The 72,089-nt window shown below is 36.9% G+C and overlaps 1 protein-coding gene across 1 annotated transcript; it reads right to left on the bottom strand.

The window, feature by feature from the left end:
* Positions 1 to 25,303: 25,303 nt before the first annotated feature.
* gpn1 (GPN-loop GTPase 1) lies at positions 25,304 to 68,295 on the bottom strand. The gene is made up of 14 exons (XM_028797221.2): positions 68,012 to 68,295; positions 67,215 to 67,308; positions 62,489 to 62,528; positions 61,911 to 61,977; positions 61,648 to 61,685; positions 60,101 to 60,179; positions 56,408 to 56,502; positions 53,461 to 53,506; positions 50,258 to 50,404; positions 47,228 to 47,310; positions 46,123 to 46,162; positions 44,732 to 44,822; positions 33,176 to 33,265; positions 25,304 to 25,428 (listed from the first exon to the last, which is right to left on the bottom strand). The coding sequence occupies exons 1-14, from the start codon at positions 68,189 to 68,191 to the stop codon at positions 25,337 to 25,339; spliced, it is 1,182 nt and encodes a 393-aa protein (XP_028653054.1). The 5' UTR covers positions 68,192 to 68,295; the 3' UTR covers positions 25,304 to 25,336.
* Positions 68,296 to 72,089: the final 3,794 nt, after the last annotated feature.

The following is a 72,089-nucleotide window of genomic DNA, read 5'->3' as shown; positions in this document are numbered from 1 at the left end:
TGTAATGACAGCCTCACAGTTGTAGTTCAGAAGTCAGCTGCTTGGCTGAGCTGGAAGGTCCCTTTATCTAAACTGCTTTCTGATTCAGATGCTACCAGCCTGTCCATATGAGAATGTGAAATACAGAGGAGTGAGGCTCTGAGTGATTTTGGACTGTAGACATTTGGTTGCTCATTCAAGAGAGAGATAAGTGTATTGATGGGGTGGTGAGGCTGAAAAGGGAGGAAGAAGATGCCTGCCACTGCACAATGCAATACAATAACAATTGTAATTGGTGTGAACTGGAATCACAAAAATGGCAAAAGACTACCCAACTTACTTAAAGCCCCAAAAATAACCTTCACAGATGTGCCCAGATATGGCCTTACCTTAGACAGCTACCCCCAATTACTAGCTGCAGACTTTAGCCCGGAATTGAGGAGCTGGTTTTAAAAGTTCAAAATGCAATAAAAGTATGAAGATATACCAAACATATACTATGAGGGAGAGGGCAATCTTGAACCACTGGCTTGTTGAGACAACCCAAAGATGGAAAAATGTATTAATAAAAAAATAACCAGAAGGCAAAAATAGGACATGCCTACAAGTCCCAATTCATAATCTAGATGTCCAAAAACAGAAGCACAATGCACACAAATCAGAATATCAAAATAGAAGCAAATACTTACAGACTCAAAAACAGCACTCAATGACAACCTGAGAGAAGCCGTCTCATCCATCAGAATATAAAGGTGGAGGGCGGTCCGTCAGGTGTGATATCATGGTGGCCCCACCTCTTGGGGGGGGTTGCACCCATAGAATACAAGAAACTGAAAGACACAGTATGTAAATACTAAAGAATAAACATTACAGAAATTACATAAAAAACATGAAAACATTAACTGAAAAATAACAAAAACAACAATAAAACAAAAATACTTAAAAGCCAGGCTGAAACATAACAGAAGTAGAGGCTGGAAAATGGTAATTAGGTGGTACAAGCTTATCTCAGCAGTATGTGGGCAAGGCAGGAAGCAACATTAGGTAAGGTACTAGTTCATGCAGGGCCCACCACAAGTGGTCTTAGACTTTAATATTTATAGCAAATAAAACGACACTCATGATGCAGCAATCTATATCCGTGATGTTCCTTATGTTTATAGCATCAATATGGTGGAGTGACCTTACATCTACTGGGTTTTCTTGTGAAGAAAACAAAGTAATGCGGATGATGATGTGTTTTAGTGTGTCACATTTTTTTAAAAAAATGCATTCCTCTGCGGCTGCGGTGGGCTGGCGCCCTGCCTGGGGTTTGTTTCCTGCCTTGTGCCCTGTGTTGGCTGGGATTGGCTCCAGCAGACCCCCGTGACCCTGTAGTTAGGATATAGTGGGTTGGATAATGGATGGATGGATTCCTCTGTAGTGATGTGAACAAGAGGCATAAATAGAATTTATTTTACTGGTGTGGTATGCATTTCATGCTTTAGGCAGCTGCAGAAAAGAAAACAAGTATACATGGAAGAGTGAACAAAGCTTTAGGGAATAAAAAAATAACTTTAAAACGTCCTAAAAATTTTTAGTGAAATTCGAATTTTATAATTGTGAAACTGTCTGCAAAACAAATCGAAACTTGACTGTTTCGTTCATCACCACTCACAACCCAGTACAGGTTTATAGGGTCATTACTGTCATGATTTCAGTGAAATTCTTACTTATATGTGCTAATCAACATGCAACACATCTCCACTTTCACATGCTGGGATTAGTGAGTGTCACACATGTGCGAGTAGGAGGAGGCTGTATGGACCCGGTGAAGGTAATTCCACGTGAGGCCAGGGGGTGGCAGGGTGCACTAAATCCTCTTCAGTTGTCTCTACAGACCAAACACAGGAAAACCTGCCTGATTCACCCTTGAAGACGTCACTTCTGGGTCCCGGCGCCCAGAAGCATGTCACTTCCAGTCATGGCCTTTAAAGCTGCCATGTTTGGATCATTAAATCAGTTCAGTCTGCAACTCGACCGGTGCACATAGTGCTCTTTTCATTTACCCATTTTGCAGCCAGGGACAATATATGGGTGGCTGCCCCAAACCTTTTTGCTGTGTTGAGGCTGGTTATTTTCACATGAGTATAACTACTTTACCTCAAAACCTTTGTCTCCTTACCTGAAATATAACAAATAGAATAAGAAAATGTATATAATATTTTTTAGGGATGGACTTCTCTTGCAATATTTTGCACAGTATTTGTACATTTTGGAGTCACATAGCTTGTGTTACAATAAGAAAATGAAGCTTGGTATCACTTTTTAACAAACTTTCTAAAGTTTGCTATTTTTAACTACATAGACACATTTTTAAACAGTTTGATTGTTTCTTTAATTCCACTAAGGAGTTTGTCAGTTTTTATTAGCTAATCCAGATGCATCTTCTTAAGAATAACAGCTGCGGAGGGGTCCCAAAATAAAACTGTGGGTGTCACTTTCTTTAAATGAATGGCGGAGGAAAATGTTTAGATGAGTAAGTGTAAAGATATTCAGTGTAAAGCAGAGACATAAATGTTTTCTTCATGATTAGTCAGCAATAGCCTGGCATCCCATTCACCATGAGCTCCTACCTTGCGGTTGATGCTTCTGGCACAAGCTGAACCCCTGGCAACCCTGTGATGGAAAAAGCAGGTTCAGAAAATTGATAGATGGATCTCGTGTACAAATTCAACACTAAAACAACTGAAAGGTTTGCTGTAGATTTAAATTACAACAGCAGGTTATTGTTAAACCAATAAATCGCTCAATCAACCAAGTAAATATTTAGTCTTTTTTCTTACTTATATTAAGAAACAAAATATAATACCAAAGCAAAGCCCAATCAAGTGAAAACAGCATAGCAAGTTATGGGCATTCCATGAAAACCAGCACCCCCAACAAAAAGAGACCTTGTCAAAAATGTTTCTATATGGACTATATGGCCAAAACATTGTGGAGACTTGACCATCACACCTATTTGAACTTTCTGAATTTCTTATTCCAAACCCATGGGCATTAATATGGAGTGGGCCCCCAATGATGGCTTCAACAAGCCTTTTACTCCTCTGGGAAAGCTTTTCACATGATCTTGGAGTGCATCTCTGGAAATGTGTGTGCATTCAGCTAAAAGAGCATTTTTGAGTGTTCCAAGTTACAGTATCCCAAACATGGTCAGGATTCTGTACTGACCACACAGGTTTCTCCATGTCTTTATGGACCTGGCATTGGTGCTCAGGGGCACAGTCATACTGGAACAGAAAAGGACCTTCCCCAAACTGTTGCCACAACGTTGGAAGGGCACAATTGCCTAAAATGTCTTTACATGCAGTAGCATTAATGGTAGCCTTTATTGGAACCATGGGGCCTAGCCCAGTCCCTCAAAAACAGCCCTAGACCATTATTTCTCCTCCACCAAACTTTACAGTAGACATTATGCAGTCCAGAAGGTAGTGTTCTCCTGTCATCCACCAAGCTTAACTTTGTCTATCAGACAGCCAGATAGTGCAGCGTGATTCATCACTCCAGAGAACATCATTTCCATTGCTCCAGAGAGTTCAGCGGCGGTATGCTTTACAATAATCCAGCCGACAACTTCACATTGCACATAGTGATCTTAGGCGCTGTGTATAGCTGCTTGGCCATGGAAACCCATTTCAAGAGGCTCATGACGCACAGTTCTTATGTTGATGTTACTTCTAGAGTCTGGAACTCTGTTGTGAGTGATGCAACAGAGGATGGGTGATTTTTACACACTACTTGGGATCAACAGTACGGAGTATTGGGGATTGTGGAAGAGAGGTTAAAAAGAGAGTACAGGCAGGGTGGAATGGGTGGAGAAGAGTGTCAGTAGTGATTTGTGCCAGACGGGTATCAGCAAGAGTGAAAGGGAAGGTCTACAGGACAGTAGTGAGACCAGCTATGTTTATATACGTTGGAGACAATGGCACTGACCAGAAAGCAGGCAACAAAGCTGGAGGTAGCAGAGTTAAAGATGCTAAGATTTGCATTGGGTGTGACGAGGATGGATAGGATTAGAAATTAGTACATTAGAGGATCAGCTCAAGTTGGACGGTTGGAAGACAAAGTCAAAGAGGCGAGATTGCGATGTTTGGACATGTGCAGAGGTGAGATGCCAAGTATATTGGGAGAAGGATGTTAAAGATAGAGCTGCCAGGCAAGAGAAAAAGAGGAAGGTCTAAGAGAAGGTTTATGGATGTGGTGAGAGAGGACATGCAGGTGATGGGTGTGACAGAATAAGATGCAGAGGACAGAAAGATATGGAAAAAGATGATCCGCTGTGGCAACCCCTAATGGGAGCAGCCGAAAGAAGAAGAAGTGCTTCAGCACTCAGCTGACCTGCTGTGTGCATTTGTGTTGTTTGCCACTGTTGTTGTTCCAAGATGGTTCTGGTCCACAATAATAGCACTTGCAGCTGACCGGGACAGAGTAGCAGAGTAGAAATTTCACATACTGACTTGTGGCAACGGTGGCATCCTATGACAGTGCCTTGCTTGAAGTTCCTGAACTCTTTTGTACAACCTGTCAATGCAGACTGCATGGTTTTGTGCTTGATTCTATTCATCTGTTAACAATGGGTGTGGCTGAAACACCTGAACTCAAAAATTTGGAAGGGTGTCCACATACATTTGACCATAGAGTATTTATAGGATACTGCAAGATGAAAAGGTTGAGAACAGACTTGATATGTTCACTTTAGAAACATTAGAGTTACACTAATGAGTTCTGGCCAAGTCTGAACAGATCCATGTACAAAGAAATTGTATTTTCCAATCTGAGATGATATGCTTTTTAATTGGAATATAGAGGGTGGCCTGGGATTATTCCAGATAAGCAAAACAAGTCTTTGTGCAAGCAGTGAGGTTTTGGATATTACAGCCGATTTCTCAAAGCACACTTTTATCCCATCTGGCAATCTAAATTCTGCTGTTCAAAGTGATTTTAAATCCAAGACTATTTGAGAGATAAGGCCATGTTTTTTTGCCCAAAGTAATGTAAGTATAGGATAGTCTCTGATCATGAGAGGTGCTTGATGGCACTGCTTGCAGGATCAATCTTGCCCTGCATACATATAAAGTACCATAAACAGTGTGAGCCATCTTAGGTGTTTTATACACTTAATAACACTGTGATACACATAGGTGGCAATTCATGCTTGTTCTTGAATTTCTACAATTAAAACAGGAGACATGGAATGTGCATTTGTATCAGCAAAGAGCTTTTTCTTTTCATTTTCCTGCTATCTCATTATGAGCAAACATTACCAACAATTTGCATACAGTATGTGGTCCTTCATTCATTTTTAATCAGAAGTCATTTGATTTATTTCCCTGCATCAAATATACATTTTTGCTTAAGTTAATTTTAATGAGGGAATGATCTAATCAAACACATACATGTGTAGGATTCTAATCATCATATAAAATATTTAATTCGATGCAGCCATGGAAAAAGAAAATTCTACACCCCACTAGTCAGTATTAGGCAAACCCAAGCAGTAAGTGATTTGTATTCTGTTCACGCTTCACAACTGATGTCATCCAGCTGCCTGCGGCTGGTACAAGACCAGCTAGTCGTGAGGAGAATTTCAGCCAGTCATTATCACAAAAAGAAAGGGATGCAGTGTGGAGGAGGCCATGTTGTTGCAGCCTTTAATGTCAGCCTTTTTTCCTTTGTGTGCTGCAGCACTTGAAAGGCATAAAGAGTAAAATATGATCGTTTGGTAACGGGAATTACCTCAACGGCCCCAGGACGCTCCTGAAGCAGGCACATTCACAGTTACTGCTCTCATTGGTTCCTCTCTAGCAGTATGATGTCATCTGTAACCAATCACAAAGCTGTGTGTGTAATGCAGGTGCTCAGTTACAATTTGCTAGGAGATCTGTATTTTTGTAAATATTCAGGAGGTATATATTCTGGCTTATCAGTACTGAGCACAGACAAATAAAAATGTGCAAGTGATAATAATTAATGCTATGTTTTTGGAATTTGCTGTTCAATGCATGAACATCACATATTACCTCTTCTGAAATCATTCTTATTTGTAATAATTGTGCACTCCTTGATATACTGTACAACTTTACCCTTGAGCCCTGGGGTTAGATTAAGGTCACCATTCCTCTTGTGTGGCCTAAAAGGTGACTAAAGGAGGTTGACATCAGGAAGACTATCCGGCTGAAAAAACATATGCTGCAGTCCTGCCAAAACCAGGGGGCAAGGGGCTCATTTGGGTGAATCTAGTAGTTATAGGCCACGAAGCTGAATGTGCACCATGGATAAATTTATGGATGGAATTATTAAGGAAAAGAACATCACATAGCAAGAACAGAAGAGTCCGTGAACAGTCAGCATGGGTTCAGACAAGGGAGGTTGTATTGTAGTGTTATGCTAGTATCCTGAGGAAAGAATCATATGATCAGAGTGGTGCATAGGACATTACTTACTGTATATTAATATTCACAAGACATTTGATAAGGTCCCACATGAGAAGTTGGGAATCAAATTAAAAGAAGTGGGAATTCTGGGTGTAATGTGTAGATGGGGACAAAAACACAGGAAGCATCAGGTTATGATGGTTGTTGGATCCTAATCCAAGCTAGGTGGTATTAAAAGTACTCAGGGATCCATGGTGTAGCTACTGCTATTTTTATTATATATAAATGGTCTGGATAGGAATGTAAATAACAAGACAGTTAAGTTTGCAGATCAACACAATGGCAGCTAATCTAGAATCAGTTGATTTATGACAGAGGGACATTGAAAAGAATACAGATTTGGGCAGATTGTGTGGCAGATGAAAGTTAATGTAAATTAATGTGTAAAGGTCATGTCACATTAGATGACTTTTCCAGTGATTTTCAGCCACAGCCTTTATTTGCATAATCTTAGAGAATCTGAGGCAGATCAGTCGCATACGCTGACATGACCAGCGAGCCACTCCAACTAGTCATCAAGTTGCCCCGTATAGAACAGGTTTGATTTTTGTCTTTAGTCATGAGAGCTGTCAACCAACAGATCCTCATCCAGAAGTATAATTCATATAATGCAGCGACAATGAATAAGGAATATGGTTGTTCTGGACCTCATAAACAGAAAAAGAAGCTCAACTGTCTGATGTCTTGTGTTTTCTTTACCATGGCAGAAAGGAAAAAAGGAAAACAAAAGGGCAGAGATTTCAGCTCGGCTCACCATGCCTATTAACCCTTCATACAATGCGGGCTCTGAGAGGAAGCATGCTACTGGCTGTAAGAAAAAGGAGCGTGCAAGACTGTGTTGTCGCACGGTCATAAAATTTGACATGATCAGTGATTCGTCAGTGGTCAATTCTGACATACTCCTCAACTAGAAATTGCGTAATGTGACATCAGTGTAAGTTATTACACTAAGGAAGTTAGAATGTTAGATTTGAATACACAATGAGAGGTCTATAACTTGAAAATACTCCTTATAAGAAAGACCCTAGGAATAATAGCAGACTCAACACTATCATCATCCATTGTACAGAAGCGATCAAGAAGGCTAGGAGAATGTTAGGTTATATAACACTATAACACAATGTGTAGTGTATAAGATGTATAACACACTGGTGAAGTCTTTCCAGCAGTACTGTGATCAGTTTTGGTGTCCATAATACAAAAAATACATTTCAGCACTACAGAAAGCCCTTAGAAGATCAACTATGCTAATTCCAGCACTGAGAGGTATGAGCTATGAGGAGAGATGGAAGAAGTTGAACTTTTTTGGTTTAAGCAAACAAATATTAAGAGGTAACATGTGTATAAGGTACAGGTACAAGTGATCCTGTCTGTTACTTTAAAATGAATTCAACAAACACACGGGACAGTGTGTTCTACTTTAGGGTGTATTTTATTAAAACATTACAAAGTATTTTTCCATCCACAGAATCAAAGACATGTGGAATAAATTAGTGAGGTAGAAAGCAGATCTTAAGGGATCTTCAAATCTTGACTTTTATTATTTTGTAGAAATTGGGTGGATTGAATTGGCAAACTTTGTTGGGGTGAATGGCCTGTTCTTGTTAAAATGTTTTTGATGCTCCAATCCAGAAAATTGCTGTTCAGCCAGAAAGGCAAAGACACACAGACTTGATCCACAGCTCCAAGCTCAGCCACCACTTGTGTGTGATTTGTACATACCCTTTCTTATCTGTGTGGTGGGTTTGCTTCTGCATCAGAAACATGTTTGTTACACGTACATTGGCAAAACTAAACCGGTCCTGTGGGAAGAAGAGTGTCTCTTGTGATACCTCAAGATTGGTTCACTACTAACCCAGGCTGGCTCCAGCTCTCTGCAACTCTTCTAGTGCTGTTGCCTCAAATCTTCAAAGCTCTGGCTTCGATCCATCAGACTTCCGGTTGAGCAAACGCTGATGTACTAGTAACTGCTCTCCGGTAACTTTTTAACTTTTTTTTTTTTTCCTCTTTTAACTTTTTTACGATTAACTTACAATCTAATGGACTAAGCAGGTGTTATCATTTTGGGCAGATTTATTCGCTGGGTTTTATTTTTCAATCATTTAAAGCTAGACTGATTTCTAGCTTGACTGCTGATTTGGCTGTGTATGGACTATTTTTCGGCCTATCCCTGCCTTGAGACTTACCTGGCTTTGTTCTCCGAGTTCCAGTTGTCTGCGTCTTTGCTTAACCTGTGGACCGGTAGGGTATTTATTTATTTGGTTTGTGTTTGTTTGGTCCCTCCTGTCGCTCGCTATCCAACCTACGATGGGCCTGCTTCATTACTCAGCTGCCAAGCTCCTCCAACTGTGCTTTCACCTGTCAGCCTCTGCTAGCTGGCCTATATCTCCACCCAGACATCGTATTCCTCCCCCGTTGGAGATACATCCACCGTGGGTCCCGCCGGAGTATCCAAACTGACAGTTCGAAAATAATAAACTCCATCTGGTCCAGTTATCGATGTCCTCCACGTAATTTAGGCAGAATCGCTGACTACAGTGTGTTAGCCAGCCTAGCCCGGTTGGCTAACACCGTTGCTAACTGCGATAATGCCATTGTTAACTTCTGTCTGCTAAACATCCGCTCACTCACGAGCAAGGGGCCTCTCATCCACGATCTCCTCACTGATCGTAAGTTTGACTTTTTCTGTCTGAGACATGGCAACAACCCCAGGACTTTTCCCAACTTAACGAATCCACTCCCGTGTGGCTCTGGCTGAGGTGGAGGTCTCGCGTTAATGTATCGTGAGAAATGGAAAGTCCTGCCGTTGTCTGTTACTGCCTTCAGTTCTTTTGAATCTTTTGTATGTCAATTAAATGGACCTATTCATACTATTATTACAACTGTTTACCGGCCCCCTAAACCAAACAATAACTTTCTGAATGACTTTGCTGTTTTCCTTACACACTTATCTACTGTTTCATCAAACATAATACTTCTGGGGGATTTCAATATACATATGGATAATATCAATGTCCCTATTACTAGAGAATTTACATCCTGCCTTGAGAGTTTTCGATTCCAGCAGCATACTCATGTTCCCACTCATTCCAAAGGACATATCTTGGACTTGATTTGCTATTCTGGAGTTACCCCGCTTGATTGTACTGCGGATGAACTCCCCATAATTGATCATTTTCTTATTTCATTCAATGTTAAACTTGCACTTTCCAACACTAAGCTTTCCCGTCTCATGTCTTTCTGTAATTTTAAGAATATTAACTTCGACTCTCTTTCCTCTAGTATTGATTCCCTTATGGACATTCCTAATTTATCCACTCCTGAAGAACTGGTCTCACTCTATAACACTGGACTTAATGGTATTCTTAACTCTGTCACTCCATTAAAAACTAGATCTGTTTCTTTCTCCTTTTCTGCTCCCTGGTTCATGCCTGAACTTCGGCTTTTGAAAGCCAAAGGCCGGCAACTTGAATGGTTATATAAAAAAACTGGACTCTTTGTTCACAAAGAGATGTACAAAAACCATATACTTTATTACAAGGACAGTATTGCCCAAACTAAATCTAACTATTATACTCTCATTATTTCTTCCAGTGATGGAAACACCAAGTCATTGTTTTCACTACTTAATAATATCACACAACCCCCGGATTCTTTACCTTCTCACCTTTACTCAGCTGAATTTTGCAATTCCCTTATGTCCTTTCTCAGAAATCTCAGATCTTGTCTGTAAGCCTAAGCCATCCACCTGTCAATTGGACCCCCTCCCTACAGTTCTAGTCAAAGCCTGCCTCCCCTCTCTGGTCCCCCTTATCTCTGCTATAATCCACTCTTCTCTCACTACTGGTACTGATCCTTCATCTTTTAAAACTGCTGCAATAACCCCAATACTGGAAATATCTGGTGCTGATCAGACTAATTTCAGTAATTTCCGTCCTATTTCTAATCTACCCTTCATTTCCAAAATTCTTGAAAAAACAGTGGCTATTCAACTGCATTCTCATTTATCTGAAAATAATCTTTATGAACAGTTCCAGTCTGGTTTTCGTCCCCTCCACAGTACAGAAACGGCACTTATAAAAAATTACTAATGACCTCCTTATGACAGCTGATTCTGGTTTAATTACTATTCTCATCTTCCTTGATCTGAGTGCAGCCTTTGACACTATTTGTCACACTATTCTTCTCAATAGATTATCTTCGATTGGCATTACCCACAGTCCACTAGATTGGTTCAGATCCTACCTCTCAGGCCACACTCCGTTTGTTCAGCTTAAAACGTTCACATCCCAACCCACTGCTGTTACTTCAGTTGTGCCCCAGGGTTCTGTCCTGGGGTCCCTCCTTTTCATTATTTATCTCCTTCCCCTTGGAAATATCTTTCGTAAATATAACATTAGCTTCCACTGTTATGCTGATGACACCCAGCTCTATCTCACTAGCAAACCTCCTGCTTCCTTTCCACCCTCCTCACTTGCTGACTGCATAGCAGAAATCAAATCTTTTTTTTTTTTTTTTTTTAAATTTTCTTAAATAGTGACAAAACTGAGGTTCTCCTCATTGGTACAAAATCAACATTATTCAAAACTGATCACTTTCATTTGTTATTGATAATGTCTCCCCTTCCCCACAGGTTAAGAGTCTAGGTGTCATCCTTGATAGTACTTTATCCTTTAAGTCCCACATCAATAACAACACCCGGTCTGCATATTTCCACTTGCGTAACATTAATCGTATTCACCCCTCCCTCACTCCCCACACCACTGCTATCCTTGTTCATAGCCTTGTCACTTCTCGCCTGGATTATTGCAATTCCCTTTTCTTTGGTCTTTCTTGCAAATCTCTTTATAAGCTTCAACTGGTCCAAAATTCAGCTGCCCGCATCATTACTAGAACCCCCTCTATTCACCATATCACTCCCGTTTTGCAGCAGCTTCATTGGCTTCCAGTTCAGTTCCGAATTCAATTCAAAATTCGCCTACTAACTTTTAAGGCTATCCATAACCTTGCCCCTCCATATCTGTCCTACTTCCTCCATGTTGCCATTCCCTCCCGTACCCTTAGATCCTCTTCCTCCATCCACTTGAATGTCCCCTTCGTCTGTCTTACCACTATGGGGAGCAGAACATTCAGTTGCTTTGCTCCCCAGCTCTGGAACTAACTACCACTTGAGCTTAGAAATATTGAATCATTTTCACTTACAGATCTAAACTTAAAACTCATTTGTTTAAGACTGCTTTTTCTCTTTGATTACAATTTCTGTCTGATTTTAACTTTTGTATTTTACTTTTGTTTATAGTCTGTGTTTTGTCTATTGTCGGTGTCCTTGAGTGTTTAGAAAGTAGCCTACAAATAAATAAAATGTATTATTATTATTATTTGCTCTGTCTGCACAACTTCCCCTTGTATGAATTTTTTTCTGCATAAACCTTTCTTTTATCCACATCTCAAAGACATGCGTGTTGGTTAAGCTGTTATACGAGACCCAATTTGAGATAGTCTTGAGCTCACACTTGGAGTATTAGCCTTGGTAGGTCTGGGCCTGTGTGGTGTAGTATGTAAGGCACTGTTCTTCATACCCCAAGGTTACCAGGTCAGGTATCTTACTCAACTCTTCTACTGTACCGGTACTCCAATTGTAAAATGGAATCAAACAAAGATGCTCACCTTATTGGAGTCCAATTAAGTAAAGTTTGGTAGACTTGATTATCCCAGAGGGAAATTTGTTTGGTTTACACTAATAGGTTCAATTTGAAACACAGGCAGGTTGAGGGACTTGTTTGGCATTACACAACTGCAGACATTACACTGGCAATCTTGTGGTTTAAAAATCTATGGTCTAGCCCCTTGGCCACAATCTCGTACACCGAGGTCACTCTTTGTAAGGGTGTGCGGCAAGCATGTTGTGTTGTTTTCCGCACAAGCCAGATGAGTTTGTTAGACAACCTTCGGGATGCGCAGCTTCAAGCTTTTTTTTTTTTTTATAATGATATTCAACTGCAGCCCCTTTCCACAAGAAGCAACTTTTAAATGATAATATAGTTTCATGAATGTGTAAGATATACAAAAATATAAAGTGCCCATATCAAGACAAATCCAACATGCACTTTTTCTTATTTCAGTCTGATTAGTTAATGAAAGGCAAATAAACAGTAGTAACTTTGTAGTAACTTTTTGAATTCATTCTTAACTGAAGCAATCTTTCACAGAAAATCCCTGTACATTGTAGGTTAAATTTCAATATAACATAGTTTGACACTAACAATAAACAAGAAGCAACTAAAACAAATATTACAGAGGATTCAGAAAGCCTCTAACGCTGCGTCACGGTGTGTGGTTTCGACTTGCTGACCAACAACAAGCGTTACCTGGTAGATAAACACCCATACAATCAGATTGTGATTCAGACTACGAATGCCATGAATGTAATTACTCTGATCTACAGGCTGTCAAATGAACAAACCACACGCCGTGGCGCAATGTTAGAGGCTTCGCCTCTAGCGCGGACGTCCAAGGTTCAATTTCCCGAGAGGGGGTGCAGTGAGTGTGTACGCCTGATGAGCCCAGAATTAGGGCGAAACACGTGTTGTGTACTCTTTGCATTATTTGACAGTAAAACTATTTCAACCATAATGTATAATCTAAGGTAATATAACAAAGGTAAATGAATGCATATATTTTTGCATGCAAACTGACAGTAAAAGTGAAATATGATCCTGTGAACAGTACCTCAGATTTAGTCATGAATTTCTAACTTTGGCCTGCTTTCACATTTAAGAATGTATAAGTGCACTTTGATTGAATTCTGGCAATATAATTACATAAATCAAATATAAAAGATGATAATGAAAGATAGTGTTTCCAGTAAGGCATTACAAACGTGGCTGCTGCTTTGTTAACTATGAGCACATAGAAGCTAAACTTGATTATTACCTCTTTGTAAATAACATTAAAAATGTTATCAGAGCCTGCTAAATTCTAAATGAACATAATTGTTGCAATGGTGTAGGACAAAAACAATCCAAATTAATTAATAGATAGAATCAAAACTAGAATGTTAAACCACTATAACGTGGTGATCATAAACCAAATGGCCATTATATGCCTCGCTTATGTTTTAATGATGACTGTTATTTATTTCTTTAATTGCGGATGGAGCTGTGGTTGAAGTCAGTGCTGGTATGATAGATAAGGAAAGTAAGGGAGATCATCAATTCTTTCCTCCAAGACTATGCATGCTGTACTCCCTCCTCCTTCAGCCTAGTTGATGATGTGAAGCCAGTTAGGGTCTTTAATTTATCCTGGGGATAGTGTTTTGGTGACTGCATTAGGCTACACACTGCAGTTGTATGGTGTTCTATCCAATGCTAGTTTACTGCCATGTTTCAATTGTTGGGAACAATGTTCCCTCTAAGCTGAGTGTGTAAATAATCACCTGTAAATTCTATGTGCGTTGATAACAGATTTTACTTTGTGACTCACAAAAAGACAACCTTCAAGCAAGATTAAACAATCAAAAATAAAACAAAAAATTAAACAAAAAAGTCACATTACCAACCCGATTTAAATGAGTTTTTTAAAAAATTGCACTACTGTATATGAAACACTCTATGCTGTTGTTTCTTTGACACTTTAACTATGTCTATGTGAAAGGCTAAAGAGAGTTCAAGTAGTACATCAAAAAAATGGTGTTTGAGGTTAAAAAATGGTTGACACCAGAATATTTCATTAAAATGGACTAATAAATTTCTCCCAGAAACATGTGTTGCCTGAAAGCATGTGGTTAGCTACTTGGAGGTGGATGATGTTATTTGCAAAATATGTTTGAAAGCAGAATCCTTTAACAAATGGACCACAGGGAAAAGCATGCAGTGACCAGAAAGTGGATCATTTGAATTTGAACATCAATTCAGTCATAATATTTATGTGTAAATAAGATTAACAGAATCTAGGCAAGAATGTGAAAGCAGAAAAGAACTTCGGCAACAGAGACAAGTGACACCTGACGAGGTAAAAGTTCAATACATAATGTTTTGCTGGCTGTGAAAATAAATTTCATTATGCTGGCAGTCTACGACCATGTTGTCAAATACATAAAAATACCAGATAGCTGGTGAAGTAAGAATTACGCCTTTGAGTTCACTGAGTGCATAAATTCAATAATCAAAACTGATGTGTTGAGTAAACTTAGAATATCAGCCTACAACAATTTGATGGTTGATGAATGAATTGACAACAGTTTCAAAAAAGTTAATTTTATGTATTAATTGTGGGAATGAAAGCTACTCCATTGATAAAGCTCTGTTTGCTGGGGTAATAAAATTAACAGTAAGCGAGAGTTTATCTACTCTTGGGGCTATTCAACAGCTTTTTACATGGAAAACAAGTTAATTTTAAAACTAATTTCATTGTTTACCTCAGACAGTGCATCAGTCATGCTGGGCAAACAAAAAGGTGTAGCTGCTCTTTTGTGGCAGTCCATTCCAAACTTACCAGAGAGACTTTGTGTGTCACATAGCGAGGATCTGGGTATAGATGATGTTTGGAAAGATAGTCCCCTGATGAGTGACATTGACACATTGCTAAGGAATATTTATATAAAACTTTCTGCAGGTCACCTGTTAAGAAGCCAAAATTTGAAGGACATGTTAAGGCTGCAGGGGCAGATGTGACTGTGTTTAATCCACTAAATGAGGTTCAAGATATTGATTAAGGAAAAATTAGAACCAGAAATGTAAAGATATTTTCAGATATGGTTACATTTACTAAACAACAGGATTGCTTCAAGGAGCTATTTTTACTTTTGGACATCTGTGGCACATTACAGGTCTCAAGTGCTGACTGCGAAAGAGGATTTAGTCTAATGAATAATACAAAAACAAAATACAAAAACTACTTAAATGCAGCACATTTGGAAAACTTAATGAGAATTAAACTCTTTTTACATTCTAGACAGACTGTTAATGTTCACAGCGTTTATAATTTATGGTAGACAGTAAAGGCCATAAGAGAAATGTTTTGAATATTCAGAAAAATTGAATAGAAAAACTTTTTTGTTAAATCAGCTGTTAATTTTTCAATATTTAACTCAAATATACAATACAGTACATCATCATATGTCAATATTTTTTGAGTCAATGCAAATATGGTTTGCTAATACTAAAACATTGTTGGTTTTGATTACTTGTTACTCACATGAAAAATAATTTGAACACACCAGGCCACTCCTAAAAGGGAACACTGATTGGGAATGAGGTATATAGTACTTAGCAATCCTAAAAGCTTCACTGTCCAAGTTTCAACTTCAGTTGCAGTATGTGTTTTCATCACTTACCTATTCACATAGCTCTTAAGTTTTGTTTTACGTTTTCAGATACTGAATAACTTGATAAATTAAAGCAGCAATGACCTCAAACATTTATAACCAATAGCTGTCATGTCTTAATACTTTTATCTAGTTACTCAGTATAGTTTGTCTTTAGCCACATGTGCCAAGTGAAGTTATGTACATTTCCCATAATTACAGTAGTACTGTTTTTATTTTTTGTTGCACATTGATTGTTAACCTCTTACTACAATAATAACAGTAACTGTGGAGTATCAAACATTTTAAGTTATCCTGGAAGTGTCTGCATTATAAAGAATGCTACTACATCCACACTACTAACACTAATACTAAGAATTTTTATGCACCATACACACTTCCCCCATACTTTTTCATGAACCTTTAAAAATTATTAAGGCATATCTATTTGAATTGCTTTATATTTCCAACTCTCTGATTAGCTGTATTCTCAGGCATTATTAATGTATTTTTAATGATTAAATTCTTTACACAAATGTTGTTTCTTCATGATACTCACTATGCTTCTTGATCATCTTGTCCCTTCATCTCCTTTTCGTCTTCAGGTCTACCATTTTTAGCTGGGACCCCCTGTGTTCACAATGAACTTTGTTTCCAAACTAGAAACTGTGAAGATCCAACTTGGATGGGCCTACAACGCAGTGATCCAACATGAGTTTAGGATGAATTAATGGAAAAGAAGCAGAAAGCAAAAGCAGTTTTCTCTGAAAGACAGACTAAAGTTCTGTATTTGTATAAAACCTTCACAGACAATATTAGAAAGCAAGTGATTCTGGAAAAGTGTATACTTGGATATTAGTTCATAGATTGAATCACTAAGAAATACACTTATGTGCCAGTAGTGGTGGCAAAATGAGGCTAGTGCGGTCAAGTCCTAGTTTATGTTCAATAATATAAATGAGACTAGCCTATCCTACTCATTATGTGCCTCAAGTTGCACTGAAACACTGTACTGATTCTTTGTAGGCTTCAAGTAAAATTAAACCATTGTATTTGCAGATTAGAGCTTTGGTTATTTCATAAAATGCCGTTTTTTAAAATACCTTAAGTGTCTAGCTTAGAGACAGAAATATTGAGCAACAGATGATATGGGGTAGGTGAAACATCTAAATTAATGTCTACTAATAAGATCATCTTTATAATATTTGAAATTACATACAATAAAATGTCATATGCTCATAATCATGAGTAGAAAGGCAATCTGTATTAGATCTGAATCAATACATTTTAAAACTAAGTACCACAGGCACTTCTTTTTACAATCCAGACATTATAAAGTCTGCCTTGGATTAGGTTTCAGCTGTGAGAAGTGCTAGCAATCTCAATACCTCTGTGATCTCATTTAGTGCCCTGTAATTTGACTCTGTAGGAAGCTTTCCTCATGAATATTAGTTAGTACCATGTTGAAAATATGAAATATTCACAAGACACAATTTTGATTACCTAAAATGTTAGGATCAAAGAAAAATAGTCATAAATTGCATCATTTTTCTTAAAATTGGTTCAAATGATTTTGTTCCAGTTCAGAAGTCTGATATAACCACTTGAAACACATGTCAATTACATAACATTATATATTTTTTCCGAGTTGTTAAGACTGAGGCTAGCAAACATATTTTGCTATTCTTCTATTGGATGCTTTTTCCATTATTGGTTTAGGGAATACAGTCAAGGTCGGGTTCCTACCTTATAAAAGATGTTACTATGATATGATACAAGACTCTGGCTTGTAGACTCTAGCTTCCCTTCATGGTGAAATGAAAAATGTCAGTTCTGAAAAATTATTTCATGGATCATTTTTATGAATTCTCTTCATATAATTACATGACCCAGTTTTAACCCATAGCTTGTTTATTTGTGTTTTAATCTATTTTAGGTCTGTAAAGCTGTCCAACAAGTTTCTTAATAGAAAATTCATTTTAGTAATTCTCCAAAATCTCTTTACCTAATACAGGTAGTCGTCGACTTAGGACCAATGCGTCTTAAGACCATTTGGCTGCTACTGTGTGTCACAGGCAAATGACAGTTTTCGTCATGTATGCCATGACTCATTCATCTCGATCTCAGTTTACAACCTGTAACAGATTTCACTATGTTAAGTTACATTTGTCTTACAATTACAGGAAAAAAGGCAATTGATCTTGACACAAAAATGGTGATCAAGCAGTACGAGAGAAGAAAGAAAGCAAATACAAACACATGTGACTTAAGCTATCCTACTGTAACTGGTGTTCGCTGCAGCACTGCCTTGCTGGCTTTAAATCCGGTTAACCTCTGAAGTTTTGGCATTGTGACTCACAATGTGCTGCTTCATGCGAATCACCACGAAGAGGTAATGAAACCACAGTGAACTCCTTTATCTGTTAATGTTTATTAACAACAGGCTGATATTTTAAAACAGAAAACATACAAGTGCTCCAGTTCTGCCAGTACAACTACTCATCTCACAGTTAACAAAATGAACATTGTGGGAGGCTCATGCTGATGATGTAACATAATAACACAGACAAAGAAAGGATTCATGAAGCTGTTAAAGTTTCGGCACCCATGTGAGCAACAGTAATAATGAAATAAAATTTAAAAAATAATTTACACAAAAAACAGAAAGAAAAACTACATAATGTGCTAAGAATTATGATAAAAGTATATAAAACAAACTATATGACTTAAGGGACTTAATATACAGTATATACGGTTATGTTTGAACACATACTGTATACTGGTCCATCTTACGTCCAGATCTACTTACAACCGGTCTGTCAGAAACAAACGTGTTCATTACGTCAGTATTTAGCTGTATGGCATTGTGAGGGGATACTGACAGTGTCAAGCACAGGGCAGAAACTGACATTAGGGAGGATGCCAGTCTAATTCTGAACACATTTACGTATACATTGCATATTTAGATGTGCGCATCAAACTAAAGTAAAAACCTTTGGACAGAAGAAGAAATGTGAAAATGAGCTAAGTAGCTAAACTCTACACAGGATTTTAACCCTTAATGGAAGATAGGAATACATAAATTAAAAGGTATCTAAAAGTATTACTCCGTTAAAAAAATCTAACAGATTAGAGACTCAACAGAATAAAAAATACACGCTTAAAATAATAAGTAATATAATAAGTACTTATATGCTAAAGATTTTACTGCCTGTGTACAAAGATGTTGAGGCAAGGCAATAACAGAAAATAAAAACGCGATGATAAAAATCCGGAAGAAAAACAGATTTCAGTGAGTTTTCCAACCTTCTGTAAAGTTATTCTTATACACAAAAGTCAACTCACCACCCAGTTACTTCCTAGAAATGTAACAATGTTGACAGTAACGTCAAATGATGGAGCAAGTTTGATTCTTGGGATTCTAAACAATGATTAACACGTTCATGTCCCTTACTCATCAAAAGATGGTAGAGGAAAAAAAAGAAATAAAGGAAAAGCCAATAAACAAGCATGTTTACAGTAAACAAATGTAAAAACATAGATTATAGATTCTTATTTTGACAATGTAAAGAAATCAACATATTTTCATACACTACTAAAATAGTAGTGCGTTTTTGGTTTACGTTCATTAATCATCCTTTAAAAACGAAAAACTGTGGCAAACAGGCTGCCAAATATACTGTTAAACGGACACTTCGTGACTGAGACAGATGATCAATGACAGCCACTATAACAGTATTGCTCATATTCATTTAGTTTTTTCTTCTCCCTCCACCAGCTATAATACTTATAATTAGTAGTCTCATTCATGATGAACACCCGTTGGTGAGCTGAAAATAAAGATACCCTGTATAAAATGAGAAAGATATCTCTACATCTGAAATAAAATTAACTATTCTTAAGTCATATTATATACAAGGCTAAAAAACACACATTTAAAAGTCTTGCAACTAAAAATATCAGCATGGTCAAATCTATAATCTTCCTAAGTGAAATAATTGCTATTACCACGCACAAACACATTAAACATAGAACTACAAATGTACTTCAACGCACAGAAAAAGATGACTGTGGAAACACTAACACAATAAGCTTGGACCTACATAATAATATCATGGTACAGATGATTTCTATTACAACCAGCAAATATATCATTCACATGGACAAAACACATTTATACTTTAGAATTTATATTATTCAGCTTAACATGACCCTGAATTAGAGTCAGTGGATTTGAAAATGTTATATTATTGCTCAGAGACAAAAATGTGTTGATTATTGGTCTTATTAGATCAAAATTATTCAAATTAATTGTTAGATTTTAAATACAAAATTTGCGAATACCCATCACATGAGAACAAGCAGATATCATAAAGAAATTATCCAATAATATACAGCCTGAAAAGATGACCCTTGCATGACACAGAATTAATTTTACTATGCTTTATACCTGTTTGTTCCATATTTGTCAGCTGATTATCTTTATTAGGGGCTGCAAATTTGGTCCTGGATAGGCCGCAGGCTTTTGTTCCAACCCCACTGTTTAATTAGAATTAGTGCTGGGCGGTATACCGGTTCATACCGAAAACCGTTTTTTATTTTTTTTATGATATGGATTTTTCTTATACCGCAACATCGGTTTAAATTGCCTAAACGACGTTCGGAACGTGGCAAAGCGGGAAACTGTTCAAGTGAGGACCTTTTTCACTGCTACACCGCTAAACACAGATTTGTTGCACTAGGGCTCTTTTTCACTGCTACACCACCAAATAGTGGGCGGTAGCATAGGTATGCCGTGCGGTGAAAATGGACAGAGAGCCGAAAAAAAGCAGTCACATCTGTTGCCTGGAGATGCTTTAGCTTTAAAAGGTCAGATGTGTAAATACTGTTTCTATACTACTGGATAATACTGCAAGCCAAGTTGTACTTGTTTTATTTGTTTTCAATACAGTGTAATGCACCTGGGTACTGTGTAATAGTGTGACGACATTTTGACTTTATTCTCGACATTACCACTTTAATCTTGACGCTTATGACGAGAATATATTTTTTTGACTTTATTCTCGTAATTTGTCATTAAAGTAGAACATCGTAAACTAAACTTCATCATAAAATGAATATTTAATTTACTAGATTTTCTCAAACCCCGTCATAAGTTATATAGCACATTAAATGCTTTGTGTTAAGTGATTCGTTCAGAGATGGGCGCAACTCTGAATGGATGGCATAATTAAACATGTATAACGAAGATATTTTTAAAGTTCTGAACACTCCGTGGGCTAAGTTTATAACTAGTTTTAATTTCACAAAGACGTTTATCGTGTGGTGATTGGTTATGTGGTGAAAGAAAAAGGAAGGATAGGAACTGGGGTTTTGGTAGCCTACGTCAGAAAGAGACAGCATGCATGCAATAAAAATAGCCCGCTCAGAAGAACATGCATTGAATTCTGTGTTCGTGTCTCCGGCCAGCAGATCACGAACCCAACATTTACACAATATTTAAGTTAAACCTGTGCGATAGATATTCATACATCCAGGTTTTTGGAGCCTCGTCACACCTGCCATAAAGTTCTCTACACTGAACATACACCTGGGGACCCCTTACTGCGAGGAAGCAGCACTACCACCTCACTACCGTGCATGTGTAATACCTGCTTTAATGCATTTCATCATGAAAATGATATCAAGTATTTATCTTAGCATTCTAAATTTTCAGAAAGCAGGAATATCATGAAGTGAATGGATTCTGTATGGTGATCGCTTAAGAAGCGTAGCGATTAACCACTGGGTCGGGGAACGTAACACAAAGCATTTAATGTGCTGCATTAATTTATGACGGGGTAAATTAAGTAATTGATTAAACATTGATTTTAGGAAGAAGTTTAGTTTACGACATTCTACTTTAATTATGAAGTAAACTATGAGAATAAAGTGGAAATGTCGACCTTAATCTCGACATAAACGGCGAGAATAAAGTGGAAATGTCGACTTTGTTCTCGACATATAGTTTGTTTTTTTCTTCCCAGTATAGCTTAGCTTGAAGCAAGGTCCATATTAATTCAGTTTGCCTAAATGATGATTCAGCTGGTAAAGATGTCATCACCAAGTTGCACTTGTTGTATTTTATTTTAATTTGGTGAATACTGTGTAATGCACCTGGGCTTGAAGTCTTGAAGTAATTGTGCAACTATCAGTAATAATACTATTATTTATTTTATTGTTATTATTTATTAGTTTAAATATTATGCAGTTTAATGATGATAAAGTTGTTTAAAAAGTCACTTTAACGTGTCAGTGGACAGAGATTGTTAACATTAACAGAAAGTGTAGTTGGTTTACAAAAAATATTTACTATTTATTCCTTTTCTAAGACATATTCGGTGCAATACAATTTTTGACAAGCACTTCTGGATATTTTACTAAGTCTAAATGCCTCTTTGTATGGTTGAAAATATATTGTCAAAATTATATGTTGTTTTTGCAAAATTTGTTCAATAAAAAGGTTCTATATTTTGACTGCATCTGTCATGCAATGTGATACCTTCTCCATTAGTGCCACCCCCCTTGAAAACTATCACTTTATGGGGCAATGCAAAACTGTATTAATACTTGTGTGTACATTAAAATGTTTTTTTTTGTACAATGCTCTTGACAGTGGAATAGGTTATTCTTAGCCAGTAATTGCAGTGGAAAATGTGGTTAACATCCACTCATGCATGGGGGAAAAAATACCGTCGAATACCGTGAAACCGGGATAATTTAGAAAAATACCGTGATATAGAATTTTGGTCATACCGCCCACCCCTAATTAGAATATAAATATTATATATATACGAAAGAGAATTTTAAGTGACACGATTTTATTCAAAAATGCAGTAAAAATAAAAATACATTTCTTTCTTTTACTAAGATTTTGTTGGTCCTATGTGACTAAAAATAAAATCATGGGGTGCCCATAAAATAATTAATTAAATTAAAATCTTTTTTTAAATATATTTTTCAGCCACCCTAATGCCATGCAGTTCTCAGCATGTTACAAAAACCTTGACTTTGGTGGGATGGAAATTTAACAGAAATAACATTTGCAACAGAGTGGAATTGAACCTATAATCTTAAAGTGAAATGTAAAATTCATTCCCGTTTATTTTTCATTTTAGAAAATCCTAACCATGGTGAAACCTTACACCTGTGAAGTACTGGAAATGCACGCGTCTATTCGAGATTTGAACCTCCAGTCTTTCTTAGAAAATCCCAACACTTTATCTAGTGAGCCAATATCGCCAATCACCAAAAAGAGTAGTTGACCAAATTTCTATATAAATGATGAAAAAATTGGTTTAAAAAAATAAAAAAAATAAATAAATAAATAAAAATTTGTGTACCTTGGTCTCGAACCTTCGCCCATTTGATTGAACATCCAACATGCTAAGCAACTTGACCAATGCTGTTTTAATTGACATATTGAAGTAATTTGACAAAACTTCAATATTAATTAATCAAAAGGCTATTTTTAAAAAATTAATATGTCTACATTGGTCTTGAACCTTCGACCATTTGATCAAAAGTCCAATTCACTAATCACTTGACCAACACCGCTAATTCATCTATATGTGTGTTTCATTAAATCAGAGACTTGATGATGAATACACACATCTGTAAATGGAATTAAGTTAGATGGAGAACTGTTGGTTCCATTGTCATTGGCATCCCATTGCTAGTAAGTAGAAACTAAAAACAATCAGTTTTTTAAGACTAAGAAAACCAATTAAGGGTGCAGAATCTTAACAAGCAAAACAACTAAAATTGAGCACAAAAATGTTGCTTGAGCAATAAGTGCTTCAACAGCAATAACTGACATCTCATTAAGGAAACGGGTTGGAACAAAAACCTGCAGCCAAAATGGCCCTCCAGGACTGACATAGCAGACCCCTGGTCTATATCAAATGTATTTTTAGATGGCTTGTTTCATATTTTTGCAGTTCATTACATTGGAAAACAACTGATATAAAAGAATAACATATACTGTACATAACTGTTAGTTTATTTGAAAAAACACCATAGTTAAAAGCTGTTTAATACAAGTGCTATTTTTTCATATGATTTCTTTTGTACAGATGAACAGAAACGTTATGGCATCTTATCAAAGAGGTTAACACAAACTCTGTCGGGTACAAACTTAAAACATGACATTTAAGCAAATTTACTATAAGTTTCTGTTCATGTGCCAAACTTAACAGATTTAAAAAGTGAATGTGGCATGTTTAAATATTTGGATACCGTTGCAGTTGATATATTAATATATTTTTGTTTTTGATTTAAACTTAGACTTTAAGATAAGCCTGGTATGAAGACAATTTCAAAGCTGAATATACAAAATGGAAGTTAAGGGGAGCAGTTGAAATTAATTAAAGGTCTGAAAAAACAAGAAAAAGTCTGATTGTACTGTGCATAAATTAGAAAGATACCCAAACTGGACCTACATATCAATACACAGAACCTACAGGGAGGTTTAGCTGACACAAGGGTCGTGGATCACTGATGAGCACTGTTTTCTCACAGATCCAGAGTTCTGTCGCCTGTGTGGAGTTTGCAGTTACTTGTTGACTCTTCCCAAACATCTCCAACACATTGATTGAGATGGGTAATTTCCTACAGTATTTAACAGCTTAGCTTGCTTATATCTTGTCACGCTTGGGTCACAGATTTGCACAGAGACACAGGAGGTGGTAGAAAAAAAAGGAACTTTATTCAAAACACTGCAAACAAACATTTGTCTCTTTTGAAAAGTTTAAACGTGCTCCTCCATGACAAGTCAGAGATGACAGTTTCCCCAGGAGGAGAGAATGTCTGAGAGAGATAAGGAGAAGCAAGCAATCAGTTTTAACAAACTGAGAGAAGCCCGTGCAGGCTTTTTAAGAAGGCAGAGTACCGCGCGAGAGCCATATTATGCGACAGAGCCGGAATGTGGAGGAATGTGAAGGTAATCTGTCTATGTTTCTTAGGGGTTTTCCCAGGGGCGTCTAACTTCTGAGGGTGCGATCAGCTTCGCAGCTCACACCATACTGTATATTTTTTAGGATGAATCTGATAGGCACCAAAACAAACCACTGTGCCTCATTATATAAATGAGCATACCTAAAATATAACTCTATACAGTATTGCATTTTCATAATTCTTGTCAATATTACATTTTGCCTAAAACTTGTAACTACTAAAAGAAAAATAAGCTCTATAAAACAATTACACATGAAATATTAAAAGAACAACAATTTTAAAACAAGAGGTAAAGCATTTTAATAATGATAAATCAAAACAAATAAAAATTCAAATTAATACACAACAACAATAGTTAATAGTTTATCCAAGCATGTGCACACAAATTTCATAGTCTTCCAGGATAAAAGAAACATATATATACTTTTTTACTGAGTTATCTTACATGAATATAAAAATTTGATAGCATGTGCACAATTGTTTTCATTCTGTTGCTCTGTATTCACAAATAAAAATAACAGCACGTTAAATTTTTGTATGCATTTATCAAAAATTGCAGAACTGCTTCTTACAATCTTTGCTCTCACTGCAGCTTCTTGCTCCTAACTTCAACAACAGAGCGCCTTTCTTTTAGGAAAGTGCTGAATGAAGAGGATTCTTTGCTTTCTTCAGTAACTGTTAAAAGGAAATACAAAATATTAACAACCAATACTATAATAGTATTAAGTTAAAGGTGAGCAATTTTATAAAAAATATTCAGGATGCAGTGATAGGCTTCAGTTCAAAACTATATCATTTAACCTACATTTTTAAATTCTTAAATATTCAAGTAAAGATTATGATTTAAAATATGCACCTGTAATATCCAATCCATACACATTTTATTGCTTATTTGTTGGAACTCTTAGAATATAATAGTACTAGCCAACCCGCAGCGTAGCATACGCCGCATAATTATGTATTGATGGGTGAACACTTCCTGAAAGACACAGTTGTCCAAATGGGGTGGGTTTGAGGATACGACTGAGTGAATGAAAAGATGGAACTCTGGAGAGAGCAACATACAATTGTCCGTGACTGAAAACTGGGTTTGGAAGATACTAGTATGATAAATTCAGGATTATTCTTACATGTTTTAATAAATGAAGCCCCTAGATTTTCCAAATTAAGAATTTACAAAACGAAGGGGTTCAGAGTAAAATAAATATCAGTAAATGAAACTTAAAACTAAGACAAGAAAGCTAGAATGACTCATCAAGAATTCAGCTTCCGTGTCATCAGCAAGGAAATACTTCCTAATGTGCTACATTCTCAATTGAATGGTATAACTTTAGCACATACCTTGAATGGCTTTGTGTGAATATTATTAGGGACAACCACTTTTCATTATTTCATCAACGTACAATGATGTATTCTCAACCAACCTTAGTCATCAGGATAGCCTTCATATTTATGCAGTTTAAAAGTGTCCAATGGCTTTTGGTTTCAAAAATATCAGAAATCTGAATTATGATTAGTCCATCATGAATAACTGTTTTGTGAATGAGTGAAAACATCACTGAAAAAAGGCACCTTTACTCCAGTACTCCTATGGCAAGATAATAATTTTGAAACTGGACAAAACATAATATATGAAAGACGTGTGCAGGAATTCATTGGTGGAAAGACCCGAAGGGGCTTTCTGAAAATCAGCTCACATGCAACAAATTTTGTTATTCTGCATATGAATGAAGTGTCACTTCAGGTATTTGAATATCAAAAGAAACTAGCTAGGTTACACCACTTTGGACTCAAAAACCAGGGTTCAGATGGTCTTCAAATTATTGTCACTCCCACAGTTTTCATTAAATTTTGATACATTTTATTTTTAAAACAAAAATGTACAGCTATTAAAATTATTTTATTAATCACTACCACCATCATTATCATTCTGGAATTAAAAGGAACAAGTAATTATTTTTACTTTATCAACAATCAAGTATTAAAAAGGATTTATAATGGAAAAGTTTATAATATTTGATAAAAGATGTGAAAGACAAGTCTGTTTATAAAAATCTAAAACTATCAAAAGTAATAAAAATACATTAGCACTGGGACATTTCTAATAAGTAAGAATATGTTTTTTCCTTCTAAACAAATGCCATAAATGTTAATATATGTTAAATGGGCAATCAGTGCAACCAAGTAAAATGGCTTCCTTGATTAAAAAATACAGTCAAACTTTAGTTTAGGTATCTACGATAAGGAGTCAAAGACATCTAAGCATGCTGTAACTTTATTGCATTTATTTAATTTATTTTTGTAGCATTAACCAGCAGAGAGAACCTTTTCTGGCAGCCAAGAACATCCTCAATTGTTTTCAGGCAGCAGCAAGCATACTGTATACAGGTAGCCTTTCGCTACACTTTCCATAATTTGACAGTGTTTGCTGTAGGGGGGGATGCATTTATTACCAATTTATCGTCTTGAAAAAGATGCGTTATTATTAAACATGAAAGACACTATCTTCTAATAACACTGAAGTAAATATAGATGATACTTAATAAATAAAGAGAAATATTGATGACATTTTGTAATTGTTTCTTTAATGATTTTAGCAGAAAACATCTTTATTTTTGCTAACTACTGTCTTGAGCAGTCTAAATTAACCTTTTTGTGAGTTTATTGCAGTGCACAGTATTACCAATATATTAGTACTTGAATCAGAAACAAAGCTGCAGTGTAAATTCCTTTGGGGAAGATAACTTGACTGCAGTCTATCCTTTCTCTTCCTTATGGCTTTCCTAATGCTACTCATGGCAAATTTAAAATTACCCCTCTTCCCCCAAGGTGCCTATTAGATCCCATATATCACTCATTAAATTCAATGTACTAAAATGTGAGGATTTCAATATTTGATCACTTGATTTTATTGTTAAGGCACAATACTCAAGACTAATGATTAATCACTTAATCATTTAGAAGAAAAACCCAATACAATTAGCATTGTAAAACAATCTAAGAATATATCTTCATGTAGATGTAGATACATCTTCATGTAGTGTCAAATACAGGGGTGGGCAAACCTTTTGGCTCAGGGGCCACATTGACTTTTAAAATTTGACAGACGGGCCAGGCCAGCACTAGATGCATACATATCAAACATAAAAAAGGCATTACAGTGTTAATATTTACATTCACATTTAGTGGGAACAGTGTTGTTGATCACCCTTTTTTTGCTGCTGCATCGAAGTCTGGTGTTAGTTTTGTTGTGGCAATTCTCAGAACAGATCTGAGGTGTTCATCGCTCAACTGGGATCTGTGGGGTGCTTTGTTGGTGTCACACTAAAAGTCTGTTCATACACATATGTAGAGCCAAACAACATCAGCATCCTCTGTGCCATCTTCTGGATGTTTGGAAATTTGGCTGCGCTTAATGAAGCATAAAACTCATCCAGTTTAAGAGAGTTGAACTTCTCCTTTAAGACTGTGTCACACTGGAGATCAATCAGTTCCAACTGCAACTCCTGTGGCGCTGTTTCAGGGTCCTGTGTGAAGGGACAGAACACCAGCTGAAGTGACTTGTAAATTTTCCCAAAATCAGAGAACCGACAGCAGAATTCTCCATGCAGGTCGTCTAGTGATTTCCTGTATTTTTTCACAAGTCGAGGGGACTCTTTCAGCGTAGCCAGTTTGGGGAAATGAGCGAATGAGTTGTTTGACATTTGCTTTGAGAATAAAGCTAGCTTGGTTTTGAAGGCTCTGCCGTTTGTGTACATTTCATGCACAAACTGGTCTTTCCCTTGTAGCTTCATTGTTCAGCTCATTCATGTGCGTCAGTATGTCCACAGCAAAAGCTAAATCACAAAGTCAATCTGTGTCACTCAGCTCAGGAAAATCGTCAGCTTTCTCAAGTAGCTCCAAAAATGAGATAAATCTTCTGTTTGAGCTCCCACACTCGTCGACATACTTTCCCCAAACTTAACCAGCGGACATTAGAGTGGTAAAGCAAGTCCTGGGGCCTCATGTATAAATGGTGCGTACGCACAGAAATGTTGCGTAAGAACGTTTCCACGTTCAAATCGCAATGTATAAAACCTACACTTGGCGTAAAGCCACGCACTTTTCCACGGTACCTCATACCCTGTCATACGAAAGTTCTCTGTTATGTTTTGCAGACTTGCGGCACCCAGCGTCAAAGCAGTGCCACTGTTCCTGTGTGGTTACCCTTTCTTAGATCCACATCCACGACGGCGGCTCAACTGCTCCTTGTAGAACTGTTTGTACTTGCAAGTTACCTTGAAGTAATTGTACTTATGATACAGTTATAAAATTGCATAACCTGAGCCACTTTATAAAGCGCGTATTTACACATGACGACGATATCATTTTTAAGATGAAATGCAGCAAAATATGTTGATTATATTATACAGATAAAACTTTAACTACACGGTGCCGAAGTGCTAGCGAGCGTTAGCTTCGTTCACGGTTTGTTCCTGCCTCGCGCTGTTTTCATGCTGTGGCTGGCGCGACACTGGAAGGATAGATGGATAGAATAATTAAACATTACAAAGATATTTCGATGTTCCTTAAAAGTTTTGAAGAATCGGCATTCTAAGCTTACAGATGGCTTAACATCTATTACAGAGCTGATTGTGTGGCGATTGGGTATTTGGAGAAAGAAAAGTAAGGACAGGAATTGGGGGTTAGTACATTTGAAAAAGACAGTACTTCTGTAATAGAGCATTTCATTGAAGGTCACACATGGCGCAGCAAGCATCTTGCTGTAAGACAAGAACAATCACTGCGTCACCGTGTTCCCATGTTTAATAACATGCTTTAACTCACATCATCATGAAAATGATATCACGTATACTTCTCAGTATTTTAATTACTCAGAGAGCTGTAATATTACGAACGTAATGGATTCTGTGTCCTGTCGGAGGAAGAGCACGTAGTGATTCAGGCACATAGAGCACATATAAGATCAAATACAAAACAAAGCATTTAACGTGCTACTTTAGATACGATGGAATTTGAGAAACTAGTAAATTAAACGATTTTAAGATGAAGTTTATGATGTTCTACTTTAATGACAAAATAAACTACGTGATTAAAGTGGAAATTTCGAGATTAAAGTTGACATTTCGTGCTTTTTTCACACTGTGTGCCTTTTTTTCACTGTACCCTAATAAGCTTTCATATGACACTCAGACATTGGGCTACGAGTTGCCTTTTCATGTCGACTTTGATATGTGTCAACTTTTTTATTTCGGGCACTGTGCGACTTTGTGAACTTGAGCTTTCGAGTTTCTCCGACACGCTATGTCACTCGATCAACTTCCTTCTGTTGCTTATATAACTGTTTAACTCTTTTAGGGCGGATGTCGACTTTTGTCGACAGGAGGGGTTGAAGGCGAATGTCGACAAAAGTCGACATCCAGGGATAAAGGGCGACAATCAGCTGTTAATGGCGACAAATCTCACTGTCACGTCACAGGCATTCCCTCTGTGCTTGGAGGAATGCTAGACTCGTTGACTCGGCAAATAAACATTGCGTGTGCGTGAGTTGCGAAATGTAAACAATGGCAAGATGGCACCGACATGTGAAAAGGCAGCGAAGCAAGTGCAGAAAAGAAAACACTTGGCAGACGTTGTTTTGCGCATTACCGCGGAGTCGGACTCTTGATTTTTCAGAATCGGACTTTATTGGCAGTGATCAGGAGATCGAGCAAGAGAGTTAGAAGCAGGCATCAGCTGATCAGACACCAGCCGATGCCGCGCGAGCGGATCTGCTGCCAGTTGAGTGCCTTCGCGCAGCCGATGCATCTACGGCAAGGTTCGCATGGGATAAATACACATACATTGATCCGTTGAGTGCCGATATGGCTACCGGAGTTTACAAGACGGCATGGCTTGCTTTTGGACACGACAGATCACCAGCTACTGTACTTCAGGCTGCTCTCTCCTGATGCTGCTTTTCAGCTACTGTCAGACGAGACAAACAGGTAGGCAGAGATTTTTTTTGAATCGCGGGCTGCCTTTGCATCGCATTCTCGTTATTCAAAGTGGAAACCCACAACGAAAGACGAGATGAAGCGCGCTGTGGCATTACAAATAGAGATGGGACAGAACTGGTGAGATAACTTCAGGGAGCATTGGTCCAAACGTGTTTTGTCCCCGGGTGGCTTAGGTACGTGCTGCTGCAAAGTTTTATTCACTTCTGTAATAAACAGAAGCAAATCCCATGGGGTGAGCCAGGCTATAATGCCATACATAAAGTTCATAAAGTTTCAGAAGATGAAAAGAGGTGACAATACGGTTTTCATGCAGGCAGAAAACTTGGTGGCAGTGGCATGGCACGATGGCAAATGGGTGACTTGTCTCTCTACAGTACACACTAACAATATATGTGAGAAAATGCAGCAACAGACAATTGAAAAATAGGCATCAAAACAACACATAGAGAATTCAGGCTCATACAACATGCAAGACAGTAACATTTGTCAAAAGTAAATATTGTTGATTTGATATGTTAAACAATTGTTTTGTGTTCTTTTTTAAAAAATGTTAGTTTTTGGAAAAATATTCAGCCCTGGGAGAAAAGAAACAAAAAAAAAATTAGCCCTAAAAGAGTTAAACCAACAAATAGTACGTTTTTCTTTGCCTCCATTTGGTATTCACTGAAATTCTTCTATTTTTCCTCGTACTTTTCCCATTGCCTTTTCACAGAACGCTGGGCTTAAGGGCTATTTATATTGATTTGCATATTCAAAGATGCATAATTCTGGGAGGAGTTGGGGCGGGACATTTCCACACTGAGCGGGATTTATGTAGCGGAAGAACGTGGAAGTTGGCGAACGCACAGATTCCTGCATCTGGATTTTTCTGTGCATAAGCACATTTCAGCTTTTGTGCTTACGTCATGTTATAGTGTGAATTCTATGCATGAGGCCCCTGGTGATCAGCGTCAATTTCTTCAAGAAACTTAATAAACTGACGATGCTGAAGTCCCTTCACTCGAATAAAGTTAACGAGTTTTACAACTGGCTTCACTACGTAGTCAAGCTGCAATACGGATTTACACAGTGCTTCCTGGTGGATTAGGCAGTGTAAGAAAAATTACCTCCTGCTCAGGGTTGTCCTCCTCCACCCACTCCTTGATTCTTTTGAGCAACCCAACGTTTTTTCCCAGTCAGATTTGGCGATCCATCTGTGGTAACGTTGGCGAGCATACTCCAAGGTAGCTTGTGCCTATTTATGACTCCCGACACACTGTCATATAAGTCCTCTCCCCACGTTTTCCCCTTTAGGGATTCCATGGCCAAAAACTCCTCCATTATCTCAAAATTGTCATTAATCCCTCTGATAAAAATTAAAAGTTGAGCGGTGTCCTTTATGTCATTACTTTCGTCCAGTGCCAAGGAATATAATGTAAATGACACCGCTTTTTTGTTTAACTTGCTAGCTAAGTCTTCGTCAATTAGCTCAACATGGCGAGTCACTGTCCTGCGTGATAAGCTAATTTTTTCAAACTTGTTCTTGCTCTCAGGACACAAGATACCTTCTGTCTCTATCATGCACTCTTTGAGAAACTCCCCTTCGGAGAAAGGCTTGCTGGTCTTTGCTAATTTGAATGCCAGCACATAACTTGCATTCATGCTTGATTCTTGGATGGCAGTTTGTCAGATAAAGGTGTTTTGCTGAGCCTGCAAAATAGCTGCCAACCTCTGAGCGGTAGCCGTCCGTTCTTGCGTTGACTGGTTGTTTAGTTGTCCTGCGGTGGGTTGGCACCCTGCCCAGGATTGTTTCCTGCCTTGTGCCCTGTGTTGGCTGGGATTGGCTCCAGCAGACCCCCGTGACGCTGTGTTTGGATTCAGCGGGTTGGAAAATGGATGGATGGATGGATGGTTGTTTAGTGTAATTAGCATGCTTGGTGGAAAAGTGACGGCTGATGTTGTATTCCTTTAAAACCGCAACGGTTTCTTGGCAAATAAGACATACAGCCTTTGACCGGACTTCAGTGAAAAAGTATTTGGTTGTCCATTCCTTATTAAACACTCGGCACTCACTGTCGACTTTTCTTTTGTTTGGCCCACTCATTGTTGCAGATGGGTTCAGAGCAGTAGCAGAGTAATAACAGAGAGTAACCCGGGCTCCGCAAAATCAAGTCAATGTATCACTGCGCGTAATGCGCCACCTGGTGGAACGCCAGGCATTACAGGACAAGGTCAAATGAATGCAGTCATAATTATGATATGATTTGGGCAATTTTGTACCAATCTTCGGCGGGCCGGTTTAAAAAAGACCAATGGGCCGGATGTGGCCCGCTGGCCGTAGTTTGCCCACCCCTGGTCTAATAAGTTAAAAAAGTATAATATTTTCATCCATACTTCATACTTTTTTCATCATGAATATTAATAATCACATTAAAACAACTCACGATTGTGGTCTATGTCATCTGTGTCACTGTCTACTTCATCTTCTTCAATATTTCCTCTAGTAAGGATGAGTCCACTAGGTCCTGGAGATTCTGAAAGAGAAGGGCAAGAATGCTTTACAATATAAATAAATTTGTTATATGAAATTGTAACTATTATTTCAAAACATTTAGCAAATTGTGAAATTTGAATCTCATTTATGTGAAAATTTTTAGAGCTTAGGAATTTTCTAATTTTTTTATTGTACTAGCCCTATTTGCATGAATATAAAATGTACCAAATAAGACCAATAGCAATAGTCACTTTTGAGCAGGGTTACTTTTTTGACTCCTATAGTCTCCTAAATTCCTAACATGTGCTAAGAACTATCAGTTGCATTAAGATTACAAAAATGAGTGCCTCAAGATCTTCAAAAAGGTGTATGCAGGTTTAGAAAGGACTATTCAGAGGGGACGGAAAAATGATATTATAATCAATGAAAAAGAGAAAATACTTGAATTGTGATACAGCAATTGATTGACTTCATTTGTATTAGCTTGACTTTAAAAGTGTTAAGATTTTGTCAATATACAGAGTGAGCCAAAATGAAGCACCACATTTCTCAAGGTCATTGTGTGATGTAGAGGCAGCCAAGTGGATTGGGATGGGGGTTCTTTGATAGGCGATCCCTTGTGATTTTCAGTCAGCAACATGTCTTTGTCCGGTGCGCACCATGCTTTCGTGTCGAAGCGTTCTTCAAAAACAACAAAAAAATGCTCACAAAATGTGTTTGGTTTAACTTATTTTAGTAGGAAGATGTAAGGGTAGATAACCTGGTGTAACATATTACGTAACCATGAACAGAATGCTTTATTTCAACTCTACAGCTATACTTAAACCCTCTGTCAATAAGGAAGAATATAAATATTTGCTTGGAATATGACAAAAACTGACTTAAGCCGACTAATTTGTGATTCAATTTTTAATTAACTTAAAAAGCATTATCAAAACAAAAATAAAAACACCAGTGGTTTATTGGATAACTATATAACAGTTCCCTGTCACATTCAGTTTATATCTTTGTAGCAAACAAAACTTGCATGCAAACTGTATTTGCCTCCTTTCGGGTTGCATGAAAACGTCACAGAAATTTTTGTTGCTTTCCTGGTGTTTTTGGTAGCTAGGATCCACAAACCCTGCTATTTGAATGAATCATTGTGATAATTTGTCTTTAAATATCATTGCCATGTCAGTTTTAAGATTCAATGACTCCACCTGCTGACCAAAATGTTAGTTTTGCTACCCTGAAGCATAGGCAGAAATGATACAATGGTGACATAATCCTTCCTTTATAATACACTTTAAATCATGTGGCAGGATAAAAGATGTAACAGCAAAGTCGTTCTATAAAAGTGATCGTGTCTATCACTCATTCATTAGGGCATGCCGAGCAGATGCTCCAGGATTCTTCCCACTATCTTAGGTTTAAAGGCCAAATGGGTGATACATACCCATACAGGCACACATATATAATCTATCTATCTATATAATCTAAAGTTTGTCTTGCCTCTGACCTGATTAAAAAGAATTACAATAACAAGCTAGTCTACATACATTTCTGAGGAACAGACAGTTTAGTCCTGCAAAAACTGACAATGACATATAGGGTACAGTGATATAAACATTTTGTGGAAGAACAAATTCAAGCTGCCCCACTTTTATTTATTAGCTGCGAGAAAATGCTCCTGTAATTGTACAACTGAAACTAACAGCTTAGCCTGTACAAGCAGTCAGGTTGCTGAATGAATTTGTCACTGTATGTTTTAGTTAAAGCTCAAAAAATCTGCTAGCTCTATTAATTTTTGACCCTGGGGTTTGCTCCTGAAAAGGCAATTCCACTACCTGTGATTCTCTTTCCTCTGTGTTATGGAGGAAACACTGCACAGTACTGGGTGGGGCAGAAATAACTCCCACATTTTGAAAAATCACTGTGGGGTCCCCAAAGCAGGTAGAGGGGTGGGGTCCGTTCCGTTAGGGTACATAATAAAGTTTTCAGTCGTCACCATGCCGTGGTCGGGTGAGCATCGAGGCTTTGTAGTGAAGGCTTTTTTCAAAAATGGTGAATCTGTAACTGCGAAGCAGAGGGCATTTCGCACGCGGCTCGGTTTACGTGCTAATGAAAGTGTTCCAGACCGGAAAACGATTTTGCTGTGGGTTCAAAGAGTAAGGGCAACAGGATCCGCACTGAAGAGAAAACCACCCGGACGTCCCAAAAATGTGAGAACACCCGAAAACATCGCTGCAGCGATGGCTTCGATTGAGCTGTCTCCAGCGTGTTCAGCACGGAAACATGCCTCAGCTCTTTGGATTTCAGAAAGAACTGTGAGGCGAATTTTGCATACTGTCCTTCATTGTGACATTTTGTGACTTTTTTCTGTGGGGGTACCTCAAGGCCGAGTTTTTCAAACATTGTCCTCGGTCCTTGGACCAACTAAAGCGAGGCCATTCAAGAAGAAATTGAAGGAATTTCGCCCAACATGCTAGTGAGAGTTATGAAAAACTTCCAAGAACTGCTCCAAATGTGTATCAGCCGTCAAGGCCACCATTTGGACAATATAATTTTTAAAAATTAAAGTAAAAAAACTTTTTTATCTACATTTGGGAAATAAAAAGTTTTGGTAATACCTCGTACCATTTTTTTTCAATCCCCCTTTGAAATATGGGAGTTATTTCTGCCCCACCCTGTATCTGTATACTGAACTGCAGAGAGGTATAATTTCAATGCTGTGTTTTCCTACTTGCACTAGAAGTTCAAAATACAATGTTATTTGAAAACTATACTTATCTGAAACCACGCAGAAAAAATATCAGAATTTAAATTGGACTGATGTATTTAAGTTAATTAATAAAATAAAAATACACATAAAACAATACTCTTGACAACCACACACACCATCTACAGGTGGCTGTAAAAATGTAAATATGTAAATAACTCAATCTCAAAATTAAAATAGTTTTGCAAATGACAATAACTGGAACAAAAACATACAACATGAGCCATCGATGTTCTCCTTTATTTTCATCTCTGTAAAACACTAACAAATAAAATCATTTTTTCCAAAAAAGCTATGTTACTGTAAGAATGTAACAGCAACCAAAGTACTAAATGATGCAAGAGCCTTGGAGTTTGATTCTGTAAAAATCCTTTCACACATCAGTTTTATTCACAAATAACTTACTGGGAAGGGCTATGAGTAAATGAAAGGTGAAATGGCAAGCTAAAATGCAATATTGCTCCCCACCTAAAATTCTGTGCAGATGCTCATGCTTGTATTGCTTTTCCATGGCTCTTACTGCAAGTTAAAGGTAAACAGAAATGTCACCTGTAGTACCAAGTGAATCACTTATTTATTTGAAAAGAACACCAGGGAAAATAACAAAAATCTAAACACATGGATATTGTTTTCTGCGCTTGAGGTGCAATAACTGGTTCTTTATAACTTTACTTTTCATTATTGTATGTGATGCTTTTACATAACTATTTCTACTGGTACTATGTTTGCTATACTTCATCTGGCTATTGTATACTCTGTACATTATTGAGACCTTACTAGATGACCTCTAAATTTCTGCTGAAATTCTCATTAATGTGATGTTGACGATGATTAAGTCAAGGGTAAAATTTTGAGCATATTGGCATGTTCCTTTATCTGCTCATGTTTTACACAGCAAAGTAATGTGTTCTGTCTGAGGATTTGTTCAATTAAACATACTTATGCAAGGAAATGATTAGCACAAAACAAAATGAAAATGCAATAATCAAATAAAACTGTCTTTGCTTTTCAGTTTGTTTTTCCAATATTTGTTGCAAATTCATTTGTAATTTTATTTCCTCTCTTGAATGAGATCCTAGCCAGCTCAACCAGTACTAAAAACTTTCCTGCATTGTATTTTGAGTTACCTTCTCTTACAATACTTTTAATGTTGCTGTGTGAAACTTGTTCACAGGTATTTGATACTGAAGACACTGTAATAACAAGAAACTCTTGCTAGGTTCACAATAGTTATTGTAATAAACTGTGGGAACCACATATTTGGGATAATGTTACATTGTTTATCCTCTATGTCACTTGAAAATTTAGAAGACCTCAGCCAGTTAAGTAGTTGAGATATTTACATTAAAAAACAAGTTACTTCTCACACTTCTTTTTGCTTTAGTTTGGAGATGAACTGGTGCTTTTCAGAGTAGTCAATGTTGAGTAAAATTACTAAATATCTTACTTGGGATTATAAAGCAAGTCACACATGGGAATGATCATGGAACAACACCTTGTTCACTAGGAAACACTGCCTTCACAACAACAGCTTTGCCATGCAAATGTTTAACAATAAAAAGCTTAAGTCATAAAGAATGTAATCTTCTAAAACAGAAACATATGCGACTCAACATTTAGTAGACATTCCATAACATTGAAATCCACTAAACCATGATGCCTGTATATACTGCATAATAATCTGTAAAAGTCTTACGCAAACTTAAAAATATATTTAAAGCTGGTTATTTGGAAAGAATGCAATTCTATGTTACTTGACTGAAAAAGACACAGACATTGATACAATAACAATTAAAGTCCTGTCTTTTTCAAAAAAGTCATTATTTTGTTAGTTTTACCTAAGAATTTGAAGCTGAACAAATTTGTTTTGGTATACTGTTAAGCTTTCAAGTAGACCTATGGTACTGAAAAGTCTTTCAAGCTTATTTTTGTATTTGGATAGGTCTTCTTTTGACTTTAGCTGCTTTCTGCTCATATCCCTGCCTAATTTATCCCACACACACATCTTCAACTAAGTCAGAGTTCTGTGGAGGCTAGTTTAATAGAGTTGCTGCTCTGTCTGTAGACTTCGACTCCAAGTAGGTTTTAACTGTGTTTTGTAGTGTAATTGGAGCATTTATTGCACTGAAATATGAAATTTTTGACAGTAAGTTGTTTGCAGGAAGGTAGAAGGCCAGATAATGACAAAGCTACCATCATACTTCATACTTCATAGAAAGCTGCAGACAGCTATCAATGTTTTTCTCCTCAACTCTTCTCCAGATTGTGAATTATAAAAATTTCAAATTTGGAGTCAACAGCCCCTAAGATTTTCTGCCACTGGTTGTCTCTTCATGCTTTATGGTCTTTTGCATACTGCAATTTCTTCTGATTGTTGCTTTTCTGCAAGACTGCTTTTTGAGAGGCAACACATTACAAGTTTATTCGTGACATCATGATGCTGAGAAGAATGAAGAAGTCTTGACTGTAGTCATTTAAGTGACTAGAATATGAAAGTATAGATGGAAAGGTAACTAAAACAACATAATACAGTTACTTAAACATTTATAGTCAAATAGCTGTGGCCTCTGTTGCCACTCTGGTATAAACAAAAAAGAGAAAACTATAAGAACACAAATGCTTTTTTTACATGCAAATATTTAAAAAACTCTCTTAAAACTTGTGTGCACCACCAGCCTACCAATGTACCTGAAAGTAGAAAAAACATCCCTGCTAAACGCAAATCCACCTTACAGATATTGCCATCTGTAATATATAATAATACACACTGCTTATTATACTCATTGTATTGACCCCTAAATCAAAGAAACTTTTGACGATTCATTTTCAGTATCTCCGTCTCACCGATGTACGCTTTGTCTGTCTTTCTTTGCTTGTTGCTCAACTATAACCTCACTTGCTTTCTTGCCTGTATTATAAGTGGCACCAGTACAGTAACACTTGTTGTATTTATAAATTTTCATTGTGTGCATCATCAGAGAGCACAAAACGAGGAGGTCCAGCAAAGGAGGGTACCAAAACCCATTTAAAGTGCTTCCATCTGAGATTGCTTTGATATTTATAATTGATTAGATTCAACTATGCAAATTTGATTTATATATTTCTTGTCAAATGCTGATGCAGTACACCGCAGTGCAGATTACAGTAATCTTATTCTGTTTTTAAACAATGGTCATTGAGGAGTGTAGGTGCTAATCTTTTTACGTTTCTTACATGTGGCTAAATGTTTAAAAGGGTTTTTATTCACATCCCTTATTTTAACATCTTATATCACTTCATGATCAAATAAATACTTACTGTCAAAATAACTAACTGTAAAACTAATTTTCTGTCTTGATAACAAGATTGTGCCAGTTGGAAACAAGAGGTGGATACATAATAGGAAATAAGCCCAGTGTAGCCTATTCTTTCTCTCATAAGCTTATAGTAGAATAGAACACTTGCATAACATGCAATCATATGAAAAGAACTGAATAAAAGTTATGAGTATTTATTTAATCTGCATGTGCGGAGGGATAAATATAATCTGCTCAGTTTAGGGTCATCTTTGGGGGCATGTGGAAATGGGAATGGATATTCTTTACTTCATCACACATTGATTAAGCATATTTGTAAAACACAAGAGACTTATTAACTTTGTTTTTTCTGGACAGTGTTATGAAGATTTATATCTGAACTTTGATTTCAATAGCATACAGTTAGGTCTATAAATATTTGGACAGAGACAACTTTTTTCTAATTTTAGTTCTGTACATTACCACAATGAATTTTAAATGAAACAACTCAGATGCAGTTGAAGTGCAGACATTCAGCTTTAATTCAGTGGGGTGAACAAAACGATTGCATAAAAATGTTAAGCAACTAAAGCATTTTTTTAACACAATTCCTTCATTTCAGGGGCTCAAAAGTAATTGGACAATTGACTCAAAGGCTATTTCATGGGCAGGTGTGGGCAAGTCCGTCATTATGTCATTATCAATTAAGCAGATAAAAGGCCTGGAGTTGATTTGAGGTGTGGTGCTTGCATGTGGAAGATTTTGCTGTGAACAGACAACATGCGGTCAAAGGAGCTCTCCATGCAGGTGAAAGAAGACATCCTTAAGCTGCGAAAACAGAAAAAACCCATCCGAGAAATTGCTACAATATTACGAGAGGCAAAATCTACAGTTTGGTACATCCTGAGAAAGAAAGCAAGCACTGGTGAACTCAGCAACGCAAAAAGACCTGGACGTCCACGGAAGACAACAGTGGTGGATGATCGCAGAATCATTTCCATGATGAAGAGAAACCCCTTCACAACAGCCAACCAAGTGAACAACACTCTCCAGGGGGTAGGCGTATTGTTATCCAAGTCTACCATAAAGAGAAGACTGCATGAAAGTAAATAGAGAGGGTGCACTGCAAGGTGCAAGCCACTCATAAGCCTCAAGAATAGAAAGGCTAGATTGGACTTTGCTAAAGAACATCTAAAAAAGCCAGCATAGTTCTGGAAAAACATTCTTTGGACAGATGAAACCAAGATCAACCTCTACCAGAATGATAAGGCGTGGAACAGCTCATTATCCAAAGCATACCACATCATCTGTAAAACACGGTGGAGGCAGTGTGATGGCCTGGGCGTGCATGGCTGCCAGTGGCACTGGGACACTAGTGTTTATTGATGATGTGACACAGGACAGAAGCAGCCGAATGAATTCTGAGGTGTTCAGAGACATACAGGTGCTGGTCATAAAATTAGAATATCATGACAAAGTTGATTTATTTCAGTAATTCCATTCAAAAAGTGAAACTTGTATATTAGATTCATTCATTACACACAGACTGATGTTTAATCGAATGTTTATTTCTTTTAATGTTGATGATTATAACTGACAACTAATGAAAGTCCCAAATTCAGTATCTCGGAAAATTAGAATACTGTGAAAAGGTTCAATATTGAAGACACCTGGTGCCACACTCTAATCAGCTAATTAACTCAAAACACCTGCAAAAGCCTTTAAATGGTCTCTCAGTCTAGTTCTGTAGGCTACACAATCATGGGGAAGACTGCTGACTTAATGGTCGTCTTTTGGACAACTGTCGACACCTTGCACAAGGAGGGCAAGACACAAAAGGTCATTGCTAAAGAGGCTGGCTGTTCACAGAGCTCTGTGTCCAAGCACATTAATAGAGAGGCAAAGGGATGGACAAGATGTGGTAGAAAAAAGTGTACAAGCAATAGGGATAACCACACCCTGGAGAGGATTGTGAAACAAAACCCATTCAAAAATGTGGGGGAGATTCACAAAGAGTGGACTGCAGCTGGAGTCAGTGCTTCAAGAACCACCACGCACAGACGTATGCAAGACATGGGTTTCAGCTGTCGCATTCCTTGTGTCAAGCCACTCTTGAACAAGAGACAGCGTCAGAAGTGTCTCGCCTGGGCTAAAGACAAAAAGGACTGGACTGCTGCTGAGTGGTCCAAAGTTATGTTCTCTGATGAAAGTAAATTTTGCATTTCCTTTGGAAATCAAGGTCCCAGAGTCTGGAGGAAGACAGGAGAGGCACAGACTCCACGTTGCGTGAGGTCCAGTGTAAAGTTTCCACAGTCAGTGATGGTTTGGGGTGCCATGTCATCTGCTGGTGTTGGTCCATTGTGTTTTCGGAGGTCCAAGGTCAATGCAGCCGTCTACCAGGAAGTTTTAGAGCACTTCATGCTTCCTGCTGCTGAACAACTTTATGGAGATGCAGATTTCATTTTCCAACAGGACCTGGCACCTGCATACAGTGCCAAAGCTACCAGTACCTGGTTTAAGGACCATGGTATCCCTGTTCTTGATTGGCCAGCACACTCACCTGACCTTAACCCCATAGAAAATCTATGGGGTATTGTGAAGAGGAAGATGCAATACACCAGACCCAACAATTCAGAAGAGCTGAAGGCCACTATCAGAGCAACATGGGCTCTCATAACACCTGAGCAGTGCCACAGACTGATCGACTCCATGCCACGCCGCATTGCTGCAGTAATCCAGGCCAAAGGAGCCCCAACTAAATATTGAGTGCTGTACATGCTCATACTTTTCATGTTCATACCTTTCAGTTGGCCAACATTTCTAAAAATCCTTTTTTTGCATTGGTCTTAATTGATATTCTAATTTTCCGAGATACTGAATTTGGGACTTTCATTAGTTGTCAGTTATAATCATCAACATTAAAAGAAATAAACATTTGAAATACATCAGTCTGTGTGTAATGAATGAATCTAATATACAAGTTTCACTTTTTGAATGGAATTACTGAAATAAATCAACTTTGTCATGATATTCTAATTTTATGACCAGCACCTGTACTGTCTGCTCAAATCCAGCTAAATGCAGTCAAATTGATTGTCCAATTCATGTCCATCATGAATGACCCAAAACATACAGCCAAAGCAACCCAGGAATTTATTAAAGCAAAGAAGTGGAAAATTCTTGAATGGCCAAGTCAGTCACCTGATCTTAACCCAATTGAGCATGCATTTCACTTGTTGAAGACTAAACTTCAGACAGAAAGGCCCACAAACAAACAGCAACTGAAAGCCGCTGCAGTAAAGGCCTGGCAGAGCATTAAAAAGGAGGAAACCCAGCATCTGGTGATGTTCATGAGTTCAAGACTTCAGGATGTCATTGCCAGCAAGGGGTTTTCAACCAAGTATTAGAAATGAACATTTTATTTCCAGTTATTTAATTTGTCCAATTACTTTTGAGCCCCTGAAATGAAGGGATTGTGTTAAAAAATGCTTAGTTGCCTCACACTTTTATGCAATCGTTTTGTTCACCCTACTGAATTAAAGCTGAAAGTCTGCACTTCAACTGCATCTAAGTTGTTTCATTTAAAATTCATTGTGGTAATGTACAGAACCAAAATTAGAAAAAAAAGTTGTCTCTGTCCAAATATTTATGGACCTAACTGTATGCTGGCCAATAAAAGGTACAATTTTTCATATAAAAGAAGAAAAAATAATGCAAACGTAATACATTGTAATGCGTAACATTTTATAATATACAACAATATTACATATTTAGTTATCTTTTTGTAAGTAAGAAGCATCACCAATTTTAATTTTGATTAAACCTGGCATACAAATTACATTTACCTTACAAAGTTTAAATATTTTTCTTTATTTTTTTTTAAAACATTTTCTCTAGAGACATAGGCACTTTTCTTCACCAAGGACAGCATAAAACTATGTTTACCATTTTCTTATGAAATGTAACTTTTTTTCCCTGTTAAAGCTACTTTTATTGGTACCTTGGTATTAAAAATGGTTTGGGAACCAGTGTAACAAAAACAGTAATCTGGTTTGGGAACCAGTGTAGCAAAAAACAGTAATATTTTTGAAGCCATTTAGTTTGACAGGAAAAAATTACAGCTCATACGAAAACACCAAGAATTATCATTTTTATTGTGTCTGCAACATATATCGTGTTCCATCAAAATCAGAAATGGTGATGGAAAAGCTATTTGTTGAATTAATTCAAAATATGGTAATAGTACCGCCCTACTCCAAAAATGTTAGAGTGCTATCTAAAATGCAAATAAAAACAGAATGTGATGATTTGCAAATCATGTAAACCCTACATCGAATTGAAAATAGTAAAAGTTCAACATATTAAATGACAAAACAGAATTTTTTTTTTTTTTTTTTTAAATTAATGCTTTAATGGTCCCTTCCCAGATGTGCAAGGTACCCATGCCATGTGCACTAATGCACCCCCATATCATCACAGATGCTGGCCTCTGAACTATGCACTGACAACAAGCTGGATAGCCCCTCTAATCTTTAGCCCCGAAGACGAGGCCTTCATGATTTCCATGAAGAATTTCAAATTTGATTTTTCAGATCACAGGACAGTTTTCCACTTACCTTAATTCCATTTTAATTGAGCTTGAGCCAGTGATGGTGGTAGTATTTCATGTTTAAATATGTTTTTTTCTTTTTTGCATGGTAGACTTTTAACTTGCCTTTGTGGATGCAGCTATGAACAGTGTTTACAGACAATGGTTTTCCGAAGTGTTCTTGAGCCCATGCAGTGATTTCCACTACATAATCATGCCTGTTTTTAATGCAGTGCCGCCTGCCGACTGAAGATCATGGTCAAAGAATACCGGCTTTCAACCTTGTCTATTGCGTACAGTGATTTCTCCGGATTCTCTGAAACTTTTAGTGATATAATGTAATGTAGATAATATACCCAAATTCTTTGCAGTTTTACTTTGAGGAGCATTTTTCTTAAAATTGATGTACTATTTACCAACACAGTCTTTCACACTATGGTGAATCCATGCCCATCTTTACTTCTGACAGACTCTGCCTCTCTGGGATGCTCTTTTTATACCCAATCATGTTACTGACTTTTTGCCAATTAACATAACTAGTTGTGAGATGTTCCACCAAGGTTTTCTTTTTGGTTAAGCATTACACTAGTTTTCCAGTTTCTTGTTGCCTCATCCCAACTTTTTGAAATGTGTTACTGGCATCAACTTTAAAATGAGCATATATTTTTCATAAAAATAAAATTTCTCAGCTTCAACATTTGTTCTATTTTCAATATTTGGTTTAAATGATTTAAAAATCACTGCATTCTGTTTTTATTTACATTTTAAACAGTGTGTGGAAACAGGACCACTGAGCCCCATTGAGACAGACCTGTTAAAAAAAAAACTAAAATAATATATAATGATAGGCGAAATAATAACTGGTAAAAACTATTTTTTTACCTGTTGTTTCGCTTGTTTCCATACCAAAAACTCCCATATCTTTGTGTAAGTTTTCCAACTGCTTTTCTTGTTTTTTGATTTGAGCCTGAATCTGTTGACAAACAGGAAGAAGAAAAATGTATGAGGTCCTTCTGTAGATATACTGTAACACTACATACTATGTCTGGACACTATTCAAGGAGTGGATGCACAGGTGGTACACATCAATGACAAGTTGTATTTGCCTCGCAACACAGTGGAACTATATAAAAAAAGGGCAGAACAGGCTCTTTTTCCTTAGGACACATTTCCTTTATTGCAGGAAGTGACATCTTTCACATCTTCTATAATTCTGTGAGGACCAGTGCAATATTCTACACAGTGGTGTGCTGGGCTGGTAACATCACTTCAAGAGAGGCCCATTGAATCAACAAGCTAGTTAAAAGGGCAAGCTCAGATACAGGACCCCCTGAGGTTTGTAGCAAAGATGAGAATTAAAACAAAACTGTGCCATCATGAACAATACTGCACATCCTCTCTCTGACACACTACAGCCGAGTACTTTCAGCCAACAAATTATTTAGTAGAAGTGTGTCAAAATGCTACTGGGTCTTATTTATACCAACAGCAATATGTCTGCATAATGCCCCACTGTGACTATAACAGCCGAGTCAGAACTTTTTCTTTCTTTTTAATTTTCTTGCTTTAGGCGTTATAGTGTGTGTTCAGAACAATGTGTGTGTGTATGTTTATTTACTTGTTTTTTTTTTTTTTACTTACTTACTTATCTACCTTTTTATGCATTTATTTACTTAAAGAGCTTCTGTAAAAAGCCAAATTTCCCTCTGGGGACAAATACATTCTATCTATACACTCATAAAAATAACTAAACTGAATTTCAACATAATTTAGCAAAAAGTCTAATACATTACATGAATCACAGCATATGATATGTTCTGAGGGATGTCTTTAATATAGTACTGTTAAAAACAGAAAGTTTCAAAAAGAGATACTGTATGAAGATGCATCTGTACTAAGCCACTGAGGCCTTCATTACAAGAAAAGTTAATAAACTATGATCAGATGACATGATATTTTAGTATCCTGTTACAATGAATAATCGTATTCAGCAGTATGTGTGGATGTGTATTACATAAGTCACTATCTTTCTTTACATTGACTTACATCACTACGTATTTTTATGATTTACAGTCCCTGGGAGTCTATCATAGTAATGTCTAAAGACGACAGATGAAACTAACACAAGAGTAGAGTCAGAAATGACTTTACAGCAGTGATTAGTCTTTAGATGGAAATGCACACAAAGAAAGCCACAAAGAAAACTATTTACAAAAGTAATGTTACAGTTTCTACACGAATAAGAAAGTCTTTTTCAATAAAACAGCATTTACCATTTTCTTTTGAAGTCTTTCATATTCAGGTAAATATTCCCTGAGCAGAAAAGAAAAGAAAAAAATTCTAATTTGTCATGTTCTAGGGACAAACTTTATATGAATGCATTTAGCATAATTATTTTATTTTAGTTGAAGTTAGTTTATTTTTCAGCTCATTATGCAAAATAAAAGTCACTTTCTTAGCTTCAGATATTTTAGTTGTTAGCTAACATGCACCATCATTCATTCAGAGTTCAATGAAGGAAAAGATCTTTAAGAGAAAGGGCATTTCTTATGGAGATATTAGTCATCTTTTTCACAAAAGCAGTTAACCTTATGAATTAAAATGTAAGAAAATGTCATGTAATTCACTTTAACTTCCCTTTCAATTCATAGATTGCAGTAAGCATACCATTTATAAAGAGATTAAATAAATTATGACAAATTAAGGTATTAAAAAAGTATTTCTGATATCCAAAGAAAACATACAATTGCATGCTATGCTTTCAATACATGATTATATTTAAAATAAAACTAAATGTGAACTGGAAGCTAAAAAATGTAGAATGTTTTGCTGGTCATTCTGGCACTTGAATTATAAGATCAGCTAATAAAAAATATTTATTATTGCATAAGAAGAAAATTAAGGAAACAATAGTTGGTTGAAGTTGGCGACTTAAACCTGTACATTTAGGATAAATACAGAAAGTTGAGTTAATCATTAATGCATTTTTTTAAAATATCAATTAATGTATGGCTATATTTACATATTTGCTTATGTTTCAAAGTGAAAAGCTTAGGTACTTGATAAAGCAGTCCTTTGATCTGCATTTACAAAATAATTAATAGCAAATACAATTTGCAGTTAATATCCATAAACAATTGAGACACTTAAGAAACCTTTAACTTTTTCACAAAACTGACCCAAATAGTCAGTTACTTTGTCAAGTGTCTTTCTGATAACAGTAACAACTGCAGGTATTAGCAAGTTATAGGTTCTCCCATTGTACATTATAGGCCAGTCACACAAGTGTTGCATTTTGTTGTAAGATTTTTTTTTTTTTTTTTTTAATGACCGAATACTCTGGTACTGTACCTTGAAGACGACCTTTACTACACTTACATTTCATATTCTTTTGCAGCTTCTGACACCTGCTGGAAGAGCTGATCTAACCCATTTCCTGTTACAGAAGAGACTCCAACTACCTGGAAAAATAAACTGCATATAAAATATATTTCAAACATTTTCATTCATTTATTAATGCTGAAAGCAATCCAGAACTAAAGCAGATGTTTAAAAGTTGGCATGAAAGTAATATCTAAAAGTGAATGAAGAAGAAACAAAGATGGTACCAGACTAAAAGCATGTAAGAATCATAATGAAACATGGCCCTGTTTGGCTGTCTTTTTGAGGAGTACAGTACAAAAAGCAAATAACTACCTGAGGTGTTGTTTCCATTAGTCTCGACTCTCAGGAGAGAAAGAGGAAACTACATAATTATGTTTTTTTTTTTTTTTTTTATTTTAGTTTGATTTGCCTGTAAATGTTAGTCCGTGATAAACTGGTGGATCCAGTATGCCAGCTTAAATTCTTCTTACGGTATGAAAAAAAAAAAACACATTTTCTTGGTATAGCAAAAATTAGTAGAAAATTGTGAACACATTTAAACACAAAATATGTTCTTGTACAAAATTTGAAAAGAGAAAAGAAACACCAATAGAAAACCACATTTTCTGTAATAGTGTCTTAAAGGTAATGCTTTGTGTATGGACTTGTAAGTGCACCGTCTGTAGCAAGTGAGCCAACCTGACTGGTGAGTTGAGACAGAGAGAGAAAGGAAAACAATATGTCTTGTGCTGTGTCTGCTTGGAGGAGGTGGTATGAATAAGCAGTTGCACTTTAATTTATTTTCAAAAGAGATGAACATCTACCAAAATTATTAGCATAACAAATTTTAATTTGTTTTCTGTCACTTGTGTTTCTGGAATGCTCCTTGCACTTCACGTTTTGGGATTGTGATTCAGTTGTGATACTAGTGTTAATCCTTAATTCTTTCCGTTTCAGTTTTTTTTTCTCTGCCTTGCAGCTCCCTATGACTGTTGTGTCTTTTGCTGTCTAGTTTACAAATGTTTATCTTAACTACTTAAAGGCACCCTTTGACAGGGAAGTCTATGCTGTGGGGAGGTTGTTACTGTAGGTTGTTTGTATAGTGGATATGTTTGTGATCCTTACACATGACTTTTGTTTTTCTTATCTCTCTCTATATATATAAAATCCAATATATGTCTGTATGTCTGTCCTATTTTCACGAGAGAACTACTTAACGGATTTAGATCAGATATTTTCTAGAATTTGCTTGAACATTCCCGTTGATTTTGCAACTTCTCTCATCGCGTTAAGTATCATAATTTGCTTGCAGCAGCGATTTATTCACACTAAGAGACTGCGGGCTGAGGGGAGGGGGAAAGCATGATGTCAGGAGTGGGGAGCCGGGCGGGGCCACCCTCACTCATGTGCCAGCCTCCGTTCAAGTTGCTGTACCTCTCGCCACATGCTGAAGTGCACCTCCGCCACACTAGCTAGCGATAGCCGTTTGTTCATTGATTTATAAAGTTTGTCCTCTTTCACGGAGTCGCGGGGACAACTAGTTGAACATAAATTAAAATTTGACCACAAAAATGAGAGGCAAATAACAGGAATGCATGTAAGCACAATTAGGCAATACTGGAGTTTTTAAAAAATAATTTTTAGTCTGAAAAATATATACAAATACATAATACTGGTGTCTGGCAAAGTATTTAAATCGTACAATTAAAAATTCTGTAATATGGCTTTTTGTCCATATCACCTAATCCTACCTGTGAATGTAACTTTTTTATTATTCACACTATACACATTTCTAATACCTTTTGAAACAAAAATTTGAGGGCGGGGTATATTCCATTTGTTACTTTCCCATAAGGAAGGGGATGGTGCATTCAAACAATGCTTTCATTTTGGTTTTTTTTAAATCCAGCAAACATAAATAATAAATCACTAGTTGATGTGTAACTTTCATTGGCAGTAGGGTCTTTTAAAAGGGCCCCATGCAGCTATTTACCTAGCTTATATGTTAAGTCTACCCCTTTTCAGGAAAGTTAACTTCATTCAATGAATTAAGTAATATACAAAACATTCTATAAAGAATATAGAATTCTTAAGAGACCTTCCTGAGGTGTTAACTGAACAAATAAGGCCAACATCAGTTGAACAACTTGCTTTGCTAATTCTACTTGCTGACAAATACCTTCCTCAGTAGTATGTGTAGGAAGGCTAAAATGAAAAATGTCTACCTAGATTCTGATTCTTGGTTAATTATGTGTATAAGCTAGGTATACATTTAATTATTTAGATCTTAATTGTGGTAATCTATTTGAAGCCCATTTTGGAATACAAAGTAGCAATTGTGTGGTCAAGGTTTAAAACAAACTGATAAGACAAAAATGGGCCAAGCATCCATGAAGATTTTTTAAATATGGCAAAAACCAACCTTATTTAATTTTGCTCCATTTATTAAATGCACTGTATTACACAAAATTAGTGCTTTAGACATGCCCTAACCTAATTAAATAAAAATATCAAACTAATTTCCAGATACTCTAAAATCATTACTGCAATTTAGCTGATAACATCTGAATAGTGAATATAACCAAGTAGTAAATAGTCTATTTGCCTACTATACTGGTTATATAAGAGAATGAAACATAACTGACTCCAAGCCAACCTTTTATATTTATTTATTTGCCAGTAACCTTTTTTTTGTCTAAGGGCTAATTTTTAGAATCTGGTTGCTTACAATAAACAAAACTATCCATATCTAAATGTAATACACACATATTGCAGAGAGAATAAACATCTTCAGAAATTAAAGTAATGGGCTCTGCTTTAAATACCAAGTTTATAAAGTAAGATTTTCAACAAAGCATCATAGTTATGGCTACAAGGGGCAAATCCACCCAGCTACTGTATTTGCTTTTGCAGATTCTATATAATAAAGGCTTTCTATTACCATATAAAAACAAAAGTAAGAGAAGCACTACGTAATTTAATTTAAATGTTACAGTATATAATGAAAGCGTTTTGTCACTGAGCACCAAAAAACAGCACACATACCCGGAGGTTACTGTAGAACTCATCCAAGACAAGACTCATTGACCGGGTCAAGTTACTGACATATGATGTTTCCTGGTTCAAAGCATCTTGAAAAACTTCAAAATCTTGCATCCAATCAACTGCAAAGCTATGATCAATGATATCAGTCTAAAAATAAACCAAGAAGTCCAAAAATACAATGTGAAAACTGAGTTTTGAAAATTTATGGTTCATTGGCTTGGGGGAAAATTTGCAAAATTTTAAATGTTGTGAGAAGTCAAGAAAATTACACCTTTTATTGGCTAACTAAAAAGATTACAATATGCAAGCTTTCGAGGCAACTCTGTTAATTTTAATTCATTATTAAATTTTATTCTTCTATTAATTTTTTTACATTTAAGATGTCTCACTTAAAGATTTACCAATGTTGTTACTTGTCCTAGTGTGTGTGTATGTATATATATATATATATATATATATATATATATATATATATATATATATATATATATATATATATATATATATATATATAAACACAGGGAACTCCAGTTTCTGTATTACATCTTGCCTGAACAAGCGGCCTGAGTTGCCTCGAAAGCTTGCATATTGTAATCTTTTTAGTTAGCCAATAAAAGGTGTCATTTTGCTTGACTTCTCACTACATTCATAATGGCTAACACGGTACAACACCCTAGTACTACAAAATTTTAAAGTAACACTAAGTAGTAACATAAGACCCAGTTACTAAGAGCAAAATTAAATACATCAATGGAAATAGTAAACCATACAATATATTTGGTCTGACTCAAATTTTCACATGATGGCAGCAACAGTAAAATTGATATGGTTTCAATTATAATAACTGTAAAAGGTAGCAACCAATTTTCTTTGTATTATTATCCACTATAATATCAAACATTAAATTAAAAGCTACACAAGGAAGTAAAGAAAAATAATATCTTAATTACTTTGGGAAGCATAAACATTAAAATGGCTGAATTTAACAAATTCTTATTAGAATAAGAATGCTTAGTATTAAACATAGGTGGCTCTTAAAGGTAAAACAATAAACAACAAATGTATGGATTACATTAAAACACAAGTAACAATAATTGAGGATAATACTGAAAACAAACAAGCAACAACAGAATACAATCTTAAAAGAACAAAAGCTAAAGACTAATTTATGTTCCAAATATTAAAACATCATGACTTTATTGGCCTTGTAATCAAGAAGGCAACTAGAATAAAATATTATATGGTGCATCAAGAAGAATAATCGTTGGTAATATTTTGTAAGCTATGTATTTGGTTAAAGAAATAGTCCTCCTAAAAATTTTATTTTTTTTATATGTTACTCACTCCAAGAACTTTCTAGTAATGGCTGAGAGAAATTAATTAATTTCATATTCTCATGCAGAATGGGCAATAGTCGCCAATGCTGTACAGCAGTAAACAATGACAAAAACATTCATGGAAAAAAAACAAAACAAAATCTCACATTACTCATGTTGCCGCACCTACCACAAGACAAAACAGCTTGGGATCCTGGTTGGCAACCCCCCAGGAAGACATGTGGTCCACTCCCATCCTCCGGAATTGACCCTATCTGCCACAGCCAAGTGTTACATGGGTGTCCCCTTGGCCTGGTCCACCACTCGGATCCTCAAAAATGAGGATCCTGCGAGCTGAAACACACTCGAGGAATCACGTCACATGGCCGTAGTGCTATAACCGATGCTCTCTCACAATGCCGCTAATGTGCCTCATTCAGGAGTCCATGAGCAACAACTCATTCGACACAAAGTCAAACCAGTGGTACCCAAGGATTCTCCAAAGAGACACAATACCAAAGGAGTCCAGTCTTTGTCTCAGGTCACTGGATAGCGTCCATATCTCACAACCATGTAGCAGGACAGAAAGCACCAGGTCTCTATGACTTGGACCTTCATCCATTTGCATAGGTATCAGGAGTGCCACACACCCTTTTCCAGCAACGTCATGACCATCCATGCTCTCCCAATCCGTCTACTGACTTCATAGTAAGATTCACCAGAGACACTTTCTCCACAGACACACACAATGCTGATGGCTGTGCCTAAGAGGACATTAAAAGCCTGGATCTTGAGCCCCGATCAGAGCCTCCATTGACTCCGCGAAGGTCACAACATCATTGGCAATGTCAAGATCAGTGAATTTTTCTTCGCCAACAGATGCCCAACAGCCACTGGACCCCAACGACCTTGCCCAACACCCAGTCCATTCAAGCACTGAACAGAATAGGTGCAAAAACACACTCCTGACACATTCCAGAATCAACTAGGAAAAACGCAGAGGTTCTGCCTCCACTCTGCACAGCACTCACAGTACCAGTGTACAGGCCGACCATGATATCCAGCAACTTTGAGGGGATCCCACGAAGTCTCAGGATGTCCCACAGGGCAGCTCATTCAACTGAGTTGAACACTTGTGTGAAAATCGACAAAGGCTGCAGAAAAAACTCAGTTGATATTGCATTTGTACTTCGTAAGAACCCTCAGTGCCAGGATGCAGTCGATGGTAGACTTTTTAGGCATAAAACCAGACTGCTCTGGTTGCTGATAGGTGAGCACATGATCACGGATCCTACCGAGGATGACCCTAGCAAGGACCTTACACAGCACCGAGAGCAGTGTTATCCCCAGAAGATGCCGCAATCCAGGCAATCACCTTTCCTTTTCCAGAAGGGATTGACATGTCCCGTTTTCCAGTCAGTTGAGGTGACGCCAGTCTCCCATATGGAAGCAGATTGCTTGCAATGCCAGGAGAACAGCGTTACCACCAGCCTGGAAAAGTTAACCCCTGATACCACAGATCCCTGCTGACTTCCTTACCCTCAGCTGGTTCAGTACCTGTGCAATCACATAAACCAGTGCACATCATAAACAGGAAACCAAAGCCTCTTGGAAATGATGTTTTGAATTGAACACCCACCTCGCCCCATCATTTGCCAGTTAAGAGTCCGGTCTTCAGCATTGGTCACTGATCGATTCTATTATGTCAGATTTTTTTCTTTACCTACTCTGCTTGAAAACATGCAATTATTTTTTTCTCAGCTATCATTACACAGTACAATGGGTAGGTAACATATTAAAAAAATATTTTTTTAGTTGGAGTATTTCTTTTAAAAGAAGCAAAACCGTTTTCCAATGTTACATATTTTAATTAAATGAAATACCTACCTTATTCATTGCCACAATAAAGGGAAGCTTTGTCTTATACAGGATGCTAGAAAAAAAAAAAAAAGAATATTTCAAATTTACATTTTTGTATCCTGATGCATGTTTCTTTGTGAAACTACCTTTTTGTATTGATCATAGGGAAACTGAAACTCTTCTTCTGACAATAAGGTGCATTTTTGACAATTGTACTAAAAATCTGCGGAATTTAACATAAAATATACCTCTTTAAGATAATTTGCAAGTTCTTACAAAAATGTATGCAATGCATGTGTCAAAATGTTTATTTATGGTGAATGAACTTAATACAGTTTAATACAGACAAGCTGGTTCTCAATACACTTACATAAGCATTTTGCATGCCCCTGATAACCTTTATAAAAAAGTGTTTTGGCCGAGCATAAGGCCAGTTATGCACTTCTTCTTCAACTCATTATTACCAGTAAATCAACAACCTCTCTTAGTGGTAATGAGAATTCCTGTCACTACTGTTCTGTCAGTGAAAATGATGGCCCTAGTTTTCCCCTGCTCCTCATCAGTGATCATCCTGAGTGCTCTGCATTTGCTGTACTTGCGTGTTTATTTTCCAGTACCTCTACCACTTTTATACAATTTCTCTTCTGCCCCCCCAAAAAAAAAAAAAATCACACAACACTGCTCTATTCTTCTGAAGTTGATGTTCACAATTTAATATTAAGATTCATCATAGTTACAGCATTAGTACAAATAACTAATGTTATTCTGATCAAATGCTGAAATGTATAGACAGCAGTTATTCTTACCAGGATTACTGCCAAAGAATTTCTATAATTCTAAGATCTGCAAATTTATGAGCTTTGGCTTAATTAAGTACTATCAGAAAGACATTAGGAAAAATTTTAATCTATGGCACAGCAGCAAGGAGGAAACTACTCCTCATTGATAATATGAGTACTCATTTCAGATTTGACAAAATGCACCTCAATGATATTCACAAGTTACAAATAACGTTTTATACACTGAATAGTGTGAAATGCAAATGTTTGAGCTATTCAACAATCAATAATGATGATGATGATCATGTCATGGTTTGGAGATGCTATACTTCATTATGAGCTGGATGACATGTCATTAGTTAAGAAATTATGCATTCTTCTCTTTATCAGAATTTGCAAGGAGACCATTATTAACAATACTACTACTACTCTTTGTCTAAAATAATAATAATTATATTCCTAGTTAAATTTAAGTAACTTTGTTTGAATGATTTGCACCCTCGGGGATAAATAAAGTTCTATCTTTCTATCCATTTACTCAAAGACCAGATCTACAACCAGGCTAAGATAGCATAGTATGACATAATATAAACCACTCCAGATTGAGACCCCATAAATATCACTGAACTAAAGAAGGTCTATGGGGAAGATGTGCCAGAATGTTCAGTACAGTGCTACAGGAGAATGACTACAATTACTTTTTCACATGGAACATTGGCCACAATATTGCTTTAATAAACAATGTATTTTATTATTTGTTTGCTCAGGATCACTTAAAGAAAATACAATATTGGATTAGGTTGAAGATCTCTTAACTGCTGTTAAAATATGCAGTAATGCAGGGCTCCAAGACTACAGCTAAAATGGCTGCAAATACAACAAATATTTAGAATTTGCAATAATATTTTAAAGTTTAGTTGCCACTATCAACTGACACCATGGCTTTTTTTTTATTTTAAATTGCAGTTATTTAATTATAGCTTTAACATCATTACCACCATCTCCATGCAGTACTGGTCTCACGCACAGAAGTAACATCGGTTAAACATAGGCACCAAAAACACAATCTTACTCATCAGGGGATAAATAGCAGATGCCTTCTCAGTTTATTGGTTGGTAGGTTGCTATTTGAACAGCATTTACAGCCAAAGGGGAGCGGGGTGGGTGTTATCAGCTGATTACAAAGTGATATATAGTGTGACTGAAAGAACAGTTCCTCAGATAGTGACAGTCCAACAGTTATGAAACAGTAGTCAATGACGTACTTCTCAATTTGCGTCGTGAGAAATGCTGCTAATGGTTTTTGAATCTCCAGGGAGCAAAGTAGCTGCATTGGTTTTAGACGATTCCTTACAGTATTTAAATCTGTTCATAACTGACAATATAATTGTTGTGATTGAGACCAACAGGTATGCTGAGACTTATGCAGCAATGCACACTGAAAACCAAATGCTAGCTGAATACAGTGGTAGCAGTAATAATGAGCTGCTTTTTTCTGGCACATACATATCAAGGCATAATTTGGAAGCTTTAATTTGAAACGTGATCAATGACATTGCAATTAGAGATGCTCCAATTGAAAGGCCACCAATGTAAACTGGATGATTTGAGTCTTTTTTTAGTACAATAGGCAGTTTGTAAATTGGCTGATCACAAAAACCGATCTTTTCAGCCCCTGCTTTTCTAGGTTTTCAAGTAATTTATTTGCAGTGCTCCTTTACACAACGTATTACAATAACTTTGGCTTATATTTTGTTTTTAGAGAAATGGTGAAAAATTACTTTTTTTTTTTTTTTTTTTTTTAAATAATCCTTGTTTAATATGACAGCTTGTAATTATGAGAAGCAATTTATTTTATTTTGTGCCATATGCATTGCAGATAAATATTTTTGTACATGGATGGATGGATATTTTAATAGTATGCATTTTAAGGAAATTTTATTTATCTTAGTATTTTATACTCACTAAGCAATAAGCCTACAGAATTTCAGTTTGATCAGTTAACACCTGTGGTATTCTTGATTTGTTAAGTCGCTCTGCATTGTCCTTGAAAATGGGCATGCCTTTAGGTATCATGAAAAATATAAGTAGAGAAATAGTGATTATGACTGTTTCTTCAGAATCATAATAATAAAACAAAAAATCTATAACATGACAACATTTAATGTAGTTATGCAGTAATTTTTAGTACTCACCTGCAGGCATACAGCATGTTTGACATAAAGGTGACAGGACTGGTGCTACGAGAGGTATCCATTACATAGATTACTACACAAGGAAATGTGGATGCCTATAGTAGTGGGGGAAAAAAAATCAAAATTGTTTCGCCATATTTAGATTTGTATATTAAAAACCAAACACTCAGCGAACCAGTAAGAAAAAGGCTAAGGAAAGTGACGAGATGTACTTTCATTAAAAATATTTATTATATATATATATATATATATATATATATATATATATATATATATATATATATATATATATATATACACACACATACATACACAGTACTGTGCAAAAGTTTTAGGCAGGTGTGAAAAAAATGCTGTAAACAAAGAATGCTTTCAAAAATGGAAGTGTTAATCATTTATTTTCATCAATCAACAAAATGCAGTGAATGAACAAAAGAGAAATCTAAATCAAACCAATATTTGGTGTGACCACCCTTTGCCCTCAAAACAGCATCAATTCTTCTAGGTACACTTGCACACAGTTTTTGAAGGAACTCGGCTGGTAGGTTGTTCCAAACATCTTGGAGAACTAACCACAGATCTTCTGTGGATGTAGGCTTCCTCACATCCTTCTGTCTCTTCATGTAATCCCAGACACACTCGATGATGTTGAGATCAGGGCTCTGTGGGGGCCATACCATCACTTCCAGGACTTCTTGTTCTTCTTTACACTGAAGATAGTTCTTAATGACTTTGGCTGTATGTTTGGGGTCGTTGTCCTGCTGCAGAATAAATTTGGGGCCAATCATACACCTCCCTGATGGTATTGCATGATGGATAAGTATCTGCCTGTATTTCTCAGCATTGAGAACACCATTAATCCTGATCAAATCTCCAAATCCATTTGCACAAATGCAGCCCCAAACGTTCAAGGAACCTCCACCATGCTTCACTGTTGCCTGCAGACACTCATTATTATACTGCTCTTCAGCCCTTCGACAAACAAACTGCCTTCTGCTACAGCCAAATATTTCAAATTTTGACTCATCAGTCCAGAGCACCTGCTGCCATTTTTCTGCACCTCAGTTCCTATGTTTTCGTGCATACTTGAGTATGGTTTTTTGGCTGCAACTCTTCCATGAAGACCACTTCTGGCCAGACTTCTCCGGACAGTAGATGGGGGTACCTGGGTCCCACTGGTTTCTGCCAGTTCTGAGCTGATGGCACTGCTGGACATCTTCCAATTCTGAAGGGTAATAAGCTTGATGTGTCTTTCATCTGCTGCACTAAGTTTCCTTGGCTGACCACTGCGTCTACAATCCTCAACGTTGCCCGTTTCTTTGTGCTTCTTCAAAAGAGCTTGAACAGCACATCTTGAAACCCCAGTCTGCTTTGAAATCTTTGTCTGGGAGAGACCTTGCTGATGCAGTATATCTACATTGTGTCTTGTTGCTGTGCTCAATCCTGCCATGACATGAAACTGTCTTCCACAACCTCACCTTGGTGGCAGAGTTTGGCTGTTCCTCACCCAGTTTTAAGCCTCCTACACAGCTGTTTCTGTTTCAGTTAATGACTGTGTTTCAACCTACGTGTGACATTGATGATCATTAGCACCTGTTTGGTATAATTGGTTAATCAAATACCTGACTATAATCCTACAAAATCCCTGACTTTGTGCAAGTGTACCTATAAGAATTGATGCTGGTTTGAAGGCAAAATGTAGTAACACCAAATATTGATTTGATTTAGATTTTTCTTTTGTTTGCTCACTTTGTTTATTGTTATCAATTTACAAAATGCAATCATTATTTATATTTCTGAAAGCGTTCTGTTTACAGCAATTTTTCACACCTGCCTAAAACTTTTGCACAGTACTGTGCGTGTGTATATATATTATACACACACATACATTTATAAATCTACACATACTTAGTCATCCATATGAGTACAAAAACTGTGAGGATGGACAGGGCAAGATCCAGAGCAAAAGTAAAATAAGGTGGAAAGGATTCAAAACTGGCCGGCCCTCATAACTGTGGACTGTTTGATTTCTTTAAAATAAACTGAATGAACTTTTATATTTCATAGCAAGTCACAGTAAGCTCAGGTGCTGTGGCATTTTCTGTACATCAGTGAAATAGCTTAAACGTTTTATTTCTAATGTTGGATAGGTTTCATTTGAAAGAAAAAAAAAACAAACAGAGGGAGTTGAAAAGGTGAGGGGACTGAAGATTTATGCAAATGAGTAACAGTAAAAAGTGAACACATAAGTAAAATGTGTTATCCAGACATTGAAATACTGACACAAATGAAGTTGCATCATCCTGATTAATATTTACAAAACTCAAACTACCTACAACTGAACACCAGCAAAACCAAGGAGCGGGTGGTGGATTTTAGAAGGACCAGGCCCCTCATGGACCCCGTGATCATCAAAGGTGACTGTGTGCAGACCTATAAATACCTGGGAGTGCAGCTGGATGATAAATTAAACTGGACTGCCAATACTGATGCTCTGTGCAAGAGAGGACAGAGCCAACTATACTTCCTTAGAAGGCTGGCGTCCTTCAATATCTGCAATAAGATGCTGCAGATGTTCTATCAGATGATTGTGGCAAGCGCCCTCTTCTACACGGTGGTGTGCTGCGGAGGCAGCATAAAGAAGAGGGACGCGTCACGCCTGGACAAATTGGTGAGGAAGGCAGGCTCTATTGTAGGCACAGAGCTGGACAGTTTGACATCAGTGGCAGAGCGACAGGCGCTGAGCAGGCTCCTGTCAATCATGGAGAATCCACTGCATCCACTAAACAATATCCTCTCCAGACAGAGGAGCAGCTAGAGCGACAGACTGCTGTCACTGCCCTGCTCCACTGACAGACTGAGGAGATTGTTCCTCCCCCACACTATGCAACTCTTCAATTCCACCCGGGGGGGTAAACGTTAACATTATACAAAGTTACTGTCTGTTATACTTGCATTTTTATCACTCTTTAATTTAATATTGTTTTTTTTATCAATATGCTGCAGCTGGAGTATGTGAATTTCCCCTTGGGATTAATAAAGTATCTATCTATCTATCTATCTAAATCTCGGCAACAGAAACAATTCATTCTGCTGCCAACACTCTAATTAATGAATCATTCTGACCCTAGAATGCTGGTGACTCAACCAGGGGAACGTCTGAATGAACAAATGTCTATTAGCATATTCCATTTGTGGAGAAAACACACTGAACCTGCTATATTCAAACGTTACTGCCTTTAAAATGTACAAGTAAACCTATGGCACAACTGGGCATGTGGGACAATGTTACCGCCACCTACAAGCCTGTTACTGACAGCAGCAACTGTCTTATTAGCGAAGCCAGAAGTTCTTATATATTTGGAGAGATATTTTTTTTTTTTTTTTTTTTAAAGAATGTTCACATTTTGTTTGAGCTTCTACAACATTCACCTGTCTCTCCCAAATTTGTCAAATCATTTGATTTTTATATTCAAGGATTGGACTGTTTAAACAGGGGTCTTATGGGGGGGGTGGGGGTGCTTGGAAGGGTAATATTGGACTTTCCAGAACTTCATTGCCTCAATTATGAGGAGGCGGAGAAGTACAAATTGACCTAATTTCATTGCCTGGCTCAGTTTATTACAATGTAAAATGTTTGTAAAAGAAAAGAAAAACATTAAAGTACTGGGAGGAATGGAAGGGCAAACTTACAAGCGCATCTGTAATTATTGTTCCAGATGCAGACCACGTGAACACTTCAATTTGTCCTGGAGTGTCTATTAGCACATATCTGTGAAAAGAAAGATAAAATAAAAGAAAACAAAACAAGCCATACATAAAATAAACCTAAACAACAGTGTGTGCAATCTGGCAACAGAGTAAAAATAAAATATTTAGAGCAAAACAGGATTTGCAAGAATGTGAGAAAACTTTTGACTGAAACAGTTTTTTAATGTACTTTAAAATCATCTCTTTATAAATATCGATGTCTAAAGTAACTTTATTTGCTTTACTTGATTTTTCCACAAATTTACATTTTGTACCACATTACTGTGCTTGGATAAGCTGAAATTATTCAGTTCTGCTGTTAGTCTTTAATTCATCTCATTACCTACAGCTTGTCAAGTAGATTAGTAGCATCTGTTTATTAGCTCTGTTTTGCCCTTCTCACAATATACAGAGCCAAAGGGGTTATTAGATCTGGCTAAATGAGTACATATACAGGTTGAATCCACACACTAATGACTTGTATTCCAGACAGCATGCTTTACAGACCAACTACCTATTATTTGTCTTTCTAGTCATTTTTCACACTATCCGAACGAAGACAGCAAGAACTAGAACTAACCTGGACAAGCTGTTTTTTGTTTTTAATATTGTAGGGTGTACTTTCTAGGTTAAGCTTCCATGCTGCAAAACAATACTCAATGTTTACTTCCTTGTGATGGGCTGGCACACTTTCCAGAGCATTTCTCTGCCTTTCATCCAATGCTGCCAAGACAGACTCCAGACAATGACTGCATGGTATACTGGTACTGGAAAAGTACCAAAAACCCAAATATTAAAAGGGTACAGTATCAGTTTTTTGGGTTTTTCAGTAATAGTAGTAAACATCAGCTTTCCTCTCAATCCCAACCAACAACATTCACAATCACTGTTGTGGAAAAACGTTAATTTCTTAAGAGTTCACTAAACAAAAGTTGGCGGGGACTCCTCCCCCTTGCTTTGATGCAATGTGGACTTCAAAGATGACCCCCCCCCCCCCTTTACTTTGACTTCACAGGAATAACTGCTTCTATGAGATTGAGATATTACAGCCATCAAGAGCGAAGTGGTGCGTAGTTTTGGTGTATTAGACAAGTGAGCAATTGTGTAGTGCTCTAGTGAACCGTTTTGGTACCAGTATGGAGGTCTGAAAGCTGGTATTGATACAGAAGTAAAAATACTGGTATCCAACACTACTTCAGCCACCTCATGACCATATGTGTAAGGGCATTAATAATAAAGAAAAATAAATCCTTCTATAGGGTATCAGACAGCTCAAGGGCATCTGTTAATTGTCCCAGTTTGCATAATATCTAAACTTTCCTTCGCTATGTTGTCAACATATAGAACACATTTAACATATGTGCAATATTCCAGCCAGAAAAAACTCCTTCATCCAATGTTATGTCGATGGAAATAAAGCTGATACGGACAACACAGAAAAAAACAAAATAACACTGCAGAAAAACAGGACAGGGGAAAAAGTTACCTACTTGCAATCACTCTGTTTTTTTTCAACAAACTTAATCACCTGCATAACAAAATAAAAAGTTAAGACAATAAAAAAATGTTACATTCATAAAAAACATTTTTGTGATCAAAATTTTATTTGAAGGAAAATACAATGGCATAATAAACATATCTAGTGAGAAACAATTAACACTTAAATAAAGAGTACCCAACTCCTAAAAATGCATCCCCACCCCCCCCAACCCAAATAGCTTTAAAAAAAATGTAAACATTAAGCAAGAACTACCTGGTCAAATCTAGTTGCAAAAAGATTTAGTGATGTCACAATTCCCCCGTTGGGTCCAAGACCATATCTATATTAAAGAGTCAAGTTGCTAAATAGAACAAAATACATCTTTAAAATGACTGCTCAAGAGAATGCACAATGTTCAAACTAGGATCTTCTGATCACACATCTAACAAAAATTGTCACTAAACTGTAGGGACCTTGTCCTCTCCTTGTTAAAATAGTTTTTTGCAAAAACAGTAGTGAGAAGACTTTAGGGACCTCCAAAGCTAGACTTCAAGCTTCATATCTATCAACAAATTTCTAATTCAATATGGCACTGCAGGAAAAAGAAAACACATGAACGTATTAATTCCTTACTAGAAATTACATAGCAACATAATAAATGAATGAGACAGAGTATCTGGTATGTATCTGAGGGGGCAACAACTCTTAAAACAACTAAAGATAACTAATATATGAACTATAGTAGTGTTACTTAGATCAGTAAAGCAGTCATTGTAGATAAGAATCTTTCAGCAGAACACATAACAACAATATAATTAATACAAAAATCAAAATTACTAATAAAAGGATACTGCTTCATTACTTCTTTATAATTCACTGTGTCTCGTATATCTGGAAAAAAAAAATCCTAAAGTGATCACTCACATTCTAATTTAAGATTATTGGAATAAAAACATGTTTTCTCTCTCTAACCTCAGTATTATACATTTTGAGAATAAGTTTAATTTCTGAATCAATTTTTACAACTACTATATGCTGATAATATTGCAGTGGTGTTTCTTTTCTTGAATATTTTTAAATTTAAACACATAATTCTTTTAATGTTTTAATAATGACTTCTTCCAGGGTTGGTATGGGTTTTTTATTAGTATTCTGTTTTTTCTCTCACATTCTAAAGGCATACATGTTGTGTTAAAAGGCAATACTACAAAAATAACCCAGTATTAGTGAGTATGGGACTGCACACTATAATGGACGCACCCTTGGCAGAGTTAGTTTCCACCATATGCAAGTGTTGCACAGTGCTAATGGCTCAAGTCCACGTGACCATTAACATGTTAGAAAATGACTGGGTGACAGATTTGTTTAGATATCAGGGTTTGGATGTCTCGACCACAGTCCAGGACCTAACAGCTCAAACTTACCACCACGTCTTTATGGATACTAAAAATTCAACTTCCTCCTGGTCACATCTTTCTTTCATTAAAGGTTTACAAGCCAGGCTTTTAATTATAAAGATGCATGTCCTTATCCGACTTAATTTTGTAAATACCCTGATTTATCTACCTTCCCTACCAGATCTCTGTCCTCATTTTTATAGAACACCACTGATTAACTCGAGGTTGGATATAGCGGTCACTTTTCCAGACTTAGAATGAAACATAGTAACAGAAATTATTCATTCTCTTATTAACACTATAATGAAAAATCCCTGCAGTTATAATATGTAGGGACTTCAATCATGTGACTTTGGAAGAAAGTTAAACTTACAAGTGTTTATGTCAAGTTGCCTTAAGGAAACAAGCTGGGCCTTCTGTATTCAGATGTGAAAGATGCCTTTAAGTGTAAACTTGAGGCACCTCTTGGCATATTTGACCGCAATCCGATCCATCATACTCCAAACTACAAGCTTGTTATTAGATGGCAACCTGTTACCACCAGGATTGTGAGGAAATGAAGCTTGGAAGCTGAAATGGGTCTGAATGACTGCTTCCAAAAGACAAACTGGGAAATGATGTGCAAGTCATATTGGGATTAAATTGAGGGACTCAACCACTGCATCACAGCTTTCTAAACACCAAGACCTGGATTACTAAGGAACTTTAACGTCTCCAGAATGAGTAGAGTATTCCAATTTGTTGGAATGCCTGTATAGCAAGTGCTGAAGAAAAAGTTTAGTGAAGGAAAGGAAGCTTACAAAGCTAAAATAGAAAATAAACTCACTCAAAATAACAAAGAGTGTTTGAAATGGACTGGATCTAATTACTTAATTTAAGCAATACAAGACTCAGGTGCTAGAAGGGAATGTGGAGAAGGCTAATAGCCCTGAACCAATTTTTTTTTTTTGTTATTTTCCCTCTTTCCAACATCACCATCCCCGGACTGCATCAACAACTACTACCATTTCAACTGGTATGGCCAGTGAGAACTCCACCTTCAATCATCAGTTTATGGATGGTTTATAGATGTGGTGAGAGAGGACATGCAGGTGATCGGTGTAACAGAGCAAGATGCAGAGGACAGGAACAGATGGAAAAAGATGAACCGCTGTGGCAACCCCTAATGGGTGCAGCCGAAATAAGAAGAATAAGAAGATGGGCTGTCCATAACTGATGACTAAGTATGGAGACAGCTGATGAGCCTACACACAAGAACACCCATGGGACCACATGAAGTCAGTGCCCAAGGTCTTAAGACCTCTGTTACCTGTTCAGTCTGTCATTGAGGCTGCAAAAAGGGTTGCTGCTGTGGAAAAATCCTACATTGTTCCAGCTCCTAAGAAGGCGGATACCCCTGTAATGACTACAGACCAGTGGCAATAAAGTTCAACATTATGAAGACATCTGAGAGGCTGATCCTTAACTATTTTAGACCTCTAGTTAAAGATGTCTGCGGTGGGTTGGCACCCTGCCCATGATTGGTTCCTGCCTTGTGCCCTGTGTTGGCTGGGATTGGCTCCAGTAGACCCCCGTGACCCTGTGTTCGGATTCAGCGGGTTGGAAAATGGATGGATGGATAGTTAAAGATGTCCTAGATTCATAGCAGTTTGCCTATCCGACAAAGACTGGGGTAGAAGATGAATTATTTACAGTATCTGCTCCACAAGGCTTACTCTCACCACAACAAAGCTGGCAGCACTGCAAGGATTATGTACTTTGATTTCTCTAGTGCCTTCAATACAATTCAGCCATCTCTGTTAAGGGGTAGGTGCAGTGTTATGCAGGTGGACAAGCCTATGATGTCCTGGATAAAGGACGATCTACTTGTCAAACTGCAGTTTGTGAGACTCAAGGACTGTGTCTGATATAAGTGTGTGGATGGATGGATAGATAGATAGATACTTTATTAATCCCAAGGGGAAATTCACATACTCCAGCAGCACCTTACTGATACAAAAAAACAATATTAAAGATTGATAATAATGCAGGTAAAAAAAAAAAACAGACGATAACTTTATATAATGTTAACGTTTACCCCCCCAGGCGGAATTGAAGAATCGCATAGTTTGGGGGAGTAACGATTTTCTCAGTCTGTCAGTGGAGCAGGACAGTGACAGCAGTCTGTTGCTGAAGCTGCTCCTCTGTCTAGAGATGACACCGTTTAGTGGATGCAGTGGATTTTCCATAATTGACAGGAGCCTGCTGAGTGCCCGTCGCTCTGCCTGGGGCACAATAAGAAACAGTCCTGTCTCCTTTTCTGTTCACTCTGTACACCTCAGGCTAAAAGTATAATAGAAGATCATGTTATTTGCAGACATTCTCTGTTGATTCTGCACTAATATGGTGTGTGTTGACAAGGGGGATGTGCAACAGTACAGGAGTCAGGTGGAGAACTTCTGTTTCTTGGTACAGAAAGAACTGTCAGCAACAGATCATCAGCAAAACCAAGGAGTTTGTGTTATTAACTTTCACTGCATCAAAGAGTGTCTATTTTGGTCACTATTCAAAAAGTGGTATGGTGCCCTGCTACAAGTCCATGGTGGTCCACATCATTCACAGACTGGAATGGTCTCGTGCCTCAGAGGAACTATATAAGAAATGACGAACAGACTTCCTTTTTCTTAGATGTGGGTACTGGCATCCTTTACATGTTCTAAAACTCTGATGGCCAGTGCAGTTTTCTAAATTGTGGTTTGCTGGACTGTTAACATTACTTAAAGAGAGGCCCACAGAATCAACAAACCAAGTAAAAAAATGCAGGCTCGATTATTGGACATTCTTTTATGTCCTGAAGGTCATAGTGATGGACAGAATGAACATAAGACCGAGTTCCATGACGAACAATGCTGCACATCCTCTCTCTGACACACTAACACGGAGTACTTTCAGTCAACAAATTATTCAGCATAAGTGTATCAAAAACTCTACTTGGGCTCCTTCATACCTAAGGAAATTTTATAATACCTCACTATGACTGTGACTGCTCTTTTCATTTTTAGGAAGTAATAAGTTTTCTTTCTTTTTAGTCATTCTGGTGTATATTTTAGAGAAGATTTCTTGTTAGTCATAATTTAATAATATTTATTTATTAAACTTTTATAAAATACCAAAATTCTCCATGGAGACAAAGTGCAATCTATCTATGACACACAAGTCAAATTATGTAAAATACATGAATCAAATCAAATCATCAGTTTTCAATTTTGCTCTTGGTTGATATATCAATGCATACACATCAAATAAACTAACACAATAATCTGAATTATTATTTTGTGCACTGTCAAAGGTAATAATTCTTCTTTGTACTAACCTTGAGCATATGTACTTGTAATAACACATGTTACTAGTTGTAGTGTGATTGCTTATTTTCTTGTATCTGTGTAAAAATGTCCGAAGTTTTCTACTTTCCTGCTGCAAACATATTTTTCTCTGGGTTAATCAAGTCTACCTAACCTAGCAATATAAGAACATTGTGTAAACTTAGGTCTCTTGTGTTTTTATAGTTGTGGTCCCTACTGCATTAACCATGGGTTGCCTTCAATTTTCTCAGTACTGTGATGTGTGCAAGGCAGGAACTAGAGTAACAGCTTGTTGCAGGACACTCATGCACTCACCAACCTTGCCAATTCAGAGTTACCAATTAAATTAAGATACTTTTTCAGATGTTAGGTAAAGGAAAAATACCCAGAGAAAAATCAAATTAAATAAGTCCCATGATGTAATCAGACCTCTGGAATGTAATATAGCAGTGCTTCCCACTGCTCTAAAAAGTAATAGCAGCATTACTTTGTTATTCTGTTCTTTGCATACCCACTAAATTACCACCCTGTAAACAACCTTGTTTATAAATTCACCAACACACCAGTGTTCATTGTAGGTTATTTAATCCTGTAAAGCTCTTTATACTTAAGTTCACAAAAACAGTTCTGATTTGATTTGATATTAAAAGATTAAAAACAAATTTTCTGTAACACCTCTGTACAAACTGTCAGACAAGACACTAGTTATACACCTAGGCTAAATAAAAATAAAAGTGACAGGGAGAAAAACATGTTAAAATATCATTAGGAAAAATCACTAAGAAATAATAATAAAGTAATAGGTATGCTTTATTAAATGCACAAAAGTGTTAACTTACCAATATTTGCTGGAAAAGGAACCTCATGTACAGCTGGATCCAAGTTAATAACGTAAGGGGGGGACTTTCTGCTATGTAGGTAAGCTGTCAGCCTCTGTGAGGAAAGAAACGTTTAATGATAATTAAAAATAAAACAAAATACAGAACAATCATAAATGTGTTAGTCATCCCAACGCCTCTTACATTTATCATACGAGTTTTATTGATAGAATCATGGAGATTCCAGGTCAGTCTCTCATTTTCTGACCCAATCAGTCCTCAACATTGTCTCGGGGGATGTGCCGGAGCCTATTTCAGCTAACATAGGGCGCAAGGCAGGAACAAACCCTAGACAGGGCATGGGATTTAAGGTGTCATTCTCAATTAGCTTTTAAATGTCTCTTCTGATGATGTTAGCAAAACTAAGCAAGGTGTTAAATTCAACTCTTCCTTGGTTTACACATAAATGACTTAAAATTGCTTTAAGTTAATCAGTTAAAAATGGTTTAACAAATGCACATTTTATAACGTCGAACGACAGATACGTATGATGTTACACACTTTAAATAAAGTATACACAGATACTTCATAACGGTTATTTTATGAACTATGCAGCGATTGTGTGTAAACCTGCTTCATTCCTTTACTGAGAAATGAAGCAAATCTTAATTTTATATAGCGCCTTACACGGATAACATCACTTTGTCGTACAAAGTTCAGTGCTTTCATACAATGTGCTATTGCCACCTGCAGTATGTAGGAATGAAAAAAGCATAATTAAGGAAATAGCAGTATGACAACATAAAAAAAAAGTTTACCTGTACGAACGTAGTTTTGCCAGATCCTGCCATGCCTAGAACAATTAAACATACTGGCTTGCGTTTATCTCCAGATTCCCCAACAGGAATTTCAACTTTAGTTCCACTTTCTTGTCCAGTGTCTTTAATTTCTTTTTGTCGATTCGCCATATCAACATCTGAAGAAATAGCAGCAGCCATGGTACTTCTTTACTCACGCTTATATTCGCCGGAAAGGAAATGACCATAAATATCAATATTAGAGGCTAGATCGACCAGCCTGATGCGCAGAAATCCAATATGGCTGCCAGATCTCGGCCTTTTACGGAAAATATCGGGTATTTCCGGATTACGACCGTATCTGATCCCTTCAAATTCAGGTAAGAAAGTGCTGTAGAACACTGCATACGACCTTTTCATATATGTCGTGTTCAGTCAACTTTGCTTATGATTAATTAAATTATGCAGCATATCGGATCTGAAATATTAGCTTTTTTTTCTAACAAATTTACAGCCACTAGACTGGTCTCGGTAAAAGGACTGAAATGCTTACAGCACTTATGTCTAGAATAGAAGGAAAGGTTTTTGTAAAGCAGTATGTCAGATAGTTTTGTCAGTTTATTGAAAACAAAAACAATAAATTATTTTTCACAACCATACATAACCTGCAGTAGTTACAGAAAAGATACGTTTAGATATTTTTTCCACTATATAAAGGTATAGGGATTACCAGGAACCATATCCAATCTATGCAAATATTTTGTTCTCTGATAAGAAAAATACCCAAGAAAATGTCAATAATTTTCAGTAAAACTCCATCATACTGTATATGGCAAAGCATGCACATTTATTAGATGTACTGTACATTACTCGGTAGAAAAGGTATTAGAGAAATCTACTTAAAAGCCATCATACATGATCATTTTTATGCAGCTACCTTACATTAAAACAACTCTGTGAGTTCATTTTTCGGTGAATATGTTTCATTTTTTAGTATGTTAGTCTCAGTGTTTTAATTCAGCATCCTTGTGCGTTAAAGACAATACCATCATTATGCATAGTTTAAGATGCATCCTAGGATGTGCTGTGATGCATCATCAGTGATTCCTGCTGAGGTCATCTGGAGTTTTGGGTCTTGCAACATCAGACACCCTCATTCAGGTGATCAGTGATGATCAGGCCCTGGCTTGTGCCCCATCAGCTATAACCCATGATTTAATCCAAAGCCACCTGGAGGTCCTCTTTGTAGCCTCTATGGTGGACTTTAAGGCTCTCCTTTTCGCTGCGCCTATGATGTCAAGCAGGGTGTAGACCCTGCATAATGAGCGGCAGCAAAGCCTCTACACACCACCTCAATGGGCTCACAACGAGTATCCCAGTCGCTCCTATGGCAGTGCTCCACCAGCTCATGGTACTTGGACTGCTTTCATTCATTACCCTTGTCATTGAAACAATTGATACTATCAGCTACAGAACTGCTTAAATGTAAATATACATGCATTTATCTGTTTAAAAGCATAATTTGGCCGTTAATTGCATTTAAGTTTTTGTACAGTAAAAATATTGGTTCATTTAGAATAATATTACATTACAGTGTTTCTTTTAATACTTCATCACGATGTAATCAAATAGTCTTCTGACCAGGTTATGTTTCATTTTGACTTAATATAATAAAATTATATTGTAAATTAAAACAATCCATCCATTTTCCAACCCGCTGAATCCGAACACAGGGTCACAGGGGTCTGCTGGAGCCAATCCCAGCCAACACAGGGCACAAGGCAGGAACCAATCCTGGGCAGGGTGCCAACCCACCGCAGGACACACACAAACACACCCACACACCAAGCACACACTAGGGCCAATTTAGAATCGCCAATCCACCTAACCTGCATTTCTTTGGACTGTGGGAGGAAACCGGAGCGCCCGGAGGAAACCCATGCAGACACGGGGAGAACATGCAAACTCCGCGCAGGGAGGACCCGGGAAACGAACCCAGGTCCCCAGGTCTCCCAACTGCGAGGCAGCAGCGCTAAGTTAAAATAATAAACTATTAAATTTAATCCAAGTTATGTGCTGTGGCATTTTCAATAGAGACTCATTCTTTTTTTACTTTCTCATATACAAAGTATAGGGAAAGTATTGGAATCGTCCAAAGATTCAATGTCGAGATTTTGATGAATATCGATGTTTTAGGCCTCTCTGACTTTCTCGTATATGAAGTATAAGGAAAGTATTGGAATCCTCCAAAAGTTCCATTTCGAGATTTTGAGTCCGAAAATGCCATTTTTGGAATTATGTCTGTGTGTTTGTAGATAGATAGATAGATAGATACTTTATTAATCCCAAGGGGAAATTCACATACTCCAGCAGCAGCATATTGATAAAAACAATATTAAATTAAAGAGTGATAACAATGCCGATAACAATGTAAACATGATAACTTGAGTCCCATTACTAGTGACAGCAGATGCCTTTCAGCTTTAGTTTTGCTGGGCATTGGTAATTCATTTCAAACAATATATTTGTATTATTATTTTGTTACATTCAAGAACTGTATTTTGCAGTTGTGAGATATCCAGTTCTACATTCAATAAAAGAGTGAAATGCACAACACACGCGTTTTGGGCCAGTAAGACATTAGCATTTACTAAAATTAATATTTTAGTCATACATAGCATACATCAATGATGGTTCATTTAGTCTTGCATGATTATTATTATTAAAGACTAGGGGGCTTCGCCCCCTGCTCGCTTCACTTGCCAACCCCCGTGTTTGGTTTTCTGGATACACACTTTGTAAGATTTTTTTTTCTTTGAATTGTTGCTATTTCATTAGTTTCACTTTTATTTCAGAACTTCTGTAAAAACAATATTTGTAATCTTGTGAGTCCAATATGCTGAATCTTTTTAATGAGGTCAGGATAAGTTTCTCTGTTTGGAATTTCAACACAGACAAAATGATCTACATCATTAGCAGTTAATAATTTCTTTTTACAGAGTAAAAAAGTAAGTAGAGTTCTGCATTGGACTCCTGTCTGTAAAGTCGTGCTATTTTCCTCTCACATTTTCAAAAGTACATGGGGTTACCAAGGTGATACCCCAGCTTTTGTCTAGGTTTTTGTACAAGGGCTAGACAGAACGTTTTTGACTCCTGGGGTAAATTTAGCTTTTTAAATGAGCAGACAGATAAATACATATACATTAACAAAGTAACCAATAAATGCATGTGCGGTAAACTCCGTTTTTGAGATTCTCAAGATTCTTTATTTGTCACATGCATAGTTATACAGGACAACACGCAGTGAAATGCATCCTGATCCTTTTATCCAAAACTGTGCAAAGTTAGAAGAATATCAGTTAGATTAATAAAAAGTCATAGATTGAAAGATAACAATATAGTAGAACATAATAAATACTGTAAGTAAAATTATGTGAATAAAGTAGAATTAAGTGTTAAGGTGCATTACTGTAGTAATTATTGTGCAAAACCAAAGTTAGACTGGTGCATAGTTAAATGAGGCAGTTTGTTTGTTTGCGCTAATGCGATCTTTACTTTCTTTTTTTATATTTTCTAATTTTTCTACTTTCATATCCTTTAACTTTCTCCACATGTGTATAGCGCCATTTTTTTTTTATTGAGCCTTTCTAATTTCACTGGTTTCATAGTCTCTAACCTGCTCTGCATGTGTTTAGCACCAACATTTGTAAACGTCTTTATGAAGTTATACTTTGTCTTTTACTCATTGTCTTTTAATTCTGAGCTGGATTGGACGTGCTTTTTTTTCAATTCCACTTGTTCCGGGCTGATAATTACTTTCCTTATTTTCTGAATTTTCACCTCGATTATTCTTTTTTGCTCTTTTTTCTCTCCAATGCATTTGAGTCTCTTTTCTCTGCGCTGCTTTCTTCTTCGCTTAAATGTCAACATTTCATTTATAACGTACTGTCATTATATGCTTTATATGCGCTGAGAGCCCTGGATCTGTGTATGCTCAAATCCTTCACAAGACTGAATGTTTTGCTGCCTATTGTCCTATTTGATCCTGCGGTGGGTTGGCACCCTGCCCGGGATTGGTTCCTGCTTTGTGCCCTGTGTT

The sequence above is a fragment of the Erpetoichthys calabaricus genome, chromosome 3, assembly GCF_900747795.2.
Source record: "Erpetoichthys calabaricus chromosome 3, fErpCal1.3, whole genome shotgun sequence".
In the NCBI taxonomy this organism is placed as follows: domain Eukaryota; kingdom Metazoa; phylum Chordata; class Cladistia; order Polypteriformes; family Polypteridae; genus Erpetoichthys; species Erpetoichthys calabaricus.
Note: the sequence above shows the minus strand (reverse complement) of the source record. Positions and strands in the feature narration are given on the sequence as shown.

Coding starts and splice junctions, on each gene's coding strand:
- gpn1 (XM_028797221.2), bottom strand. CDS start 68,191: ATGGCTGCTGCTATTTCTTCAGATGTTGATATGGCGAATCGACAAAAA. Junction 60,180..61,647: donor AAAAAACAGAGTGATTGCAA/GTAGGTAACTTT, acceptor TTCTTTTCACAG/ATATGTGCTAATAGACACTC. Junction 25,429..33,175: donor AGATGACATAGACCACAATC/GTGAGTTGTTTT, acceptor TCCTTTTAACAG/TTACTGAAGAAAGCAAAGAA.